This window comes from Tauraco erythrolophus, chromosome 1, assembly GCF_009769465.1.
Source record: "Tauraco erythrolophus isolate bTauEry1 chromosome 1, bTauEry1.pri, whole genome shotgun sequence".
Taxonomy (NCBI): Eukaryota; Metazoa; Chordata; class Aves; order Musophagiformes; family Musophagidae; genus Tauraco; species Tauraco erythrolophus.
In genome coordinates, this window is record NC_141465.1 from 65,493,936 (window position 1) to 65,554,883 (window position 60,948).

Here is a 60,948-nt window from a genome sequence, read left to right on the forward strand (position 1 = left end):
GTCTATGGATGAGGGAGATTATTTGTATTTCTGGTTCTATTTTGGGCTGTTCCAAGCTGCTCTGCTGTACAGGGAAGGTGGCTTTAATCAGCACTGATGTGATTCAATCAAGGTCACTTCGTCTCTAGGCCAGTCCTTAGGCCTCTTTTATTTAGCAGCATAGGCACGGCTTCTGGATCTAATGTCAGCTCTGACTCAAAGTTGCTGCTAGGATCAGTAATGACATTAGTCTAATTATATGGAGACAAAAAAGTCTGATGCAAGCCTTAGTCTAAAGAACAGCTCCAAATGATTCTATTATTGAAACACTGAATCAGCAATAGCAACAGTGATAAACATATGGAGGCAAAGCGTATGGTAGACAAATGACAAAGACACATTACATAGTCTAAAAGCACTTGCCAACTAAAAATAGGCCCAGACACTGCATTTGGATCTCTTTGGGCTGACTCTGGCATCCATGTGGAATAAAACTATCTTCAGATGCCTCCAAATTACATCCATACAAGTTCTCTTTCTTTTTGAGAACTGTTGTAAATTCAATGGGTGCTACTCAAGCACATAAATTACGGCAGAGCTGGAACATAATACTGCAGAAAAGAACGCTCCTCAAAATGCCTTGCGGTGCTCAGCGGTACCCATAAGCTGTGGGAAAAGAAAAACAACCAACAACCCTTGGACTGTGAAGAAAAGACGAAACAGATGCAGAGCTGCGGTCCAAAGTGCAGTGAAGATTTGGGTAACACCTTATTTCATGGAGAAAGAAAGCTGTAGGAAGGAACAAAACAGGGGACACTGCTTTACAAGCAAAGATCTCTGGCTATTTTTTGATTCACCTTTACTGACTCTGTCCTCAATCCAAATGACTTTCACTATTAAATGAAACAGGATCCCTCTGTATTTGGTGTTGTCATGTAAATTTGTTTTATTTTTATATTTGGTAAATACTGTTGGAATAACGATTCTTCAAATCTCTCTCACAACAGACTTGATTGACAACCCCCTGAGTGCTGTGTCTTTTTTAGCGTAACATAATTGGCAACCCTTAGCTAGCCAGTGTGTGCATGCTATGAAATGGGGTGTGCTCGCTCCACATTTGCAGAAAAGTAGGTGTAATGAAATAGTTGTTCTTATGATTAACTTTTTAAAATAAAATTTATGTGTTTGCATTTAAGAAAGCATGACTTCTGGATATATTAGCCTCAAGCCTTTCAATAGTGATGAAAAGATCAATGCAAAACAATTTCTATGTCAAAAAGCACACACCTGCCATAAAATATCTAGAAATTACTTAACTGGAATAGAGTTAAAATACAGCTGAATTCTCTGTATTTTTCACATGCATTGTATTTTTTTCAAACACATACTGATAACCTTCTGAAACACAAAGTTTTCTGTCAAGCTGTCCTTCTCCAGTGCTCTCCCTAGCCAAAAACTTGAGCTATTGTTGAGTTCCAGTTGACTGGAACCTGGGTGTTCCTAAACTTCCCTGGGTCTAAAGAAATCTAGAAACTGCCCCTGGTTAGGCTCTGAGGAATGTTCTCAGCACGTGAATGTTCTGTCTAGCATCCACTCAGGCTCCACCACTCAACCACTCATTCCCTGGATGAGCACCAGTGATTGATGTGCATTTTGGGCCTGATGCCCCAGAACTTCAGCCAAAATACTTACAGCCTAAGGAAGAAAGGCACAGGGGAAAGACAACAGAAAACAGTTTATAAGAAGAATAACTTTAGTTCAGAATTCAAACCCAAATTTACCCTCTTATTTCTGTTTAGGGAAAATCCTAAAATTTAGCCATCTTGAGAAGTTTTAACTCTCCTACAAGTATTTGCTTTGTCTTCTGCTTCATGGAGTCTTACCCTCTCTGCTGCAGGTTAGCTTGTTTTGTTGCACGGCAGCAGATCCTGCTACATCCTCCATGAAGTCCTGCCCTCTTCTCCTGTGTAAGTTTCTTGTATGTCTAAGCCCAAGATACTGCTTTCAGCTCACTGCAGGTCAGGAGAATTTCTCAGGGAAGTATCTCTTGTCATGTATACTTGTAAGTATACTTGTCATGCCTTTCTACTCCATGTCTATCGTTGGCCACTCCTAGAGTGAAGCCACTAGGCTTAATGGACCTTTAGTCTGACCCAGTACTGCCATCCTTGCCATCTTTTCATCCGCATCTATGAGGTAGCGAGCTGGAGATCCATTCATCTCCATCACTGCCACTGGGATTCCTGTTTCTCAAGCAACTGGTTTTCACACTATCCATACCAGTAAACCTGAACTCATGCTATCTACAAGTCCCATCTCTGATTACAACAGGACACCTCAAATCTCACTGCAGGACTGTCTGCATGTGGGCTGGTAATGTAAGCAATCAGCAAATTTGGACTGAAGCTCAGCCTGAGATTTGTGCTCCGGAATTTGCATACACTGCAGATATGCCCCCCAGGCTGCACCCTGACCCATGCACGTGGCAGGCTCAGCCCGGTTTCCTTACTTTGCGTTCAGTGATTTTTCATTTCAGAAACCTCAAGCCCCACACAGAAGCACCATTTTCTTAATGTCAGGCTGCCCCTGAAAGACAGCACTCCAAAGATTTTATCATCCCAAATTATATGCTTACCCTCATTACCTAGTCTCAAACCAAAAGCAGGTAATGTGCTGCAGGCAACAGTCCCCAGCTCTGTGACTGCACAGAGCATGATTAGCGAGTTACGTGAGTATATGGGCAATCAGTTTCATGATTTGAACAAGTTCCCAGGGTTGAACACCACCCAGTCGGGCTCAAAAAGGACACTCCTGCCACACAAGAGACTAAATATCCGCAGAGGACTCAGCGAAGCATCTGCGGTCCGTCAACTAAATGTAGAGACAGAAAGAGAAGCCCTTGGGAGTAAATCTTGGGATAATCATAGAACCATAGAATGGTTAGGGCTGGAAGGGACCTTCAAAGGTCATCTAGTCCAACCCCCCTGCAAGGAACAGGGATATCTCCAACTAGATCAGGTTGCTCAGGCCCTCGTCCAACCTGGCCTTGAACGTCTCCAGGGATGGAGCATCCACCACCTCTCTGGTGGATAAATAGTTTAAACTTGGCTTTCTTGCATTTCCCTCCACCTTTGTCTTAATAAACTTTTGACAGAGGGATGGGGATGCAGAGGGTTGAGCATGTACATTTTAATCTTACCTTGGCTTACGCTAAAACCCGATTTTGAACTGGCAAACTCAGACTCCTGCCATTCAAGCCGAAGTGGCAATCCTTCTAGAAGGAAATCTTCTGGGACATATTAGACATGCCCACCACAGGTACATTTTCTTTGAAGTATCCCGAGTTATAACTACATGCACTCATAGTTAGTTACATGATCAGTCTAGAAACCAGTCACCCAGGCATCTTTGTAGAAGGGTCTTACAGGGACAAGCAAGTCCAGATAAACGCCTTGGCAGTAGTAGGATAGTTGGGAAATATACCTGAATCCAAGGATTTCAAAGAAATTTGCGCAAAAATCTTCCACCTTGAAGGGGCAGCCCTTAATTTCTAAGAGTTGACCGCTCTAAAGATCCAAGAGAGACAAAACATGGCCCATTAAATGTTGGACTCCACATACACTGAGGTCTCCATTCAGCAATTTTGTAACCTCGGACCGAAACTATGGGCCATATACAGACTCCCATATCACTGAAAACATGCTCCAGACTGCAAAAACATTCAGTTTTATTTCACAGTGGGCATAGGAGTCGATAGACTTAAGGAGTTGAGGGAGCTGGATTTACATCAACAAGTTTCCAAGTACAAGTGGCGGATATTGTATAGGTGGCCCTGCTCCTTGAATTTAATTGATAATTAATTACGCGTGGGGAATGAAAACCATCCACTCCAGCCGTGCTTTGTTTCTGTACAGCTGACAGGGGTGAGAGGTAACAATTACTCAGTGCGGTGAGGACCGATGAGCTCCTCTGCCGCTGAACAAAGCCAAGTTGTGGCACGACAGATGGCAGATGAGATTCACCACAGGCCTTGAAGAGCTCATACCATCTCCGGCTTTCTCCACCCCTTCAGCTCCGCTGGCTGCTCCAGGAGGTGGGTCAGCGGGACTGTGACCCTAACCCAACCCCTTTTTTCTCTTATGGAGAAACAGCTGGTAATCAAACGCCACCCCTATGCACTCTGTGAATGAAAGGGCGGCTGCAGTTCCCAGTGCTTGGCCAGGTGTGCACAAGAGAGAGACACTCCACCGCTTTCCTTCGGTGCTGCATTCATAGCATTCACTTGCATGTATCCATGTCGATAAAACTGCCGATGGTTTCATTTTCACAGTTGGTAACTCTCAGAATAGAGTTATCGCCTTTCCAGGTAGCTTCTCCCCAACCTCCCTGCATGGGTGACTTCCTTTGCCCAAGGCCGGTTTTCTTACACCCTCTTTTGCATCCCAGGAAGGAAACCATACTTACACACGCATGGGCGGAAGCAGGAGCCACCCGCGAAACAGCAAAAAGAGAAACAAATCTAGAACAGCGGAGATTCACTTGAGAATTTTCTCTCGAATAATAACTGCTCCTAAAGGGAAGGCCTCAGTAAGTCTAAAGTAGAACTTTTTTTAAATTCAATTTTTCATTAATTTCCACTTGAAAACCGTACTGCCAAAATCCAGTCACCTCTAAGGGTAACTTGGGGAAACGACAAACAGTCTCAAGCCCTCAGGGTTCAGCATCCAGACTAACGTCACCTTGCAGGTGACAATATAGATTCCAAACCCCCTCAGCAAGAGGCAACTGTGTCACCTCTGAAAAATCATAGAATGATAGAATGGTTCGGGTTGGAAGGGACCTGAAAGATCATCTAGTTCCAAGCCCCCTACCATGGGCAGGGACACCTTCCACTACACCAGGTTGCCCAAAGCCTCATCCAACCTGGCCTTGAACAAAATGGCATTTTTTACATAGAAAAAGCCCCAAGGCTAGGGTGAAACATGCTTTTGGCTACAACTCTCCAGAGCAGTGGGGTTTCACCAGACACGCTGCAATTTACAACGCTACCTGTCACGATTTTAGCCTTTTCCTTCTGAGGTGGGGTTCCTCACAGCAGAGCCCACCTCAGGCGACACGCACACGCCTGCTCCCCAGCGTGACCGCGACGCGAGTTATAAACCACCATTTTAAAGATCAATGTGAATTTTAATAACACTGACGTGTTTTATCTTTCAAAGACATTTTGACAATCGACCCGAAACACAGCCACAGCCACGGCCGCCGCCGCCGGCTCCCGCTCCGCCGGCGGCGCCTAACGGCCCCGCCCCCTCCCGGCACGGCAGGTGACAGTGCGCAGGCGCGGCCCCGGCCCCGCCCCTCCGACCCCGCCCGCCAATCGGTGGCGCCCGCCGGGCCCTGCGGTGGAGAGCTGCCGCGCGCTGCCGTGCCGTGCCCTACGCTGCCGCGGCGGGGCGGGCGGGGCGGGCGCCGCGGGCATGGCGGCGGCCGTTGGGCGCGCGCTGCGGCTGAGCGGCCGCTGGAGCGCGGCGGCGCCGGGCGGGCCGCGCCCACAGGTGAGAGCCGGGCCGGGCCCTTTCCCCACCGCCCCGTGTGTGGAGGCCGCCTGCTTCGTGCTCTGGTCCCCCGGGCCCTGCTTGGGGGCCGGGGGTGAGGGGGGGCGCTCCGTGCGGTGGCAGGAGGCGAGCGCGGAGGGGTGAGGGATGGGGAAGCGGGCGGCGGGGCGGGTTCGCCTTCCCGGCGCGGCTGCGGAGGGGGCGGGACGGAGCGGGGATGTCGCTGTCGCAATTGCATCGCGCGCGTTTGGGAGTCCCCGGTTGGGCCCGGGTGTGGGGCTGCCTCTGGGCGGCCCGGCCGGCGAGCTGCGGCCTGCTGGGCCCCGGCGGTGCGTTCGCGGGGCTGGCGCCGAGAGGAGGCGGGGTTGGGGCGGGGAGTGCGAGGGCCGGCGCCTAGTTTAAGTCAGCCCTTCGCTGAGCCGAGTTTATTTTGCTGAAGAAAAAGCGTAGTTAAGCCCTAATGTATTGTGTATAGTACTAGAGTTGAAAGAGCTATGTGTAGACCAAAGCCACGCGCATATGTGACGTGCTTTAAGATCCATGAGTAAGCGGTAGTTTTTTAGGTTGATCATCGTCTTGAATTGCGTTTGTTCAGCAGGTAAGTAGGTAATGAAGTTTCCCGATTCCTGCAGTGGAGAGAGAAATGTGCTCCATAAGTGCAGTATCTTCTGATTAAATAGAATTACTCGTTTGTTTTGAGAAATACCGGTGTTCAGCTAATTGCCTTTTAATGACAAAGCTTAGCTGCTGTCAGTGTTGAGGACAGCTGCTGTGTTTATGCAGTAGTATTTGATACACCCGTGTGTATATTTAATCAGTGACCAGCAAGTGGATAAAAAGGCACGCACCGTTTTCAAGTTACAAAGTATTTTAGGATAGTAAGAGCTGAAAAATTGTTTGATGACTGAACTGACCGTGGGGTAACAGAAGGTAGATGCAGTAAGGAAATGAAAGGTAATACTGAAAGGAGCAATTTGAACTCTTTATGTTGGTTACTTCTGGATTGACTTCACCTATTAGGGAGAAAGACCTGGTGCCCCTGTGGGTACTTCTTGACGCAGCAGTCAGAAATAAATGCGCTTAAGTTGCCCAAGGAATGAGAAAAAGAATAAGACTGAAAATATTCTGACACTTGATATAGTTCTCAGTTTGAATAATTTGTGTTGCTTTGGTTATCCTATACCAAAGGTACGATTATGACAGTAGCTTAGTTTTCCTGGCCAGGCAGCTGCTTGAGGTTGAGCTGGAAACTTTTTATCGTAAATGAGGAAGTGGTGTTGAAGGAGGAGTCACTGTAGAAGGCAGGGCTGGAAGGAGCCTTGAGAGATCATTTGTCTACTCCTCTCATCCCCAGAGATAGGATCGGTGCCTAAGCCTATAGCTAGATACAAATCATATAACTTCTTGTGGACCAAAGGATGTGAAAGAAGCTAGTTGGAGACAGGACCTAGGAAACTTAAACGCTTCTTCTTATTAGGTGTAGTTAACCTGTGGAACTGTTTGATGAGGATGTTCAGGATACTAAGTGTTTATGTGAATACAAAGAGCAACTTAAGAAACTCAAAAGAAAATTCCACTGAGGGCTGTTAAAAACAAGCTGTCAGCATGTCTTTGAATCACAGATTGCTGGAAACTGGGGAAGTGTGCTGGGAAAATTAACACTACTTGTTTGTTCTCTCCTTGTGCCTCTGATACTGGCTGCTGTTGAGGACTGGATAATAAGTTGATGTACGCTTGTCCTAACCTGCTGTAACCATTTCTTACATCAAATCCTTGTCTGTCCTTATCTTTAGGGAACTTCTTTATGATGCCTATCCTAAAAATCCCTTGCTGGAGTTTAATTCTTTGCTTCTTGTCTGAGTGGGGTAGACAGTGTAATTTTTTTTTTTTTTTTTTTTTGGTATTTGAAAGCATCTTGGGCTGAGAGAGGAAGTGGAAGAGAAACTTTGTAATTTCAGTTCACTTAGCTTTGAACAACGTTTTAGTTTCCTATTCTTCTAATAAGCAAAACACAGAGGTTTAACACAATTTATAAAGAAAAAAATGATCTAGCTTAGTTACTGTCAGTCACTTCTGATGCGGTTGAATAGCTGTTCTCAACAGAAGAGTTCAGAGTACCATACGTGCTATTTCATTTGATTGGGTCCAGTACCTTCTCTAAATCACTGTGGATGATATATGTACTGATACCAGGAAGAGATGATATCACTTTGCTGACAGTCTTTCAGAACTACATGCCTACAAAGGAGTAGCTTTTTCTGCAGTTGTTAGCTAAGCTAGAGTTGAAGAGCCTGTTAATATTTTATAACTTTTTTTGTGCCTCAAAACAACCAGATCTAAATTATATTCCTTGTTATGCCCGTCTGACACTTGCCATATATCTATACATTTAGAGCTATCTTTTATTTCTGTAGTATACAGTATAAGCAAAACTTAATATGTAGATTTGGTCAAATATGAACAGAAAGTAGATTTTCTGGGTGGAGGACCTGCAGTTTTATAGTTACCTGTCAAGAGAATTCAATTTGAGAAAAAGTTTCTCCTGTTGAAATACTTTGGCAAATCAGGTATGAAAAGTAATGTAAAATCTCTTGTGCGTGTTTGCTGACACGTTGTGATACTTTCTGATGTGTTTTACAAAATGCTTATTACAACATAGACCTGATACTGGTTCACGTAATTAGTTCGCAGGCTGACTGAAATCTGAGATTATGTAAATATTGTTCAAGGAAATTAATTAGAACACATTTTTGTAAAACCACACACTAGAAAGCCAAAACTTGCCTATTGAACAAAAAATAATTATTTTGAAAGTTGGGATGGCTCTAAGCATTTACATTATGTATGATTGCTACATAACAGATGTTTTTTCTTGTGCAACAAGTGACCAGAGGACCACTGTTGATATCTTGTATATCTGCTGGATCCAGTAGCGCTAGCTGTGGCAGTAATCTGAGCAATGGACACATGACAGCTTTAGACCTGTATGCTGATGTGCTTACACAGCTCCAGCTCTGCGTTTCCTAGTGAAGTTCTATCCCAAAGATAACTTTTTAGTACAAGTTTTTTGGTGCGCTGCATGGTTTTGGAAAAGGAGATGGTTGAAGTCTGCCAGCTTAGAGCATAGAAGCAGCATGAAAACGGTGCAACTGCATGAGTGCCACACCGTTTGGTGTCGTCTTCGATCTCTGTAACTATGTCATGTTGTGAAATGGGCAACGTTTTCTCTTGAATTAAAGCCTCTTGCTTCCAATTCCCCTTTCCTCCCATTCCAAAAGAAGTACAGGAAGTTTGATTCCTCTGTTAGTGATACGTGTTGATTTTATAGCCATATAACTCAGTAAAACAAAGTGAATGGGGTGAGTAAACAGATAGGTCCTAGTTATTTCTCTTCTTGGAAGAAATAGGCCAGAGAAGTTGAAGCTGTCTGAAAGTGCATATTTTGTTTTCTAAGGCAAATTTTACATAAGCCGATTTTCTGTAAATTTACGGTCTCCCTGGAAAATCGGGATTTGGCAAACTGTTTTAATGCTAGGTTGCTTGGGAAGGAGTCAGGAGGGGAGGATTAATACTGAGGAGTTGTGTCCAGAGGTAAAGGCTTTCCCTTCTGCCCTGTCCTGATGGAAGAGTATTATTTCATGAGTACATATGTTAATAACTGTTATTGTTTAAAAAGTTGTGAGGTTACTGTCTGCAGTTTTACTTTATGAAATGTGTAAGAAGTGAATGCAAACCTCTGTGGCTTCTTAGAAAGGAGAGGAGCGTGCTTTCTGGTTTGACTGAAACGCCAGGAGCGTTTAGCTATGCTTTGCAGTTCTTGCCTGTACCACCCATGAAATAGTACTCTTACCCCAGAAGAGGTACCCAGTACAATAGATATAAATTTGCATAAGAGGCTGTTTTCTAATTATGAACAGTTTGTGTGTCCAGGGACTTTTGATTAGTGAGGAATTGAAACTAGGGAAGAATACGAATAGCTTGAGGGAAAGAGGACAAAAATGAGAAAATTACAATAGAAATTGACAGGAATAAGATGAAAGCAATCTTTTTAAAGTATCCTGTTTAAAACATAGCAGAGAGAAAGCAATTTTGGGCCACGTAATAAGGAATCACATGTTCATTAACAAGAATTACAAATAATTAGTTACTATTAAGACAAGTAAGACAGAAGATGAATTGATTCTTTCCTGAGGAGTGACTAGGAGAAAAGAATAGGGAATATGTGGAGATACCTCTGCTTTCCTTACAGCTTCTTAAGGAAATCACCAGAACCTTGCCCGTTGAAAATTTGTACTTTTAAAATTTTTATTATTTTTCTTTGAATTCTGTATATGTCAATGCAACCTCATAGAAAACACAAATATAAAAAAAAAAGGCCAATCCAGGACTAGCGTTGCATGTGATACATATAAGCTGTGAAGAAAACAAAGCAACAACAGCTTCTTCAGCACCAAATTCTGCCTTGGAGCTGTTTTTAAACCTTTTCGGAGTTACGTGCATATATTTATCTATTCATAGAGGGTCAGTTCTTTCTATCTCATGTGAACTTGTTATTCAAAAAGGTTACATTACTTTCTACATTAGATGTTATCGAATTCACAGGAACTATCCTGCAGCACAGGCATGTGCTGTACATGGGCTTAAGGCAGGATATTATAGTTGTTATTCCAAATTGAAATTTTAAGTGGAGCTGTTGGATTTTTGTATATTGAAGCCTGAGATGGTCGTGGACAGGCAGGTTGATCATGAATAGCTTTACATATGTGCAGCAAATTGAATGTGTTGGACCAGTCGATCCTGGGCTGCTAGATGTCCAGAATACCAGCTGGGCTCTGAAAAAGTACAAGAAAACCTGTTTCACTTCCTGGTCATGTAGGACTTGACTGTGTAGTACAGAACACTCAAAGCTTCTAGTCACAGGAGAAGTTCGTGTAAGCTAACTCATGTTCCTAACAGAAGGTGGAATTTCGATCTGCTTTTGTGTTTGTCTTGCAAATACGTCCATGTAATTTTGTTTTGATGAGATATGTGTTTGTATTGTTGTGCTTATAACTAAGTTTGAAGTTTACTCTTGTACGCGTATTAGGAAGATAGCAAGTATTTTATTCTATTCGTATTGGCTTAGCTCAGAATGGTAAAATCCATTAAATGGTCAGCATGTCTAAATTGTCTAATGTGGAGAAGACAGTTCCTGTGACTCGCAGGATATTTAATCATTTCAAATACTAGCTTTATTCTATTCCTCCTAATAAGAACTCTAACTAGTTCACTTTGTTGTGCATGTTTGAGTTTTAATGTTTGGCTAAAGGTAGACTGAGGCTGCAGCTCCAGGAGCAGCAGAGGCAATTTAATAATTTGCTCAAAGGGATGAAGGTAAAGAGGGGATGACTCCTCCTCTTCTTCCTTGCTCCCAGTTGCAAGTTCAGCCACCTTCTCATGTCAGCTTTTCTCTTCTCAGAATCGCTTGGACTTACCAGCTCAGCATAGAACTGCCCACCCATTGGGAGGAAGCAGAAATCAGTGTTCTGCCACGTTTAGGAAGCTGAGCTGGCTTGCAGAAAAGTCCGGGTGCCAGAGCTGGCACAGGATGAGCGAAGGGAGTGGAGGAGAGAATGCTAACAGGGGTGGACTGTGAGATGGGCTTGCTCTGCCTTGTGAAACCGCACTGTCTGCTCACAAAGCCAAGCCGTGGTATATTGAAGGGGCTGGAGAGAAGTGTTTCAGAGTCCTGTCTGGTGAACAGAACTGGGCATTTTTATGGTTCAGAAGTGATTGTTTTTCTGCCTTTGCTTTTATGTCCCACATATCCTTTTTTCTTGTGATTCCTTCCCTCCCCTCACCCACAGAAGACCACACAAATAATCAGTTCTCATTCAGTTTGTGGAATAATTAAGCTGCCGAGGACTTTAACACTAATGCTGGAAAGACAAAATAGTGCATAATACTGGCACTAGGCCAGAATCGGGACGTTACAACTCTGCCAGTGAAATGCCTGTTAGTCTCGTAGAGAGCTTGATTAAAATTAGTCATCTGCACTACTGATTGTCTTGATAAAAGAAAAACCAAACCTGTATCCCACAAAGATCAAAAGATAACTGTTTTCTGAGCCTTGAGTTCTGAGCTGGGACAAAGCTCAATAGTATTTGCTGGTGAGAACTACCCTGCTAGTTTTCTAATTGTTTTTTACCTGAGATGGTGAAATAGCTTAAGAACTGTTCTGACAATGTGAACAAGGAGGGAGCACTCCATGGCCTTTCCAGAGCCTTTAGCAGTGTTTGTGTAGCCACATGCTTCTGAAAGCCACTAGAGAGCTGCCCCGCAGATTCTTCTCATACTTCGTTTTGGAATGCCTTTAAGTGAAGGCAAAACCTGCTTATCTGCTGGATAGATTTTTATTTTTAAGACTGCATCTGTTGATCAGTGCTGTGTTTTGTTTTTGAGTGTTCCTGATGTATGATGCTACATTTCTTTCTGTTAGAAAAACCTTCTGAATTAATTGTGATGTGTGAAAATGTTCAACTTTTAGAATGTGTTTATCTGTTTATGGATATTAAACAATTGGAAGAAAATGGTTTCATGAGTAGTATTACCTTTTCTAACTTATTACAATAATGTGTTGAATCTTGTTATAGATATGAATAGCTTGTTATACTATTCATTTTATTTAGAGCTCACAGTGCTAAAAATATAAAATAAACCTCTCACTTATATTCTTTTTTTTTTAGACGTTAAGGCTAATCTATACCACTACTGTAGTGCGGAGGAAAAATGTAGGAGCCTCAGGACCTGAAAAGTACACGGAGACATTTATTAAAAAACAGATTGAAGAGTTCAACCTAGGAAAGAGACATTTAGCCAACATGATGGGAGAAGATCCAGAAACTTTTACTCAAAAGGATATTGATGTAAGTACAGTTGCTCTGTTGGAGAAGTAATTTACTGTAGAGTTTCTGATATTGAAAGCACTTTACTTCAGCATGAGCCCCTCAGCCCTCTGTGAATTTTAATCAAACTGTCAGAATAAGAAAGAATGCTACTATACATTGCAAACATTGCAACTGTGACTGTGAATAGAGATTGTACTCCTGCTACCGTGTGAGGTCAGACATCACAGTATAGAGCTGTATACCGTATCTTGCTAGAGCACAGTAGGTTCTTTTTAAAAGTCCTAATGGATAATCCGCTTGATCTGAGGTTATAAGAGGCACTGTAAAGGTTTATGTAGCACTTTGAAACGTTTACCCACAATTTGACCTGGTGTGTATATTTAGGTCAGGTTTTCTTCTATGATACTGTGGTTGCTGGTAATGCAAATTAAATTTTATAGGATGTTTTACAACTAACACTCTGGTTTAGCATAGGGATTTTAATATAGACACGAATTTAAGCTCATATCAGTAGCTCCAAACATACTATTTTATTGCCATTTCCTCTGACAACTGACAGATGGGTGGCCTCCTCTTTCTCTGTGTCATTTAGACTCATGTATAGATACGCTGCCTTTCACACGGAAAAGTTGTTTTCTTGCATGGATTTTTTTTAGTGTCTCACCTGATCTTCACTTCTGTCATTTCTGTTTTATTTTATCACGCATCAGAGGTAGGGAGGAGAAATATCATTTGGTGTCATTCACTCTCAGGTGAAGCTGCGTGAAGTCTCTTGGCTGAAGCTTTCTTTGCACAGCAGCAGCGCTGTTACTATAGCCGTGGCAGCACAGTGTATCAGCAGGGCCCTTAGGGTAGATGTAGTAATGTGGTGTGTGCCAAGAGAGGTGTGTGTGGTTTAGTTTTTTTTTCAGGGGGAGAAGATTGTTGCCTCTCTGTGGCAAAATTCTGTCAATGTAGTGTGTCTGCATAAGAGGTCTTGACAGTGTGCTTATGCCACGAAAGAGAACGACATCTGTAGGTGGCGATACAGGCTGATTTCAAACACATTTGAAAGGCTTCAAAACTAAATTCTGGAAACTTCTTTGAAAATAGATTGAGACACACAGTTAATGGCCTGCTGAGAAAAAGGCTTAAATGAGGCTTGAGTCTTATCAGGTATCAGAAAGTCCATAAGGGAAGCTTGACTTCAAGTCACAAATCTCTAGGAAATCAAGCTTTATGAGTACAAAGCTATGCACTGACACTGTGACTGCTTTAATTCAGAATCATAGATACCACTTTGCTCTTCTACAAGCCAGTGCCAATGGAGAGACCCTTCCAGTCTCAGTGTAGGGTAGATAAGGTCCTGTCAAGAGTAAAAATATTCGTCAGGGAATCTGGGTCTGTAGTAATAGCAGCCTGTTTCCTTACATTGACTTTCTTATTTCTGCAGACTGTAGAATTTTCTTTTCCTGTATTTTTAGATGTTTTTTCTTACCTTTGATGACCTGTATCTTTATGACATACTTTCCTGTGAAGTATTCATGCACAGACCTGCCACTAGCATACCTCCCATGTTAGTGCAGTACAGTGACAATGATAATAGTTCAGTTAATTTGCCCGAAAGGTTGATGTTAAGGAGAATGCACTAATCTGCAGTCTGGCTTCCTTCCTTGATAGGGTCTAGGGGAAAGGCTTACAGACAGCAAGACTCTGAGAAATGGCAAGTAACCATGTCTCAGTAGTGGTTTCTTCTTTATAAGTCCAGAGCACTATGATTGTTGGCACAAAATTAACTGAGTTCCATCATTAGTAAAAGCAGATTCATTCTGGAAATAAGCTTTTATAATGCAGTGCAGGTGACAAGTATGGGACTGCTTTGCAGACTCTGTTTCTGAAAAGATGGAAAAGCGGAGTCAAAAGAGTAGTGCTTTGCTTGGTGATACCAAGTATCTGTGGTACATGTTTGATTTCTTAATATTCCATCAGGTGTTGGAAAATACTTAGAGTGTGTAACAGTCTCTGCTATGCATAATTAAATTTCTGTTATAAAAATATAAAAGCTGCTTAAGCACTGGCAGGAGAATTATCAAGCTTTACATTTGAACAGTAATAATTCTTTCTGCTGAGTGCTTATATACTTCCATGTCTTCTACTGTTAATCATTCTGTGAAGTGTATTTCAAAAGTAGACATCATAGGATTCTGTCCTTCACTGAAGTTTTAGGTATAGTTTGATAAAAGCTAAACCTTGTGAAGTTTTAAACAGGAAAATAAGTTGACTTATTTGGTAATCCTTCTGCTTTTATTTAGGAATGAAAAGTTAAGCTGTGCATTACAACTGTATTTCTGGAGCAGAAAAAAAAAATCCAGCAAATTGATATATAACTCTGCAGAAGTCTACCAATTGCTTTTTAATTGGTATTATAGACCTCACTCTGAAGCTAGGATGTTTTATTCTCCAATGTGTGAATATGTGCTATGAAGTTTCTCTAATTGATTTGCTTTGCCCATTCCATTTGATGTATCATTTTTCACAATATTTCATAATTTGTGCTCATTTCTAATGAACAGAGTCGTTAGGACAGGCATGTCTAAGTACAACTGACAGCTAACATTAGGTGCCAGATGCAGTTTATAAAGCTATGTAGAACTGCAGAGAACAGTTTAAATAAATTAGCACCTGTACATTAGTCTCACTTGCTGGTAATTTATAAGTGAATCAGTAGAGATGACATTTAGGTAAGTCATTGATCAAGTTAACAGCTGCATACCCACTGCCCAGCTGGGATACCTAATTAATAGAGATTGCAGTCCTGACCTAGCGCTTTTCCCTGGTTGAGTATGTAATCCTTTTATTTTGTGATTTAACTTTAACTTATGGTTGTAGTAAACATCTCACCTTCATTTTCCACTGTCAGTTCTGTGATATTTTACTTTAAAGCCCAGAAATCTAAGTAAGATTAATACAAGAAAAGCGTCTTAATCTTCATGACCTATTTATATGCCAGTATTTTTATTATTCATTTTTATGCAGTGACTAAATTCTCTCCCAGACATAAGCTCATCATAAAGCAGTATTCTTTCCCCATAAGAGTTCGTAAAAATCAAAAGCTAGAGATCTATGTTCATTTTCTCTTGTTGTCTGCCTTATGACCTAATAGATTGTTGTCAAGCAGATGGAATAATTTGAATCTAAAATGTATGTTTATCTTCACTAGCATATGTATTGTTGCAAAAGTACCAGTAAGGTTGTTAGCTATGAACATATTAACTATGAACACGTTAAACATAGCAAAACTTCATTCCTCACAGGACATTGTTTCCTTCAATGAAGTAAGACTTCTTTAATGAAAAATAGGTTGTATTCAAATGCTTTTAGAAGTGGCTCAGTGCATCTGATTTCTAAATAACCCTCAAATTTTAGCAATGTAAGGTGTTAGATATGAGTGAATATTGGCATGTGTGAAACTTTATTCAGAGCAAAATGCATTTCTGAACTTTTGTTGTCTGCAAGAACATGTTTTCCTTACAAGAAAAATTGGATTTTGTATTGTTTTTTAAATAGTTGAAGCTAGAATACTTTTTTAACTTTTTTTCCCCCAGTGGAGCCAAACTGCATCAGTATTTTCTTATTTCTACATCAAAGTCCATTTGAACTGATAACTGCTGTATTTTTTAAATTCTTTTTAATGCTGTTCAGTGTTTTGAAAAGTTGAAATGATGACAGAAATAACGACTGTTTCTTTCAATAGGTTTTTGGCTTTTTTGCTTTGCAGGCTCTGGGCAAGACATACATTTTTAAATGAAAAATGAGTAGTTAGTATAAAAATAATGTAATATGAAAGGAGGTGGGTTTTTTCATACGATGCTAGTGAGTCGTTTAGTTTTGGTTTTTTTAAGTGATTGGATTAAATTGATATATTGCTGTGAACTTGAAATTTCTTTCAAGCTAGAATTCAGCTTTGTCTAAACAGTGACAAATGATCGGGGTGGTTTCAATAAATTTTAGTAGCTAGTTGTTAGAGGAGGATTTTGTTTTACAAGGTAAACTTACGTGCGTTATTTATTATTTGTTGTTAACCTTTTCTATCTTGTTAAATAAAAAAAAAATATTTCAGAGTTACCATTTCATGTCTCATTTTTGTTTTGTTCATTCATGGTTCTACCTCAAATGTTCTGGATTTTGGATGCTGTAAACTTTTAAAGAATACTGCTACTGTGGATAGAAGGAAAAACAGCTGTTCCAACAAGCATCTCAGTCTGAGAAATGCTGACGTACAGTGGCTAAATAACGTGATTCAAGAGGCAAGGTTTGAGAAGGAAAGTACTCTTGTGTGATCAAGTTGAGGAGTTGAAGCAGCTGAAACAGCTATTGCTCAGGTGTTCTGTTAAAATGCATAAAGTGTCACTTCTCACCTCAATGTTTAGATGATTAAAGTTTCATATATATTTAAAAGGGAATAATCTGGATTCTTGAGCCCTCTGCCAAAAAGGATGCTGTTGCAAGGGAACCCCAAGGTGGTGTTTTTTTTATTTTTTTTTTTCTTTTTTTCCCCTTCTTTCCTTGTTTTCTGCAAAATACCTCTCCTCACTGGATGTTACTTAGATAACTATCTTTGCACATGATTTGAGCAATGAAAATTAATCGAATGTTTTATTTGAGCTGCAGATTTAAGACAAGTGTGGGGAAGACGCTTGGGCAAGATCAATTTGCCCTACTTACAGCAGGTTATTTAAGGACTGAACTGTCTCTGTCTCCTTCCCCTATCCCAGTATGACTCGGTTGACTCTATTTGAATTGAAGTATTGAATTCTTGATTTCTCAAGACTTTGGAGAAAAAAAAATAAAATAACCCTTACTGACGCATTTGAACTTATTTGATTCAGAGTTAGTCTCTGATGTTTGAGAAAGTGAGTGAACAAAACTTCTTGGCTTCTAGATGGATAGGAGGAGGATCAGAAGTCAGTGTATGCAACATGCACAACAAAGAAGGGAAAATGAGGGTGTGGCAGGTACACTGAGTTTGCACATCATGTCACACGCTGTGCTGTACAGATTATTTAATGAATTGGTTTGCATGTTTGAGGGACTGCCAGATAGGTGTTTTTTTTTTTTTTGATAGGGATGGAAGCTTGTTCTCATTATTCCAGCTGGTTTGAGTTCAAACTTATAGCTGCACGTGAAAAACATTGTGATCCTGTGACAGTATCTTGAACCATCCAGTCCCTCAACAAGTTATGATGTAACAGGCTTCCTTTTAGTTTGTTACAGGAATGTTAAGTTTACCAAGGCAGTTTAAGAAATGTCTGATGTAACAGTAAATCTTGTTACTAACATGTATTTGTTATGATCTGCTAATTTTAAAGGTGTGACTACTGGATTTTTTTTTTTTCTACATGGATCATCAGTAGAATTTAAAAACAAATGCTTTCAAATCCTGAAAGGAAATGGCTAAAATTTCTTTTAGTAACTCATAGCAGAAGCAGGCTATACCCATTCCACCTCTTTCCAGTAGTTTATGTAATTATTTTTGGAAACACAATTGTGTTACTAGGTACCAGGATTTTAAATCGTGTTTCTGCTGAAAATAATTATGGATGTTGATTTTTTAGAAAGTTGTGCTTTATTTCCAAAGACAATGGCAACAGTGTGATTTAACAAATAGAGTTGTGAAATAGCGGCCCAGAAACTGTGGGCGCTAGAGTGGGGTGAATGAATCTTGTATAACTGAAATGATGGCCTGAAGAAAGTAGTTCTTGAGCATATTCAGCACAATGTTTCCTTTCTCATCTAGAGTTCAAGTCAAAGTAAGCACTAGAAGAAGGATATGGGCCATGACCCTTAAGCTGAAAACCACTCCTGGAATGGAAAACTGCAGTTAAATCTAAAAGTTTTCTTGGGAGCTTTACTGCTAGCATTTAAATCTTGATTATAAAGTTTGAAGAGGGACGTTCACCTGATTTTTAGTATGTTCAGGAAAATGCAGAATGCGCCGTTAATTCTCTGCAGAATTTTGACTCAAGACATGGAAATTCCTGAAAGGAAGGCTGTGTTCCAAATCAAAAGACATTATCAAAAGATTTCAGGAAAATATTTCATGGTAATTTATGTGCTCCAGCTGCAGTTTGGAGAGACTAATTCTGATGTTGTTCCTAAGGTTGATCCACCATCTTATTTTATTGCTAATACACATGGGTATTGAGAATTACAGTTTTTCCAAAATACTACTTTTCTACAAAACCAAAATGTTTGCATAGACAAAATCGGCTTCTATAAATGAAGTTTCCGAGAGTCAGATTGACTTGCTATGTAGTTGCTAAAAGTACAATCTGAGGACACAGCTATTTAAAATTAAGAAGAAACTTCTGAATAAAGTTGAACTGGAGTCTGTTGCATTGCAGGATAGTTCCTAACAGGATATAAAGACAAACACCCCATTCTTGATTACATTACCATAAAAAGAGAGAAGGCAGGAAGACTATTACTTTCCATTTTGGAACAACAAAAAACCGAACTTCTGAAGTGAACTATTATTCTTTATCTAGTTGTTGTGTGGAGAGCTGAAAATAGATGCTGGGATTTCTTACTGCAGGGTTTATTTATACTTTCATGCTTAAGACATGAGTTTACACTCAACCAATATAAAATAAACTTTCTAGAAGTAGGTCTCAAATGGCAGCTGCTCTCTTCATTATAAATGTTAAATTGTTATATTTGGCATTTATTAAGGTGTCATAGTTACAGTAACTGTTTTGATTGAGATTCTGGAAATGCTTGTATAAAGACTGTGTCTTAAGTACACACACAGTCAGTCTCAGTATCCTGTAATAAATTCTTTTAATGTATTATATAAGGTGTTTGTTTAACATCATTTGGCTCACAGCAGATCTCTCTATTGTCATCATAATTAATCCCCATTTGTTCATAAATAGGTGTTCACCTACTGTGTGTATGCATAAAATACCCATTGACTAACAAATGGGAATACAGTAGTCACTAAGAGAAACAAAATTACCATTTCATAAAATCAAGTTAAGCCTTTTGTTTGCTTCAGAATTCTCAAAATTTCTGTTCAGAATGCCAGTAGGGGATTAATGAAAGTAATAGGTTAGGTCTTTTTACACTTCATGCATACTAAATCGGTTGAAGCACTGACAAACCACTCCATGTCCATAGAAAAAAATTATCAGCAAGTAATAGCCCTAAGGTAGCCTAGCCAACAAAGAGCCATTCTTCTTAAGAGAAGATTTTAAACTCTTGATTTTATTGTAATTCTACTTTTCCTTACTGTCTAATGGAAATAAAACCAAGACCATTGCCAGAGGGGTTTATTTAGTTAGTCCATGTTACTGTATAAGCACAAAATTTCTATCTCAAGCTCTGCTACCCACTGTCTGAAGTTGGTTACCCTTGCCAGACCGCCCCTACATTTTTGATGGCTAGCTTTTTCTGTTTTGTTTTTAAAAACAATGGAAATACACAGCTCTCATAAATGCATATTTTTTGTTAATTAAAATATGTTGTAATTACATGGAAGAGGGAGAGTAAGATGATGTTGAACAGAAATACGTGTCATTGGGCTTAACCTTGTAAGGTGCTTTGCTTTACGTTTTGCTGGAATGATTTGGAATATTGGTATACCTACTTTGTTGGAGGCGAATAATACTAACTTTATACATAGCATGAATAGTAGTAGATACTGGTTAAGTAAAAGCAAATGATGCACCTTGTACTTAGTGAAAACAGTGGTAAACAATGAGTGTGTAGTAAGTGTCATATGTTTTTCTAAATTGTTTTAGCAAACCCTTAGGTATGTAAGGAGAGGAAAGATGGCGTTTAAGAGTCTGTCTTCTCTGAGCAATTACTTCAAGTTCAGCAAAGACTAGTGATTCACAGTTGTTTCCAAATGCAGTGATCAATGAAATACTTATTTAGGCTATGTAAAATATCTTCTACTGCCAGAACAAACATTGCTTTTAGACTTGAGGAAACTGTCTGTAGAAACTGGGATTCTAAATGTGTAAAACTTTGCTTTGTCCAGTTGCTTTAAATAAAATTTCCATGCTTGGTCTGTCTTGACAAGTGCTGATATTTTCAGAAATACAAATTAAATATTGTGATTTCCTCTAGAAGTCACAAGACTTGAAGTTTTAGGGGAAAATCACTGTGTATTAAGGTGGTCTTTATGCTTGAGTAGTTCTGGTAAGTTATGATAAATGCACACTATAAAAACTAAACTTTGCAGAAGAAAGTTCACTCATTCTGGTACAGTAGAGTACAGCCTTTGGAATGAGATTTCACTTTTCCTGAAGATTCCGGAGGAAATGATCTGCTTTTCTTTTCAGCACAGCACATATTACGACACTGTTTCTTACTGATTTGGTTGCTTACTGTACGAAAGTTACGCTATTTTTCTGTACAAGAAAGTACCTAAGAAATGTTTCGATGATGCTTCTGTGGAAAAAATTACATATATGATCTCTCTTTTTGTTTTCAGAGAGCTATTGCCTATCTCTTTCCTTCTGGCTTGTTTGACAAACAAGCCAGGCCAATGATGAAGGTAGGATTTTTTTGTTGCATTTCTGAATAACTGTAGCATGATATTTTAAGTAACTTTTTCCTTTTGCTGATATCTTTTGTTTATTTATTTACAGCATCCTTCTGAAATTTTTCCAGAGCAGAGGAGTAAGTGTTTGTAGATTTTTTTTTTATATTTATTCCCCCCCTCCCCTTTAGTATTAGAATTTTTGCATATGTAGAATTCTTTATTTTCACAGATTTACTTTTTTTCCTCCTTGTTCCTTGTGATGGCTAAGACATGAGTAGTAGAAGCCTGATCTATATTCTGGTTTTTAGGATAAAAAATACTGCTGGATTCTGGAATACCAGTGGTTTTTTCAGACATCTTGTTAACTGACTATAGATAAATGTTTTTCATTGTTTAAAAATAAACAATAGATAGGATGATGTACAGAATCTATTGAAGTCAGTAGCTTTTTGTCAGAGCTGTCTATTACAGCCATAAAATATTCATTAATACTATTTTAAACCAAAAGTTTTCCTGATAACTTCATTTGGTTACAGCTTTGAAATTGCCAGTTGAGAGAATAGGGAGAGTGGAAGTTCCCAATCCTGTCTCAGTTTCGACCTGAAAGTCCTAACTCTGCACTTAAGTCCGTACTGTCTTTAGACTTGCTCTTGAGACACTCTGTGAAGTCTCAGTTGTTAGTGATACACCAGTATGTTGTTCAGTGAGAACTTCAGTGAAGTCGCCGAGTTGATTTTACATAGAATATTTCAAAGATACGTCAAAACCTGTTGCCCACTTTTGACTCACGTTTAGTGTGAACTAGTAGCAGGGGTGTGAAGCTCTACATTCATTGAGCTGTCAAGTCCCACATGGACGCTTCTGATTATCAGCAAAATCTTACTATTTTCCATCCTTCCTTTTCCTGGAATTAATTGATACTTGGTGTTTTGGGGGCTTTGTGTGTCTTTTAGAAAGCTGCCTAAATTATATGAAATTTTGGAATTTTGGCTTTCAAATGGTATCATGCATTATTTCATAACTTCACAATATTGTGAAGTAAAAAGTAGAAAGTGAAAGGGTAAGAAAGAGTTAATCATTATGCAGTTCTAAAATCCAAGAGCTGTTTTATGGCATAACTAAGCTACTATTCTATGTGCTTTCAGGACTAAAGAATTCTTTGAAATGCTAGCTGTGTCCTGAGGAGTGTAAGAACTAATTAGTATAAATGTATATCTTTGTATTTACATCTGAAAGTAACACTTTCAATAAATATTTCTTTTAAGGCACCTTTGTGTTGTCTGTGCATTATGTCTTTAACTTTGAAGTACAAAAATGTAAATTTATACTTTTGAATGTTCTCTGAACAGTAATTTCAACAAAATATGCTTTCACAGCTGCATACATGGAAACTCACACTAGTAGCATGTGTGGGTAAAAGTCCCCTATATTCCTTCTGTTCTAGTAAGTTTTGGATCTTTCCATTCAACTTCTGCTGTATTATGTCTTATTGTTCTAGTGCAATACATATCATGCTTACCAGACAGATTCTTGGAGTCTTGTCTTTGTCCATAGCTTATAGGTAGCTTCATTTGAACTTCGCTGGATAACATGGCTGGGAGTTGCTTTACAGTTAAATTTATGAAAAGCTCTCAGATTTTAATTTTTGTCACCTTATTTGGAAAAAATCTTTGTCATGTTGTATTTCAGTTGATTTTTTTTTTCTGAAGTTGAAATTTGTTTGTCCTTAAATAACACCTTTTAAAATGAGTAAAATACACCGATGTGCTGAATGATATGGAACGTATGTTTTCTTGCTGAACTAATTATGTAAACTATAGTGTAGGTCTTTATATTTAAATATCCCAAATGTATCAACATGAACAAGTCCTAACTAAAATTACCCAAGCTCTGAATACAGTCGTGTTACCTGCAAAAGACAATTATATGAATGCTTAGTTTAGTTTAGACATATTATATTAATAAAAAATTTGCTCTCGGTTTAAAGCACTGTTTTCCAGAGCTGTTATCTTTCATCTTTCACACGCATTATGTAGATTTCAGTTGTCTTAATTCGTACTTCTTCCTGTTCTAAACTGGATACTTCTATCTGTAATTCCAACTATAGAGTCTTTGAAAGTTTATTGAAGATGTACATGAGAGATTCCCTCATGTTAAATGATATTTAGAAATACATTAAATATTTGATTATAATTGCAGATGGAGATTGGTTTTTAACAAGGTAGTCTAAATCATTAGATTTCCAGACAGGTTGAACACCCTTAAAATGTCTTTGTTCTCTGATATTTCAAAAGGTAATCAGTATTACGAAAGAGGTTTATAACTGCAATTAAATACAAAGTTTTTTTTTTTTAGTGAGTGTATATTGCTTTCTTGTCTAATCTTGCTTTTCATTAGAAATCCAGTGGGGAGAAGATGGCCGACCATTTCATTTTCTTTTTTACACTGGCAAGCAGTCATATTATTCATTAATGCATGTAAGTATATTATAATCTGGAATAAATGATGTTAGCTCTCAGTCAAGTACACGTTGTTCTAGAGATGCGTATCAGGAGCTCATGAGTTTACTCATGTTTTCACGGTAGACCGTAGTGTCACCACTGAAGATAATACAACGTATGGTTTTATGTCACAGTATTCGTTATTAGGGGCGTTTTTATGTCACATTTAAGAGAACAGACTACATAATACTTCTAGCTTTAGTTTTTGGTTTGTTTACAGTTTTGGCTATGGACTAGGTTCGAATAGCCTGAATGCTTTCTTCTAGGCTGTATCTGATTAGTAGCTTAAGGTTGGTAGTGGAGAATGCGTATAAAACAAAAAACAGCTAGTTCTAGGGAAATTCATTGTAGAATAAAAAAATAGGGTTTTTTCCCTTGAAGGGCAAAGCTATAGGAAATGTTATTTGTGCTGACATTTAGTGTGAAGAAAATTTGCATTTAAACTGCTTAATTGATTTTTCTAAGACTGCTCCATTCACGCAAACTTAAGGCTTTTTCTGATTAGTTTAGTTCCAGGAGTAAAGGATCTGCGTCTGTTTACCTTTATGAAAAAAGCTGTATCTAATAGAACATTGCTAAACCCCAAGTCTTAACATGGCTTATGAACAGACATTTCATATCTATGACCATCAGTGGCACAAGCATTATCTACCTCTTCAGAAGAGTTTGTAGAAAAATGTGCATGTTTTTTACATGTGCTTATAGAAGACAAAAGCGTTAATAATGTATGCAGAAATACTTATTTGGACAATCATGTCTAATTTTGTTTCCTCATTAGATAATCTCAAAAAGTTAGTTCTATGGTTAGTCTGTTGTCAAAAAACCAGATTTTATGTTATGGAATTCAGTGCACAGCTTTAGCGAGTGTGATGTTTTTATTAGAATTATCTGGTATTTATTTGTGTTCTGTGTACCCGAAGGACAAAATCCCCACTTGTCAGGTGCATTTATTTCTTTGGGAGAATAAACCCCCTCTCCCCCGCCTCCCCTCCTTTTTTTTTTTTGTTGTTGTTGTTGACCTTGGGCAAATGAGCTTCTTGCCCTGGCAGAAATGAAATGAATGATAAATGTAGAGTGTGTCTTTGCTGAGTAATGGAGCTTCAGCATAGGCTTTCCACCGAGGTTTTCTCCTGCGCAGCCTGAGGCAGCCCGAGGACCCCTGCTGTTCATTTAAATAGGTATGTCAAATCTGCCTCGAAACGCCGCTGGTTTGATCTGTGGTAATATTTGTGAAGGTTCCATATGGACTTGAGCCCCCTGCAGTGCTAAGAAATAATGTACAACGCTTCATGGTGCAGACGCAAATTTTCTCTGAAAAGGGATGCAATGCTGCGCTTTAGCTGTCGGAGAGGATGATGGAGCTGACGCGCTAGGCCTGTCAACTTGTTACACGGATGGGTTGCACGCAGCGAGGCTGTGGAAAATCTGTGCCTTTTAACTTTTCTACTTAATCACGGTTGTAGCATTGCCTTTAGACTGTATGCTACATTAATTCTCTTCCTGCCTTCTGCCTTTCATCCCAAGTTTCACGGAAAAAAGTAAAGCATGCAGGTCTTGTAGAGGAGCCTTATCAAACAGCTGTCATCTGACAAGCCATTTGCATTTGTTTTGGCTGAAACAGAGCAACCCAAGGGCAAGATGTTTTGTTGCATTCCATCATAATGAAGAAATTACAAATTTTACAAGGAGCACAAGTTTATTTTTAGCTCTTCCTAGCAATTAGAAAGAGTATGCAAGCTTGCCTTGGAAATCTCTGAAAGAATAGCGTGCATCTTGTTTCTAGCAGCGTGGCAACCACCTTCAAACAAATCGGTTTGACAAATGCATTTTTCATTAGTGTAGGATACTTGAGTGTTCTTCGACTGTTTCTAAATATTTTCATTAAATAGGCTTCTGTACACCTAAGTCCATTAAGTGCAGTTTAACAGGTTTTTTAGTCAGCCAAATGAAAGCCGAAATCTGCATGAAATTCCCAACGTTATTTTAACCTCTTATTAGACTAATGTGTATTTAAGAAAATGTAGTTTTAAGTCTCAAAGCTAATTAATTTAGCTAGGGGAAAAAAAAGAAGGGATTGTATGTTAATACAGTCTAGTGTAAGTAATCAATCCCATTTGAGGATGTCCTTTAAATTGCTACATTAAGTCTAATAAATTGGATAAACATAGTATTTAGCTTAAACTTGTGTGCCATTAATTACTGGATAGACTCATGTGGAACTTGGATTTTATTAATTGCTAGTAATATAATTGGTCACAGCATTATTTGTTTAGTTAATGCTAATAAATATTATCCACTTACTAAAAATAGACTCTGTATATTCACGTGTTATAACTGCCCATATATATGTTGTTATGACTTGAATATTAAATGAGCTTTCATAAAGGGTACTTGCTTTATACTACATTGTTGTCTTTGTTCTGCCTGTTGATTAAAGTTTAGCTGTAGGGAAAAGGACAATTTATTTTTCTTTGATAGACAAAAGAATGTTTATTGCATGAAATACCATTTCACAAATGTTTGATAGCGTATTTGATCATCATTTAACTTAAGTTTTTCAGAGTAATGTCATATTTTTGTAATGTGCAGAACAAGATGAAATAGTCTCTTCGTATTGTTCTGTCTCGTAAAGTAGTAATTTTATGTAATTGTGCTTTTTTAGAAATATCAGAGGTTGTAGATCAGAGGTAAATGTTCTAACAGTAGAGCATTTTAACTCTTAAAAAAAGCAAAACCTAACCCCCCCAAAGTATATGCTGAAGTCAAAACCACGTAAGAATCAAAGAAGAATTCAACTGTGATGTAAAATGATGTGGGCTCTGCAGCATATTTTAACCAAAATGTTGTGGGTTTTTTTTTTTTCATAAAAAATCTTTTCTTCTAGGGTTCCATTTCCTAATATCTTACCTACATTTTTTATGCAGTATAAAATGAGAATATTAATTTATTTTGAAAAGAGCATTCTTATAGAGATCTGAAATTTGATCTCTCTATTAGAAATGGAAGCATTTCAGTACGTAGCCAATCTTGTAAAATCAGCTATTTTGATTGTGTAATAGCTGAGTTTACAAGACATGCAGATGTGTACATTCATGATTTGGACTATTGAATCCTGAAGTGATTAGTAAAATCTTCACCTGCCAGCTTTGAAAAAGCAAGTGTGTCTTCAGAAGCTTTCTTTTAGCCTTTGGGGAGTGAAGATTTTGTCAGATAAATTATTGGGCATTACATGTGATTCCTGATTTTGCAAAGGCTCATCCAGATACTTCACTTCACGTGTGAGTGGTTCTTTTAGTCTGTTAACTACTTCTCTGTACAGAGATTAAATACATGCATTAATTTTTTTAATACTTAAGACCAAAATTTTGTTTCATAAGAGATGCAAGTCCACTTTAATTGCCAGAAATATGCAGGAAATTATATTTAGCATTTCTGTTACACTTGGAAGTATTTCAAAATACTACTTTTTAATGTCATTTGACTTCATCTCCTGTGTAAAGAGTTCTTTGTATAAGTGGACATGATTACTGTAATTTAACCGGAACAGTTTAAAGGGATCATTTTAATTCCTAGGAGTGCCCATTCTTACAACTTAAACATGTTGTGGAATGTTGGTGTTCTTTGGGAATACCTAGGGAGGGTCTTCAGGAAAGTCTTGCTATTCCAACTGTTGTAAAGCTTGCTTTGTTGTAGCGATGAATTTCTGAGGCTAAAAACCAGTGGATGGCAACGCATATCTCATTTTACTTGCCTATGTGTATCAGTAGTTTCTGAATATGATGGCAAAATCCTTAAGTTGTGGATCCCTAACACCTTTAAGTTGTGTCACGTTGCCTGAAAATACTTCAGTTGCTGTTGAGAAGCGATTCTGACTGTAGTCAGTCTGTCCTAAGGTAACAGCCGTGGTTCCCTCCCTCTGCCCTTTTTTAAAGAACTGTGATATAGTTGTCTTTTTGTTGAGCTCCTGGTTCATGTGTGTTTTGCTGACCGTTCCAGTAGATAAATGTATATGCCAGAATGTAGTGAAGATGAGGGTATTCATGAGGAGGCAGACTGGTGGCTTGTTTTGGCAGGGAGGAAGGTGACACTGTGCCTTAGGAAGGCAAGAGGCAAGCCGAGAGGCTAGCAATAAAGTGAAAAACCTCCTCGTACTTTTGTAAGACCTGGTAACGTTTTCTGATCATCTGACACTAAAATAACTTCTTCATGCCTGGTTTGACTTCTTCCAAATGCAGAAACTCATGGAGCTCACAGGAATCTCAAAGCCTGTTCCAGCTGAGCTCTCCGCAGATAGCCAAGGGGCAGCCACAGCCCTCCTTCCCTTTCTCTTACCTCCTGCTGCAGTCCAGAGCAGAAGCTTCCATACTAATTCTTTTTCAAGTCTAACTACAGATGTGTAAAACTTGCTTGGCGTCAGGCACATCTCATGCCCTCTAACCCAAACTATGTCCCTGCTTTTAATGTACAGTCAATAATTTTACAGCCTAATAGTCAGCTCTGAATAGAGACGTTAAGATTATTAGAGTGATGTGACGTGAATCTTGCCCGAAGAGTGCTGCTGTATCTTGTTATCTTGGAGATCTACAGATGTATTTGTGAGGGTTGGAAATATTTTAATATACGATTTGTTGTGCTCTTTTATGTGATGTTTCCTGTGTTTGAAAATAAATAGACATTTTTTAAATTGAAAAACTTTCCTAGTTACTATCTGATAAGTTATCTCTATCAAAAATAAAGGATTTCTGAAAGGCATACCACTGTAATACCTGAGTTCTTATGCTGTCTCAAAGAGAACTTCAGGATTTTATACTGTGGAGTTATTTCAAAAATACTTACTCCACTGTGCTGTTAAAAATGTCACCAATCACCTGCATCAAAAACTGTGGTGAATTGTCCCTGCTTGGAGTGCAGCTCAGATAAGAATCTGTTCTTAGTTCATACATTTTAAGTACAAATATTTTTAGTATGTGTGCGGGTGTATTTTTATATTAATGGATAAATCAGCTTGAACGATAGATGTTTAGAACTAAGCAAGGGTTTTTTGTTTCTAAATGTAAACTGTTGCGAAAATTTCATTGCATCCTGTTGCGAATCCCAGTGTTAAGAACTAGTATTTCATTGGTTAATTTCTGACAATACAGAGCTGTCTCACATTTCTTTTACTGTTTTTTGTAAGTAGTACAAAGAAAAAAACAGCAAACCAGCCATTGTTCCTTGTCCCCACTGATTCTTAGACTGTAGTTTCTCTCTAGTATTTGAAAAAACTCATTGTATTAATAAGATATATGAAAGTGATTATAAGCTTTCTATTTTCATTCGTTAATGTGAGGTAAATTATTTGACATAAAAGTACTTTGTTTTAGTACAAAAAAATCTTGTTTTTTTTAATGTAATTTATAATTATTTCTCCAAATAATCCTGTTTAACTTGTGATTTGAATCACTGTTGTAATTCAGAGTTTTAGGTGTTATATTTTAGAACCAAATAGTCTCTGAAAGTTTCTGAACTGAAACAAACTGAAAATACTTTATTAAAAGAGTGTTTCTTCTCTAATGTTTTCAGTGTGACACTTTGGAATATTTTTCCTTTTTTTTTTTCTGAAAGTGGTAAATCACTGTCACAGCATTGTTTCAAAATAATAGCATAGCTAAGCATTTCGAGAAAACTTTAAAAAAATACTGAAAATTCAGAGTAAATATATCTGTAACATTTGAAAGAACAGAATTCTGGTTATTGTAAATGTACAACTTTACGTGTGTCCCTGTGGACGTGCCTGGGTAAGAGGAAGTTCTGACTCATATAGACCACCAATAAAGCTGACACTTTAAATGTACAAAAATCTAACTAAACTAAATTATTTACAGTCTTAAACCTTGTCAGTATTTTGAGGAAGTCAAACTAAAATATGGCTGCACTGGTGAAATTACTGTGCAGTATGTTTTAGAGTTACATCCATTATACAAATATAGTGGCTTTTCTGTATACACTGAGAATTATTTTTTTTTTTACAAACATATGTAAGAAGGCAACAAACACCAATGAAGAAAAATATCAGAATTCAAAATTAATTACTTTGAACTGCATATGAAAATATTATATATACTATCTAAATGCTTGTGAGTTTAGATTTAACTTGCTGTATATATATTTTTTTTAATTGTTAGAGCTCTGCTAGTTTTCTGACCTCTTCTGAATTTTAAACGTTTGGAGAGCGAATCCACATGAACTTGTGTTTTAAATAACAAAATTTAAATATTAACTGGAAAAATGCATTTAAATACTTTTTCCATATACATTTTAGGAAACATATGAAAAATTGCTAAATGTTCAGAAATATCAAGACCAACTGACAGGTCAAGACCTTCCTTCTCAGAAGGAAAAAAGGTAAGCTTTTGATTAGATTCATAGATTTCTAGGTTGGAAAAGACCTTAGAGATCATCGAGTCCAACCATAAGGCGCAGCGGGACCCGAACTCGCAACCCTTGGGCTCAGCGTCACGCGACCTGGCCCCTCCTCCACTGGCGGTTAGAATGAATATTGATTCTAAATTCTTTCTTAAAAAGCTTCAGTATGTTGTTTTGGCACTTCTTGTAGTTCCCCACCCTACCTGCCTTTTATTCCACAGACACATTCAGACTTTTTCCCTATTCCTTGTCTAATATCTGTATGGTGATTTCAGGTTGTAAAGTCTTATCTGTGAAATCTGTGTGGCATGCTCACTTCTCTCTGCTAAAATAGGGAATCCCCATTAATTTCTCTTGCTTTTTAATCTCTCCTTGCTCTTTTTAATATTCCCACCTATATAAAAATTCTAAAGTGTGACTTTAAAATAAGTAAGAGAATATCCAGCAGTCTGTGTTTCCGTAGATGAAATTTTCTAAATATTTCTTTATTAAAGGTTTTTGGAAAAGGAGATAAACAACTTATTTGGTATTTTAAAAAGCCTTGTGTTCTTTTAAAGAGTTTATCTGTTGGAAAAATCCTAAGGCCTACAGCTGAGCTCTTTAATAGTCTTTCATGAATTACAGTCCTTCAATATTTTTACTTACCAATATTTAACTTAGAGTATTGAAATATTTTGACTTCATTGTTTTTCTTCTAATGGCTTTGAACAGCTAAATAATAAAAAAACTACAGTAATTTTAGAAAAGTTTATTTGGTTACATTTGTTTAAATATCACCATTATTAGTAATTGAATTTAGATTCTCTTCTTTGTCTTCTTTAACTTATCTGGTATGCACAGCAAGTTCTTCAGCTAGTTAGCCGCTGGGCAGAAAAGATACATGTCAACCAGAAGAAGCTATAGGGGAAGCTACAGTTTTTAGTTTCTTAGTGCATACAGTCAGGATTGTCTTTGAAATGAGTATATGCTTTAATAACGCTTTGCTTCTCTTCAGCTGTGCTCTTTATTTTCTATTTTGAGATTTTTTTGCAAAGATTTAATGATATATTAGAATACTAAATTAAGCAAGCCTTTAAAAGAAATGGAAACAGCTAGGAAGTTTTGATTTTTGGCATTTAGTGCTTTTCTGTGTAGTTACTTTTTCACTCTCCGAGTTGTTTTTATCTTTGTTCTTGCTGTGTATTTTCTAGCCAGATTTATGTGCTCTTCCAGTTGCACATCATGTTGGTTTGTCATTTCTTAATTTCAGCCATTTGTTATTGATGTTAGGAAGAGAAAGGATTAATTTGCTGAGATTATTTCAATTTCTTAAATAACAGAAGTTCATGTTTCTTCATGATATAAATAGTGTCCTGTGACCTGCAGACTGTTTTATCATAGATTCATGTTAGCTTCTGAGCAGACAAGAGAACAAATGAATTCAGTTTCTTGGTGTATGCTGCTGAAAAATAACCTGACTCTTTACAGCCAGTGGATTTACTGATGTGAAAAATGACCTAAAGCTAATCAGAGTTGAAAGATTTTTTTTTTTTTCCTTGTTAGGTTTGTAAAAGCTCAGAGAATTTAAAGGATTTTTGAGACTTATTTTCCGTGCTGGATATGGTACTTCCTCTGAGATTAGCCTGGATAGTTTATCTCTGTAGTGTAGGTAGAGGGTGGATGGATGGGAAGGGCTGTTCATGATTTTTTTGTTTGGTTACTTTTTTTCCCCAGAAAATAATCTATTCTGGATACAGGATACATTCTGTAATATTAACTGTAGGATTAGGACCTGATCTTGAACTACTTTAAGCTTACAGCTTTTCACATGTGAAAAGTTTCATTGACTTCACTGAAAGTAGCAATATATAAATGTAAGTAGATACTTGAGTATGTCAGGATTGGGAACTTTTAAAATTACTGTTAAAACCAGCATTGTTTCTAAATAGACATTTCTCATGCCCTGACTTAGAAAAGCATTAAAATATATACTTAAGAAGTAGCACTACTTAAAATCACCTTCAGAAGGAGTGCTTTTCTGAATCACAGCTTCCTTAATGCTGATGAAAGCATTCATTAAGATTGTTTCTAAAACCTAAAGAGGTAAGAAACTAGTTACAGCTTTGCCTTAAATTTACCTGATAATGTTGGCATGTGTATTTATGGTGGCATTCAGTTTTTGTGGTCACTTTGTATTGTACATACTTCACAAAGATTTTTTGCAAGCATTGGTTTTTCTTTGTGTTAGCATGTCTGCATGAGGCTGTTTTCGTAGAAATTTCTGCTTTTGCTATCACTAGTGCAGTTTCTGTGCTGAGCAGGTCAAGATTACACAGTAGATAAAATACAGTATGTCATTGCTGCATTAGTACTTTGACCATGCTTACTGCTAGTGGAGTATTTTGTGTTGATCAGAAGAGGAAAGACCAGAGACAAAATTCTGTTACTTTAGAATTTGATTTTAACGTTCTGCCTTTGATTTTGGTCTTTGCTGTGTGTAAACCAAACTTTTCCTAGCGTCAGGCTTTTAAAACTAAGTTCTAAGTTCTGGGGAAGATTGATTACTGTTACAGTATTAATCTAGCTCGATCTCGGACTTCAGTGATATGAATAATACATAACTGATACTCGTAATTTTTATGTGGTTAATTCAATACATGATGTTACCATCCCTTTCAAAAGGTCTTTTAAAATCAACGTAGGCCTTCTCATGTTTACTATAGGAATGTGATCTGTATTCATTTATAATGGAGAATGTATTTCTGAACGAAGACTGACTGTATGTGCGGTCCTTTGTGATATAACTCTAATTGCATGGTTAATTAAAGGGAGAATATATGTGATATTTTAAACAGAAACCTGGCTGGCAGCAGATGGTTGACTAAGATTGAATTGGAAGAAATGTTGTTAGAAAAACTGTCAGATGATGATGTAAGTAATTAATCTTTCTAATCTTAAGGAGGCTTGCGTCTTAAAGATATGGACTCTGGGTGCATTTTTGGATACTGAAAAGGTGCTATGTAGAAGCAGGTGCTCTTCAAAAGAATTTTCTTCCTTCTCAAAGTCTATATATTCTCACAGCACTATCACATTCACGTTGTCTTGAAAAGTGACCTATGTCACTTTTTTTTTTTTTAATCTAGCAAAGTACAGAACTATGAAGTATTTTCTGTTGTTACTAACATAGTTTAGTTTTTCTTCTGGTAACATTTTGAGGCCTAGAGCACTTGTTCCTTGTCGTCTAATTATGTAGTCAGGAGCGGAGTATAGTAACACTTTACAGTAGAAATAAATAGTCATTTATTCTAGTTACAGGTGAAAAATGGACAGGGCTAGAACCTCTATTGCTTATTGTGGAGAAGGGTTAAATGTTCAAGATGGGGAAACACGATGGATTTGTGTAATGGTAAACCTGCACAGAGTTTCTGATTATTTAATCTTAAGGAGGACATGATGCTAGGAAAATCACAAGAGAAGACTGATCAGAAATAAGGAGTCCTTTTTCTTAGTGATTGGCTACAGAATCAAATATCAGAAGCAAGATGCAAAGCAACATAGATCTGAGGTCTGATACAGATGGATCTTGTTATATTTTCCTTGATATGAGTATGGTGGGAGAGGAGAATTTTGCAGTTTCCTCAGTATCTGCAAACTGTATCACTGTCTGTCTATATTTGCAGTCCTTCTGTACATGCATCTCTGGGAATAAGACTATTCATCCTGGTAGTCGTATGCTTCTTTCTGACTTGAAGCTTTTTCCTACACTCCCCTACATAGCATTAGATTTTGTAACAGCAGGTTCAGCCTATGTGGCCAGCTTCAGTTTTCTTTTGGAAGTAGGAGCTTGAATATGATATAATACCAGAGAATGTAACACTATTTGTCTGAGCATCCCAAGTATTTTCTCACCTAGAAACAGTGTTCTTCAATCTCTTCTGTCCCGTGGACAGCGTCATTGCAAGAATAGCATAGCAGCAGACATGCCCTTTGCCTGCTTGTCATCCAGAACAGTAACACGTGATGGCTTCTTTGTCTATGGGTGATGTGAAAAGGTCTCGAGTAGATTGTGGTCTGCAAGCGTAAGTTAAAAATCACTGTTGTAAATTCTCCATCCTGGTATGCCCAGGAGACTTCGTCTGTCTTGGTTGCAGTAGAAGCAGTTACGGCTTCAGTGTTTTCAGTAGCTCTTGCATTTGGAATAGCTGTTTTTTCCATCAAACCCCAAAACCTTTTACATACTGGCTTCTTGCATGTGAAACCACAAAGCCTCAGCCAGTTGTGTCTCCGTATGAGCTACCAGTCTTACTTGCTCAAATTGTTACATTTTGCCATTGCAACAAAATTTTCTGTGGTGTTTCCATTATTAAACAAAATCCAAGGTATTGATTTTTCCTTTGCATTCTGCAAGCAAAAACTGTTGGAAACTTTCTTCATCTATAGCCTCTATAGTTTTAAAATTTTTGTATTTTTATATTTCTACTCTTGGAAGGCTTTACCACGTGTCCGTGTCATGTTGTTAGACAGAAGTAGCTTTCTAAGTGATGTCAGAGTTCCAGGGGCTATTTTTAGATTACAGGAAGAATATTAATTCTGTGCAGAAGACTCCAGTAACAGAGGGAAGAAAAAATACTTTTAACAACAGCCTGTAAGTAAAGAAAACTTCAAAAATAAGGTTATGATATCTGTATGAAAAATCAATTTTAAATGATAGCATACCTTTATATCCAGTGACCAGCTGTCTAGTGCTTCTGCCAGTAACACTTCATAACAGGACATCCCAGCTTTTAGCACAAATGGGTTAACACAGTGGTGTTTACTCTTTAATCACATGTCGAAGAACTTTGGAGGAGGGTGTAAGGGGGAAGGAGAACCACACAGTAGCAAAGGATAATTTATTTCAAGAGGTTGCCCTTTAAGTCAAGTATCTCTTGAATTTTTAAATAGCTTGATTGTTCAGTTTTAAAGGAAATCATAAACATTAAAGTAACTCAGCTTGAACAGCCAAAGGTAGATAGGTAGGTATTTCCTGCATGTATTATGAAATATAATCATTTAAGAGGTTCAGTTTAGTGAAATAAAATTATTTCCACGTCAATGAACATACTGACTTACTGAATGAGTTGAAAATCTTTTCCTTTTGCCATTTTAATAGAACAATAATAACAGAATGAAGACCCCCCTCAATGTTTGCTTTTTGAAACTGAGGTGAACTTTATTCTAATACAATAATCCTGTATTACAAAGGGTTTGGTTATGTTTTGAATTAAGGTTTCGTTGTTGCCTGAAGAAAGAACTATGTATCTTTAGTCACACAGAAAATGATGCATCTGCACGCTGGTCTTAAATCAGCATGTAGGTGCAGAAGTGTCATCTTGTCAGAAATTATCAATAAAAGTGAAGTAGGAAAGATCAATTATATAAAAATAGAAAGTTTTAGCAAATGCAGTTACACTTGCATCCTTTAATGAAGTCTTGTTGTCTACAGTATTCAAGATTTATTCAGCTCTTACAAAAATTGATGACGATGCCGTGCGGTGACATCGAGGAGAAGTATATACAAAAGTTTTCCAGAGAAGTTCCTGTGCAGTTACAAAAAGTGGCTATTGAGCCCTTGAAGTATGATGAGCGAGGAGTAGCCTTCAGCACCGGGGAAGGTAATGGTTTCACCTTGGTTGGTAATGATGGAGAATTTTTCCTCTTTACCCTACTTTCTTTATAGTATGTACAACACTGCTGAATGTGTCACTGCTTCATTTTATATACTGGTGTGTATCACACGTTTAATTGTTAATTGTGTTGCGGCATACTAAGTTATGGCATAGCCTGGTAATAAAGTGGAAGTTTTTTGGCACAGAGTCTATTGACTCTAGTTTTTGCCTATATTTCTGTAAAGTAGTACCTCTGTACAGGGGACTCCATTGTGCTACATGATGTAGGATACAAAGGACTTTCATTGCTGACAAGAGTTAACTGTTGAACGTGAAGGGCACAAACACATACAGAGAGTTCCATGGACGTAGCAGTGGTGTTGCGTAGTGTAAAAGTGGCATGCTTAGACCACTAAGTAGCTTTTGTCATTACTTTCGTGTGGCAGTCCAGCAAAGGAGAATTTTAAAGATGCAAAGAATAAATAGCAAGGCATTTGGATATTTACAAACAGCCTAGGAAAATGCAAAGAAGGAACTCCAAAATTTTTCCAACAAATGACCAGACTACAGTTAGCATTATGGGGCGGAGACAGGAATCAGTCGTTGGTACTGAGACGGGGGGATGTTAGAGAAAAGCCATGAAGGTCTCTATCTTCTCAACACAGGCTGCTTCCGTGTTCAGTGGAGGGACACACAGTGGAAGAATGGTGTGATATATGATACGAGCGAGCGCCTAGAAAAAACAATGTAGTGACATGGGTAGGAAAATCTGACCACTTTCTGGACAAAGCATACGCGCACATGCACTCTTTATATCCGTGCTGTACGTTTAACGGGGATCTTAGTCAGAGATGACGTATTCTTAAGCAGCAGGCAGCAGATGATAAGAGAACAAAGGTTGTAGAGAATTCAGGCTCTCTTGAATGGCTAGGGAGCTCTGTTCTAGCTGTTCTTCAACATGACATGACATCAAGGAGGTGTGAGTGCGCCAAACTGGGATTTAATCCACACTGCTTTTCAGCAGTGCCTTGAGAACAGTAGTTGTGGAAGTTTGATAAGCATGCAAGCCGTGCTATTTAAGAAAAGCCATCAGATTTTATAAGTTCAAGAACAGTCTTATTTGTTTCCCATCACCCTTCTAAATTAAGAAAAATTTCTGATTTGTTACATAATCCTTTATCAGAATGATTGCTTCCTTTGTGCTACAGAAGGTTGGTCTTAGGTTTTAGCTTGGAGAGCTTGTCATGTTTTAACTTGAAGCTAATGCACTTAGAACTAACTCTAATTTCTGAGGAAATTATGCCAAATGATGCATAGGCATTGCTTTATACCAGTATAATTAATGTGTTAACCTTTTCCTTGTGAATATTCTTAAATTTCTGTACTTTTGTATGATTTTACAAAGTATTTTAATATTATTAGAAATTGTACTTATGGTAAACACAGGTGTTTAACAGACTATTTGTTTTCATATACTCTGGCGTCACAAGGTCAAGAAAGTGTCCTGTTCTACTGAAGCTGTGGGAGATACTGTTACCTCTACCTCCTCCCGACACACACTTTCCCGATGCCTTAATAGACATTGATTAAAATATATTGAAAGCTAGTTGTTCGTTGTTTGTATTTTAATTCTCTCTCTTTTTTTTTTTTTGTTACCTCAGCCTCCAAAAAGAAACAGCTGGTACTGTATGAAAGTGTTGACATTTGCTTAACTACTTGGACACTTGAAGTTCTGTAGAATATTGACAACTCATAACAGATTGATTTTAATTCCTTTAAGGTAAAAGAAAAACCGCAAGAGCTACTGCAGTAGTTTATGACAACGGGACTGGAAAAATGACAGTGAATGGAATAGATGTTTTACATTACTTCCCAGTGCTGCAGGACAGGTGAGAGCACTGTGACCTGCTCTATTCTTACTGAACTTAAATTATTATACCACAGTTATGCCATGGAATTATATTTTGATGCTGTGTTCCACAGAGTTGATGCTCTGTTCTTGTTTCTGTATAACTACCTGTTTTATGAAAATTGGTCTTGCTTTTCCTCCTAGTTTTCAGGAGTCAGTAGTATACGAACTGATAGGTAAGCCTTGCTCTGTGTTTCTTGTTTCTCCCTTTTTGAAGGGATGCAAAAACCAAAAGCACAGACTATTTGCATAGTTCAAGTTCTGGCCCTCTTAAAAGGGCTTACGATTTATTTTTAAAATAAATAAATAATAATCAGTGTATTTAAGTGTTTGCTGAGAGATTTACAAATTGTATGCATGTGTAATTACTCTGGCATACAGTAACATAGTATGCCAGAGTTGGAAGCAAACAAGATGAGACACTTCACGTAAAGCTTTAGATTTTAGAGGATGTGCACAGTCTGATATAGAGAAGACTTGTCATAAGGCTGACATAAGAATGTTTCTCTCTCTTCCGTGATTTTTATTTTATATTGTGGTTTCTGAGCTCAAGAACAGAGTGAGAGATTGCTCAGTTTGAATATCCAGAGCTGACAGATCTTGGCTTCTATAGATTATTAGTGAAACGAGTTTCTATAGAGCTGCTAATTTCCCATTTATTTAGTTGATATCAGTAGAAAATTAGAGATATGAATGCCTTTCTGGATGTCTGCCTGAAAGTTAACTATGTTTTTGTATATGCTATGATAAGAAATGTATCTAGCATGTAAATTTGTATACATATATATATATACACACACTTAATTATGTATTTTTTTTTTCTTTTTAGAGAACAGTTGTTGTTCCCTTTCCAGTTTCTTGACAGAGTTGGAAAACATGATACAGTTTGCACAGTCTCTGGTGGAGGAAGATCTGCACAGGCTGGAGCAATACGTTTAGCCTCTGCAAAAGCCTTAAGGAGTTTTGTGACAGAAAAGGAGGTGGAATTCATGAGGCAAGGTAGGAATTGAAATTATTTCAATGTCGATTAATATGTTTCTGGTAACTAATGGAATTAATACAGGGATCATTAAGGATCAGATAGTGCAAATTTGAGTCAACAGTCCAAATGAAACCTTGTATATTGTACGGAAGGGATCTGCATATATTTATAAATTATTTTCACATGTTTCCTAGCATCCTTTGTGTACATTTTGGATGACTTCTTGAGCATTTTTCCATCTGTTCATGACTTCTCTTAGGTCTATTAACCAGCTTAAATTACCTAACCACAGGATCACAAAACACGAATGTATATTCACTAACAAATCTGGATCAGGCATTAGTGAGCTGTAAGGTACTGAGATCGTATTTTGTTTTACTTCGTTAGTCACATATTGTTCATGTTTGAAAAAGTTTTGTTCTCGAACTTAAACACTAGAGGGGTTAGCTTTGAAGGGATAGTAATGAGCATAAACATATTACAAGCAACTAGCCAGACGGAAGGAGCTTCTTTGCTCTCTGTTTTTATTTACTTTACAGGTTACCTAGGATGAGATATTACTTGTTTGGATAACTGCAGTATTTGATGCTTCTCAGTGATTAGATGCCGTACTGTTTCAGCAAATACAGAATTATGAACACTGAGCTTTTAACTGTGCTCTTTCTGGACTAGTAGGGAGAATACCTGCGTGTGTTACTGGCACAACAGCTATCATTTTTTCACTCTATTGCCAGATATGGAAGTAAAGCGATCTTCATGCTGATATCTTTGCACTAGTTTCTTTGGTTATAGCTTTTCGGTACTAACAAGTGTGACTTGCTAGGAATGCCCCTGTAAACTGAGATTGTAATGAGTTGAGTATCCATAATGAGATCAGCATAATGCTGAACAGATTTTGGTCATTGCCAGATACACTTTGGAAACACTAAATATATTTTAAAGCAGCGGTCTCCAAAGCGAGGTGTGTGCACCCCAGTGTTGTGCAAGATGAGGCATTGGGGTGCAGGAGGAAAATCTTAGAATTTCAGCAGTGTATTTAGTTTATAAATGAATAAATACACGTATATTGGGGGTGCATGCTCAAAAATATTTTGCTGTTAGGATTGCACGATCAAAAGACCACTGCTCTAAAGGCTTAAGCAATATGGATATAAAACAATAATGTGGGATTTTTTTTAGTGGTTTGTAAAGTAAAATGTGAAGAATGTTTGGTTACTAAAGAAAAGCCAAGATGTTAGAGAAGCTGATGAAATTCCTTTCAGTATGTTTTATACTGAACCATTATCCTTCTAGATGTTCCAATTCATATACAAAGTTAATGGCTGCCTTGAATCACCCATATGTAGTTTAACTGCAATAAACTGCAATATTAACTAATAACAGTAAACAAATGGGTGTTTTTCTGTGTTTTGTAGCTGGGCTACTAACAGTTGACCCACGTGTGAAGGAACGAAAAAAACCTGGTCAAGAGGGAGTCAGACGGAAATTCACCTGGAAAAAGCGATAAGTCTGAGTATTTAAAGAATAACAGAATGCTACCAGAATTTCAAAACATACTGATTATGATTTCAAACTACTGTATAAATATATTTAGTAATAAAGACTTTTTTCCATTACAAATACCATGTTTTCTCTGCTCAAAAAGCAATGAGTCTCTTTATTGAACATTGTGATGTGGTTTGCCAAAATGCTAAATCTAAAATAGTAGCTTGAGTGCCAGCTTTGCATCTTAGCTCCACTGAAGTTGGTAATGACTTATGAAACTGTTAGTGGACTATAACTTTTAAAAATCAGTCTATTTGTTTAGTGACTTGACTTGTCTAAATTCTGGAATTAGGCAGCTCCTAAACAGGTCTTTGGACAACTTTGACATGCTTCCCTTTTTACCTCACAGGTATCAGAGGATAAGTGACAACTTCCCACCTAAGCTATGGTAGAGTTGAGAACCTAGTGAGAATGGTACTGACAGTTGAGGGGATGTTGAGAGAGGAACCGTCACAGAGGATAACCTTTGCCTGTAGAGTCTGTTGTTTCCAGGATGCTTCCCTAGGTTAAGTAGGGAGTGAATCAGAGCAAGTACCTAAATTTAGGTGCTCTGAGTCACCCTCTGGAGGAGTCAGTTTTTCTCTTCTTCCCCCAAATGCAGAAAGAGCTGGAGGGATTAGGCTGAAGTTAATCTTTCAGAATACTCTTCTCCATCCCTTAAATCTCAAGAGGCCTGATCAAGGAGGTGTGTTCCGAATATGGCTAATGCGCAAAGATAGCATTAGACTCTTTGCCAAATACAGTCATAACTTTTCTTTTTTAAAATCAGAAGCAGGAGGCGATGACAGTGCTGCCCACCTCTTGTCTATAATTGTAGCTTTCCAAAATAGATTAGTGGTTACAGCATTCACCCAAAAGCGCAAGATTTTGATTTATTGCCAACTTCCTTCCTGGGACAGAGGTCAAATACGTAGAGATTCTAAGGAAGAGCGTATCCCTTATCTTTCTTGTAGGAACTGTACTACAGCAAAAAAAGAGTATAAGGTTCATGTCACCAGGAGAAAGTAGAAAAAAAAATATTCAACTCAATAGTTTTAACAACGAAACACCTTCCAACTTTTAATTTTTGAAGATTCAGTACTTGGAATTCTTCCTCCCCAGCTAAAGTTTCTGAGTGCTAGAGTACCTGCCCTGCTTCTTATTTGCTGTAGATTATAACAAAAATATTACAGCTCAGAGGTAACAAAAGGTGCTGGCAGGTCACCACAGGTGATAAACAACTCTGAGTGATCTGTATGGGTCAGTATCTTCCTGAGCACCATTCAAGAGGGGGCAGCAAGTAAATAAACCTCTTGAACTGAGTAAACCAGAAAAGGTCAAAAAATGGGTGTACATCCTTGACTGATGTGTTTGATTCTTTAATCCCCAAAGCCACTCTGTGCTTCTTTTTAACTCTCGTTTCATGAGACAACTCGGTAAACTTGGGCAAGATTTCTTATTGCTAAGGTTGTTTGTCTCAATCAAAATATGTGGATTGTTAAATTGAATTCAACAGCTGAGGCAATTCACCGAACTCTTTGAAAAACAAATGAGGGTTACATGAGACATGGTTTTACACTATTGCAGCTACATAAATGGCTTATTTAGCATTTCTGCTAATTTAACTCTGAATTGTTTGTGTGTGGTAAAATAATTCTGTATCATGTTTCAGTAACTTTCATGTGACTTGTGATAAAAGCATTAAGTAAATATCCGTGCTGGGACAGGTACCTAAGCGTTCTTTTGACATGCTTAGATAACAAAACATATCTAAGCACATGGACTTAAATGAAGGTGCTAGCTGAAGAAGATCTAGGAGGAGATTAAATAGTAGAATTTTTGTCTTAACATAAAAGACAAATGAAAATTGATCAGTATGATCATATTTATTTTTCTACCTCATTATTAGGCAATAAAGCTGTAAGAGTGCAACAGCGTATTAGTACTTAAAACATAGTCTTTTATCATGTTGTAAAGGATATCTTAAAGTTTTACCTTCCACAAAAGTGTGGGTGTGGCCTTTGGTGACCCGGCAAAAATTTTAGGTAGGGTAAAGTTTTAGAATTTATCACAACTTTTTAGGGAAGTCCTTAGAAATACTAGTTAATGCTGTGCAACCAGGTCACTTACTTCATAACTACTTGCTCAGGCTTCCAACTATGATTCTGAATCTAAGCCATATGAGAGAAGCATTTTGAGTTAGGAGATGAAATAGCTATTAAGAAGGACAATTTCTGTAGTGTTAAAGCTGATCAAAAAGTGAGACAAGCATTTTTTCCCTCATTTTTACAGATTGATCAGAGCTGAAGTATCTTATGGGAGAGCCAAATAAGGAAATTTCATTGGGGTGGTTAATTTTGGTTTGTGACAGCAGTGAAGTAGTAGAACCAGATTATTGGTTTGAATAATCTGTTTTAACTTCCCGTTTCTCTCATTTGCCTTGCACCCCCAAGGTTATTGAAAGAAGTGGTCCTGAACACTTACCTACTAACTGTGTCAGTGCCAGGCTTCTCAGGTCTCAGTTTTGAACCACTTGCAGTGTGGACCAACTTATCTTGCCGACAAGATTTCAGAAAAGTGTCCTGAATGTGACAGCTGCTTATACTTTAGACATAAAATATTTTCTGAATAGGGGTAAAAGGAAATAAGCTGCTTGTGCTTTCTGGTCAATATATGTAGTGATTCATTCAGGCTTTTTTTTTTTTCCCCTCCTCCACATTGATGTTTTGCTTTGAGTTAAGATACCAAAATTGTCTCTAAGACAAATGGAATATCATGTATGCCATTGCTTTCTAGTAATTGTCACATTTCTTTAGTGTGGAAACCAGTCATTCAGAAGGCAAAGCTGTAAGGGTGTTTCTGTTTTGTATTAATGCTGCTGTGTTACCACAAGATGGAGCAGTTTGCAATCTAATGAAACAAGCTATTTTCAGAAGTGATATGTGGATACTTTGGAAAGAAATGATGATGAATCTCACTTATAAATACTGATTTTTGTAACAACAGATTAATAAGAAAAAAATACATTTGGTTTCAAAAGGATAGATTCAGATTGTCTTTCCAGGATTTTTTTTCTCCAAATTTTAGTGAGAAATAATAAATGTCAGTTAATGCTAGTTTTCAGCAATCTAATTTCAATGTATAAGTAATACCTTCAAATTAATATTACAATGTTATGCTAATAAATGCCAGCTGATGTGTGAAGCTTGGAAATGATATAGTAACATTGTGCCAGTTATCACAAAGTTAAAATCACAAGAGTGGTTTGTCTTGGTCGGGACGTTCGAAGGTCATGGGCAGGGACACCTTCCACTAGATCAGGTTACTCAAAGCCCCATCCAGTCTGACCTTGAACACTTCCAGGGATGGGGCATCCACAACATCTCTGGGCAACCTGTTCCACTGCCTCATCACTCTCATGGTAAAGAATTTCTGCCTTATATCCAACCTAAACCTACCCTTAGCAATCTCATACTAATCATATACATAATTAGTAAATGTAATTATTTAGATAAAATGCCAGAAATTGGGTTTGGCCAAGGGGAGCGGGATGTGTTACTGAAACTGCATTTTATCTGTACAGTTTCATAGAATCCTTGTGCATATAGAAATTAATTTTCACAGTATTCTGTGATATTTTTATATAGATAAGAATTTATGAGCTGGACTTGGAAGCAAATGCATTGTTATGCTCTGCTAGCAGCCAGTGGGCTTCAGTTGTAGCAGCTTACTAAATGTCCTGCAAACATATGTGAACACGAATGGCTGCCCATGTACCTGCCCATATAAACAGAACAGTGTGGGGGAAGAAAGCAACGTAGAAAAAAATGGGCTATAATGGCTTTAGACCTCATATTGCTTACCATCACCCTCAACTACTCTGTCAGCAATCACCTTCACTGTTAGTTTTCAGGATTAAATAACTGAATATTGAAGTCATCTGCTGGGCAATTCCAGTCCCACCTGCCATTTCCCTCCTAGTTACCAGCTGTGTCAGCAGTAATGGGTGCTCCTCTGCTCAGCTGGGAAGTTGCTTATTTTGAAAGAAAAAAGCCTTCAGTGCTCCAAAGAGGAGGTCTGTATTTCAACGTGCTAAATCTTTAAGGGGTTCAAGATGCCTGCTGACCATCTCTTCATCATTTAAAGAAATGTCATGTTCAGATGCTGACAATACTGACATAATAAATAATGTCAGCAGAGTGGTGTGTACTTGCCATGGGTCCTGAGCAGTCTAGTACATCACGGAAGCAATTTCAGACTAACAGTCGATTAGCAGGAGGTATGTAATAATACACTAATGCTGCTTTCTGAAAGTGCTGTTTTGTCTCTGAGATCAACAAAAGCAAATTTCCCTCTGTTCCAGGACTGGTCCTCAGTACCTTCCTACTTGCCTGGTTACACTTTCCCTTAGTAACTGTTCTTTCTCATGAGACAAGATGATGCCAAGATAAAGAAGATTGCGCTGGTGGTACGAGGGCAGAAATGATTCAGAAAACTCCAGCATGTCTTGGTATAATCCTTATTTCAAGTCCCAGAGCAGCCCTGCAGGATTTTGGCATCTCTAAAACCTTGACCTTATATACCTTATACCTGGAGTGCTGGATCACATATAGGCAGCAGCAGCTGTAACGGTTTTGGCTACTGGAGGTATCAACAGGATTTTTTTTACATTTAAAGTGGTGTTCATATAATGTAACAGAGGCTTTAGAGGAAAATATTGTGTGAAGCAAGAGCGGTATAGGTTATTCATTGTCATCAATAAAATTATAATAATATTGTTATAAACTGCATAATGGAGGAAAAAGAGATCATTGCTTTGAAAAGGACTTTGCAGCTTTGTCCTATACACTGCTTTTCACCCTTGGGCTGAGCACTACCTGCCCAAGTAGGTAGTGGAGGGGTTTTTTCTGCAAGTGGAGGGTTAGCCAGCAAAATCCCCGCTGAGGGCTCTTATGTGGGAACACCAGTGCCTGAGAAGGCTGTGACATGCGTACTGAGCTCACTGTGAGGCAAAACATCTACATCGTTGTCCTGATTTTGACTGGGACACAATTAGTTTTACTTTACAGTATCTAGAAGAGCTCTGTGTTTTGGTCTTAGTGTGGGACTCGTTATGAGAAGAATGCTAATAGCGCACTGATGATACTGAGACATCAAGGACTTTTCAGCTTGCCGTGTTTTCACCAATATGCAGGAGCACAACAGGCTGGGGGAGAGTGTGGCTGAGACAAAAGGCCCACAAGCTACTCTCATGATTTGAACTTAGACTTAGGATTGAGAGCCAAATTGGCCAATGGAATATTCCATATCATACTGCATCATACCCAGTATATAAAGGAGGATTGATCAGGAAGAAGGGCTCTTGCTCTTCCACAGGTTCTCTCAATCTCTTGGAGTTCTTGCTCTCTCTCTTTTCGGGCTTCTCACTCATTTGGGATTGTGGTGTCAGGACTTAACTGTTTCAGGATCCTTTGCTGGGATGGGAATTTATCACCAGATAGTGAGCAATTACACTGTGCATCACTAACTTGTATATATTATCATTATATATATTCATATATTGTTATTGTATCATTACTACTTTTAATTTTATATTATTGTTAAATTGTTCTTGTCTCAGCCCACAAATCTTCCCTTTTCCCTTTTAATTCTCTTCCCCATTCCCCAGGAGGTGGAGGAGGGTGAGTGAGCAGCTGCGTGGGGTTTAGTTGCCATCTGGGTTAAACCAAGACAATCATTCCAACTCCATTGCAAAAAAGAACGCAAGCACACAGTTACACAACATCCTCCCCGCTCAGCTCACCTACAAAAATCACAGGGCATCTGGATTATCAGGCTCTCCCAGCTTCCTGCCATGTGCCGCCTTTCACGCTCAACCTGAGCTGGGCATTAAGTAACTTTGGGGGTAGCTGAGGAAATCCCGGCCAGTAACGGCTGTGGTGGTGTGGTGCAGTGCCAGCCTTGGTGCTCGCCTGTGGGCTGCAGGTGTTTACTGCAAGAGGGAAGCGAGACTCGGAAAGATCTCGCTGAGGCTGTCAGGTTCTGGTGGAGTTGTACCTGAGCAACGCTAAAGCAAGGGCTGCTCCTTGTTATTTGCCCCTTTTATTTAGCAAAAGTTCACCCATGGATTATTTCACCTGCAAGAGAGAAACTTGTTTTTCTCCTCAGCCAGCTGCAATTAAATTGCTAAGAATTAGAAACTTGTTCTTTAGTGAGACCTCGACACGAGTGCTGACATCTCTTGGATGTTTTTGGGCCAAGGTCACGGGCCTTCTCTGACTTTCACTTAAGACAGCTCTCTAGTAGCTGTTGCTTCTGCTAGGAGAACTGATGAGACATACAGGCTTTAACAGTCAGCTTCCCTCACAGAGTTTCTTTCCCTGTGAAAAAGTCACTTGGACACCTATTCTAACCACCCTCCCCCAACATTACCTCTGAACTCCATTTAATTTCAAAGGTTAAGCAAATGGGCAGATTATTTCCTCCTCTAAGTGCATGCTTCCAAGGCTAAAGGACTCATTTGTACTCCAGTTGCAAAGAACGCTTAATGATTTTATTTGACCAAGGCGAAATGAGAAAGGAAAGCCATATTTAGAAAATTTCATTAGAAAAACATTTGCTGCTTTGTTACTACAACAGAAAGATTACTGAGTAATCTCTGCCTTAACTCATCGGGGATAACTGATTGCATCAGGTATGCTGATGGAGCTGATATTGATGGTCTGAATGTGCAAAGCATACACATTACCCTCTGGAAGACTCATAAGATGCCTTAAACCAGGAACATGAAAAATGACTGCTCCATAAGGATATCCCAAGGTACAGAACAAAAGCTAGGTGGGAGGCAGAGCAGCTCAAAGCAGTAGCGGAGATTCAACGGCAACTGAACTTTCCAGAGCACAGCCAACCCTGCCAGCTGCTGAAGGCTGGGGAGGTCATGGAATCATAGAATGGTTAGGGTTGGAAGGGCCCTTAAAGATCATCTGGTTCCAACCCCCCTGCTGTGGGCAGGGACACCAGGTCCTAGGAGAAAAAACAGCCCAGGCAGTTAATGGCTGCTCAGTGTGGAAGCTCTGGAACCGACGAATGCAGAGCTGGTGTCTAGCACTTCATCCATTTGGGATGTCACCCTTCATTCATCAGGGATGGGGTCCTGGATCCCTGCTACCAACAGCCCCGACAGCAGGTGAATAGGAAGCAGGCAGCTGGGCTGCCGCCTGGTAGGCAGGACGGAGGTAGGGAAGGGCCTCACCGAGGGAAGGAGGAATCCCTGGCCAGTGCTCTCACACTTTGCTCGGGCGGAGGATGTGCCCTTTCCCTACAGCGATGTGGCCGATTCAAATTCTGTCATTTACTGATAAAAAGGGGATGCTGGCTGTGTTTCACAATCCACTGTGAGTTTGTTTTTACCTTAAGTATCTTATTGTTTACAAATACAATGCTTTACTTTAGCATCAAGTTTATCAAACGTGTATTGTCAAAAGTCAAGGCTTCTTCCACTGCCTGAATTTGATATAGATCTGATTGGTTTCTTTTGTAGAAAGCCAATTTAGGAATCAATTATACATTTTAATGGGCATGAAAACAGCTCCTCTTTGGTCATTGTAGTAGATTACAGCTTGTAGTCTGATATCGCTTAACTGTGTAGCAAATTGTCTGAAAATGAAAACTCCTATTAGAACACTTAAAAAATTTCTGTTTCAAAATTACTACTTAACAACCATTAAAGCATCTTTATAGAAATGTCACTACCCTCGTTACATCTGTACCTTTGGTTAGTTTCTTTTCCCGCTTTCCAATTTTCTCCCAGCATCTTGCAGCTTGCCTATTATTTGGATGTATAATTAGAAATCCATTATTATGTTTTATGGAGATGTAAAGAGTAGGAAGAAAGCTGCGTAGCTACTTTTTACATGCGGCATGCAAATTATCCACCTTGTGTATTTTGGCTCTGAATGTTCCACAGATGTAGTTTCATTTCCCATGGATCTCTGTTTACCCGTTTTTATTGCTAGTCATCAAGTATAGCAGCAGAAAAATCAAAATAGGAGTGGGGAGGGACCTTCCCACAGAAGCATCTTAGCATGCCCCCATCGCAGAGCGGCGTCGACGTTAATGCTCTTCACCTACACAGCGCTGTGCACGGCCATTATTTATAATAGATGGTCCTGGAAATGATAAGGGCGATCAGCATCGCCTGAGAAAATGGTCTCTGCCAAAGCTGAATAGTTGGGAAAGTGCTTTGAAGGTACAATTTAAAATGTTCTTTCCAGATACTACGTGTACTGAGAAAGGGCGCAGGATGGGGCTTCGGTTGTACCACACAGCTCAGACAGACCAAGCAACCGCCCCTTTCCTCAGCCTGACTCTTCCAGCCGACGTTTGTTCTGGGCTTGCCGAAGGGTAATATCCCACTGTGTGATACGCTCAGGACCTGATCTGAAGTCAGTGGAAATCTTACGGGCTTCATGGCCCTTTACCTGAGACCCTTACGTTTTTAAGGATTTAAGATCTGACCCTTTTCCTCTGTGAAATCCCATCAATGCACCTGGCAGAGTGCGGTTTATGGGTTGCTCCATATGGGTTTATGAGTCCTGCTATGGCTTCTTCAGATTTGCTAGTCCAGGGGAGAGCAAATGGGATGGAGGTTCACCCCTTCTTCCTCTCCCTCCCACCAGACAGAAATGTCCCCGGTCATGAGGTTCCCCAGCTCTCTGAGGTTTGTGACAAGCAAGGTCTGGTGAGGCTCCTAAAGCTGGCAAAGCCTCTGGAGCTGTGACTACCCCTTTCAGGGCAGCGTTAAAGGCTGAATACCTTAAGAGAACTGAAAGCCCTGCCGTGCCTTTTGGAGGTCCCATGTTGGATCCTGACCAATGTTTCCCCAGGCGACAGGACACCTCTAAGCGGGCAGAGGGCTTGGTGCAATGGCCTTAAAGCAAAGACTACTTTAACCTGGCCTTGGACATTGGATACAAGCGTATGGAAGTGGCTCTTGGAGAGAGTATAAAATCACCTGATCTTTCTTTTTTGGAGGGCTGGGAGGAGGGTGCCAGTGTTTGAGGAGGAGGAGGAACTGGCTTCCCAGGAAAGCAAGAGGCTCCTTAACAGGGGTCTGGCAGAGCTGTGATAAGGGAATTAGAACTGCACATAACGCATGGTGGTGTTCCAGGCGCTAGTGGCTCAGTGCAACTTTCTGACTATTACATTCTGAAAAGGGCAAAGTGCACCTAATAGGTGTGCATTTAAAAAACATGAGCTGTTTTTTTTTTCCTAAATACTATTTTATCCAACTCCTTTAGCCACTGACTGGAAAAAAAAACCCAGATATAACATCTCTACAATATATAGATTTTTCCCCAGAATTTTCACTCTGAATTGCTGCTGGTTTTACTGGACTTTTAATTTCATGTGCCTGGCAAAATAATACATTGCCCAAGAGTATCAGTTGCTTTTATTCATGATAAGAGTAGGAAACAAATTCTGGTCAACTGGACATTACCACTTAATGATAAAGTAGTGTTTGACCAATGTATTAATATGTGCATATATAAACACACATACACATATGCATCCAGATATTCTAAGCATATATTATATACATTAGAACTAGGGAAGATAGTTTATTCTTTCTGATAAAAAACCTCCCACACTATTCTTGAGCTAGTTTGATAACTATGCTATAGTTACGGCTTAGGGAAGTCATATAGCTATAAAGACTGAAACAATTCAGAATAATATTGCAATTAGGATGTTCTTATGGTGCTGGGCTCGGACATGGGAAATAGTTCAGCTCCTGCTCCTTTCAGAGCTTGTGTGCGACTACAAAGAAATTCCTTACAGCCTGACCACGAATTTGGTAACACTGGAACAAGGGGAATGGCACTGGATGTCTGATTACCTCTTGGTCTTTTTAACAGGTCCAAGCTTTCAGTAGAGAATCCGAATAAGAGAGTGCTAATGCCTAGCAGCCTGACTTTGTCTGTCCATCCTCATGGCTCCTGCTGCTGCCCTGTGCTGTGTCCTGAGCCAAATCCTCGTGGCCAACAGCACTGGAGATGCTGCTCTCAGAGAAGAACAGCGCTGCCTCCTTACCTGCTCCAAGCTGCCCACCAGCCTTCCAGGGGCTCAGTTCAACAGACTTTTGGGACTTTTTGAACTCAATATGGCTACACCAGTTTTAGCTGGTGGTCAAAACTGCCCTATGGCTTTTAGAAATTGTAGACGAAACAATAATGTTTCTGGGATGGGAGGCTGAGCTGGGCCATGGAAAGGAGAAAAGGTGGGGCAGGAGGGCAGGTCAGACCTCTAGTTTCTGCTGCCATCAGCAATGCTGGAGAGGTGGGATGAATGACCGCTGCTTTGGGGTGGTGGCTGTCCTTCCTCAAAAACGAGTGATATTCTTTCTCTGTGTCTTCACCTCTTCCTCCTTGATGGTGGCAGTGGCAGCCATGCTGGCTCTCCAGGAACCTCGTGCACGTGAAAGAGGCAATAATGCTACGGCCAGCTTGTTGCACCCAGAAATTTGCTCACTGTGCCTAAGCCGAGGTTGTCCTGCTTACCAGGTGGGAGAGGGAGGCTTTGTCCAAACTGGACATCTGCCACGGTCATACCTAGGCATGACCAAAGTGCAACTAGGCTGCATTTGTGCAAAGCTATGTATGTTTTTCCTTTTAGACAAGGAGGGCTGCTGTAACATTTTAGCCTTGCTTGAAGGAGAGAGTGGGATTTTGAAGACGTTGGGGTTGTTTCTTGCCTAACGCCGTGGCTGGTAACAGCTTTATCAGAACCTGTGACTGGGGACTGAGGTCAGTGCAGTGACACAGTTTGGCCAGGCATGGGGCAGAAAGGCTCCAGCTCAGTCCTGTCCTGTTTACGGGTTGTGTCTTGCAGGTCCAACAGCTGTAGAAACATTATTTTAATCACTAGTTTAAGAAGATATCTCTTGATACATCCAGGGAGTAGATCTGTTGAGGAAGCAGGTGTCAGTTTTCCATAGTTACTTTTAAGAGCCAAATTGTGCTTTAGTGCTGATTTTTAGTTTTAAGGCAATATTGAGAATTTAAAAACTCTTCTTTTAATTTTTTTTATTTTATTTTTTATTTGATCCAGCTGGAGCTTGTACTTCCTCTTTAACTTTTTCTTTTATTATTTAAAATCCTTAATTATCCGAGACAAAATTGGTAAGGAAATCTGCAGAATCTAGGGATTCCACAGAGCTCTCTCTATAAACACTCAGGCTATTCACTGTTGCCAAATAGACATGTGCCAACTATGAAACACCCACCCACTCTCTCCTTCTGCCGCAGCAAACTAATAAGCGCATTGATTACATTCATTTAAAGAAAAACACTGCTCTTTTAATCTTTACATTCCGCATGCTTTAGATTTCTGATTACGAGAGATATCCTGTTTATCACACATCATGTGGTGAAAAAGCTACTTGACACACCTCAACGCATTAGATATTTTAAAAGAATATTTTATAGGGTACCAGCAAGTGGTAGTAGGAGATAATTATCATTTCCTGCAAGCTGTTGTTGTACTATTCGCAAGATGAACAAGAGATCTCTTAAATGTGATTTTTGTAAAGGTCCCTTAAATGCCTTCAGTCCCCCAGACAAAAATGTTCACATGCAGTTTCTCTCTTCCTTCCTTCTCCTCTCCCCCTTTTCCCCCCAAAAAGCCTGGAAGAACTTTTTTATAATAATATGAGACAACCACATGATGCCAATTTCGCTGCTCTATAGAAATCAGTTGTTAAGAATGACAGTTATATGTAGGTGCATATTTATATGTATATATAAATGCAAATGCAAAAACATATGGATGTGTTGAACATGCATTGATAAAAAACATAGTGCATATTTAAGCCAAACTTGAAACCCACCTTTTTAAAGAGTTGAACCACTTTGTTGAATTGAAAACTAGCAGGAATGTCCCAAGTTAGGTTCTAAATTGTTTCCAAACCTTCCATGCAGGTATATGTACATATGTACATAGACAAGCTCGCTTTCCTCCAGCAGACCATTCTAGAAGCCACTCACTAAACCCCAGGGCCATGGCACAGGCCACTGGTGCTCCCTGGGGTCTGCACCCAGCCAGGTCTCCTGGCGGCACTGATGCAGGGAGGGGATACAGGCAGGTTCCTGGTCGGGCAGCTGGTGCTGGATGCCAACTCCATGCACCAACTCCATGCAGCTCAGAAGCGAGCAACAAACTTGTACCAAGGCTGTGGAAAACCTTGCTCCATATCCTCCTCTGGGCCCGTTTTGAGTTTACTGCAGTGAATTTTGGATCCCGGCATTCGGCACACCTGAGCTGCAGTGAGATGCTGGCCAAGGCACTGCTGGTACCCTAAAGGCAGCTGGCAATGCCATTCCCAGTTTCTAAAGCTGCTGAGGCTCCCAACCATGTGGAGAGGCTTCTACAGCCTCTTGAAAAACACCTCAAACCTAGTATCTCGGACTATGTTTTTAAAGTATTTACTATTCAGTCGGTTCAGATGTCCGAGCATGACTCCTGTTCGGGACACAACATTTCCCTTGTCCTGGCTTAGGGCCAGTCTCCGACTGATGCTCAGTGGGAGCCGTGTCCCGCTCCGTCAGAGGTCCTGTCGGTCCCCGACTGAGACCATGGAGGGTAAAGAAGAAACACAGGAGCTGGTTCTTGCCCTCTGCTCAAATTCAGGGATAACGAATACACAGCTGGTGTTCTTTACTTCCAAAGAGAAAGGCGAGCCTTGCTCTCCCAGCCCGGCTCTCCTGGTTTCTTTCAAATGTCTTATTTCCCCACTGCAGTGATGATGCAATTGTAACAAAAACATTTAAAGCAGTTGTTGGTAATGATTGCCATAATCTAGTGCCAGCCTGCAGTTTTTAACAGGAATTTCAGAAAGGACCCGGCAAGTGCTGCTGGCCAGAGAGTGCCCGTGGAGATTCAGCTGAGTGCCCAAACCGGTTCTCAGGAACAATCCGTAGTGCAGTCGACAGGACAAGTACAGTGGGATGGGGAAACAGCCCTTCTGCAAGTGTTATACATGAACATAAACTAATAACAAATGATGCTCTGCGAGTCAGTGAGAAAAGTAACTGTGCAGCTCCCAATGAGCCTTAAAAACTCGATTTTGGAGCCTGTAAGGGAGATGTGAGGGTGCTGTAGAGTAAGGCAGAATGTGGAGGCAAACTCCCTGGCATTACAGTCTGCTTCTTCCTCTTGCATTAAACTGACAGATTTGGAGGGATGGGGAGGGTGTCTATATGTTATATATGGAAAATAAAATACCCAGAATCTAAGTAATGAACCAGAATCCTGATTAACTCCTCTCGCTTCAAATACCACACTTCTGAACAGGGCCTATGGCCGGATGCCTGCCGCGTTCACCGACCGGCAGCGTCGCGCAGCAGTGTCAGTGAGAGTGCTCTGCCATGACAGTGCCGTGTTTCATTTCCAAGTCTCACTATTTCACACCCCTGAAGCTCCTGACCAGACCTTAACTTTTAGCCTGCCAGTGCCCCCGAGAGCTCGCCGAGGGATTAAATCACATCTAAGGATGCAGCGGGAAGCTGCCTGTAGACTCCTCGGCATCAGCCTTTGCAGCACGTCTACACGCAAGAAGTGTCCTGTGCTGGCTCTGACAGTACAGCTTTGACTTTCTCTTTTGCACAAAGGAGAGGGTACCTGCAGGTAGCAGAGAAATCTGTTGGGATCTGTGTTGTCTTTGCCACCGAACTTCAATATTCGGGACTCTGAACTCGATGCTGTGTGCTACAGTGACAGCGTGTGGAGACTTGTGCATCTTGTCAAACCAGTCACTGTAACCCAAATAACGTGGAGGCATGAGGCAGTGTGAGTTCTTAAAATTGTGTCTGCTCATTCCTCACCTGCAGGTTGCACTCCAGTGCGAGCTTTAGGATTAAAATTTGTCTGAGGTCAGAAGTCCTGTCTCCACACCGTGCAACTGTACTGCTATGGCTGAAGCAGGACTGATGTTTCCACAGCTTCTCGTTCTTCAGGCTAGTTAGTGGCTGTTCATATTTCTCAGTACAAGCACATATCCTCAGTTACCGATTCATTTTGCTAGTTACCTTTAACACAACTATTTATTATTGGCCAAAACCGCGAATACTTCTAAAAAATATATCATTTTCCCCCTTTGCTCTGTTGGCCTATAAGTGACTAATGTAAATTGAATTTTTTGGTTAAACCCAGCTAACAACAGATATTAGAATAAAACTATGTGGTTTTTTATTCCATATATGAGCAATCTCTATAGCTATTCTGACAGACTTTTAAAGGCAGCATTTACTAAGACTGCTTCCTAATATTTTGACTGCTAACTAGGTTTTTTTCCCCTAAGAATAGCTTTTCTAATGGAACAATTCAGAAAAAGCACTATCATCATATCAAAATGTACTGTGACAAGGACTGTTCAGCTTTACTTTCCGGCATTTAATGTATTCTCAGCTCTTCACTGCGGCTGGGAAGGGTGACTTAAAGCAGCCAATATTCTAGAGAAGCAGTTGAAAGAACTTTTTGTAGCAAGAGATTCAGGAAAAATTGTAGCAAATCTTCTCTCACTATTTTTCTACTGTTTTTAACATATGTGTGCATTTCTGTCTGACATCTTCCCTCAGAAGTAGAAGACACCATCTGAAGACTCCTATAATTCACCTCTGCAAAGCCTCCATAGACTTTCCAAGAATTAGTAAAAATCATCTCCATCCTTGGAAAGAAGGGAGCAACCAGCTCACATAGAAACCCCAAATACAGAAATCATGGCTGACAATAGAGGTATTTTGTTTGTAAAACCTAGTTTGCTTCCAGAAACTTAATTGCTTGTTGTCTGAATATGAACTACTTCATTATGGGCTTGGATATATGTCACAAATAAGGAACTTGTAAAGCTAAAGAGTACCCTGAATTTTCAAGTGCTGATGAGAAGTCCGCTATAGGTATCAGCAGAAGTTGTAAAAGCCTTTCTCTGAGTCTAAAGGACTTGGAAACAGATGAAAATACAAATTTATGCTGTAGAACCTTGTTCGTCTCGTCATGTGTTTTTGCTGCTGTTTCTGTTGAGACTTTCTGCTGTAGTGATCCTTACAGGCAGGATTCCCAGAAGGCCTAAAACCTTTCAGATCTTATTGCTTATACAATTTCTTTCCTTGACAGAACAATATGAAATAGTTGACCTTGCCCAGAGCAATGCCATTAAAGCTAAACAAGACGACACTTGTACTGTGTCTTGGTCAGAAGCTGTCTGAAGCACTTTCTGAGTTCTTGTGGAACAGGAAGAAAAATTTCAGGCAATTGAAATACATATGATGCTAGGCAAATAATGTTTTTCTTATTTTAATATGAATTTATGAGTATATTAATATGTATGTTTAGCATGAAGAAATGGAGCGGTTTATAGGCAGAAGTTAATCTTGAAATTTTTAGTTGTTACACAGTGAATGAAATTCAGACTTAGATATTTTGAAGAACCTTTGTTTGAGGATCTACTAATGTGCTCTGGGCTAACATCTGAGCTTGTCAGGTGATCAACGGAGGCCTGTCAGAATTCTTTCTCTCTCATATCAAATGTTGGAGAATAGACAGAGCCCCACTGACATTAGCCACCACCTAGCAACTGCACTTCAGTCAAGGTGAACGGGGAGCCAGAGAAGGCTGACACAGGCCAGTGGGGAAGGGGAGCACAGAGCAATTTTCTGAATTGAACACAAGGAGACAAAAATGAATTTTTGACAGACAATAAATCTAGTCTTCCTTTTTTGCCTTTACTCAGGAAGGAACTCTGCACACTTTACGTACAGGTTCCATTCATGCAGCCTTTGTATCCACACACTTAATTGGGCAAATATTTTCAAGTCCTGGTTCTCTTCACCTCCTTCTCCCCAGTGCCCCTGAATTGATGCCTCAGGGGTAGATGCCAGCATTGCTCCTGTTACGATGCCTGTGCCCTCCAGTGACAGTGTATTTAAGGAGGGAGGTGCTGCAGCCCGTTCATGAAACCCTGCAGACAACATGGGCAATGCCTTACTTTGGGCAGAGTATTTCTTGCCTGCCCACTGGCTAGGTGGAGCTCATTTGCTTCAGTTCTCCTGTGTGCTTGCACAGGATGGATAGCACTGAGGAGGGGGAATCATGGAAACGTAGAATCATGGAATCATTTGGCAGCCCAGAAAGCCAACCATATCCTGGGCTGCACCAAAAGGAGCATGGCCAGCAGGTCGAGGGAAGTGATTCTGCCCCTCTACTCTGCTCTTGTGAGACCCCACCTGGAATACTGTGTTCAGCTCTGGGGTCCCCAACACAAGAAGGACATGGAGCTGCTGGAGTGGGTCCAGAGGAGGGCCACGAAGATGATCCGAGGGTTGGAACACCTTTGCTATGAAGACAGGCTGAGAGAGTTGGGGCTGTTCAACCTGGAGAAGAGGAGGCTCCGGGGTGATCTTATAGCAGCCTTCCAGTACTTAAAGGGGGCCTACAGGAAAGCTGGAGAGGGACTTTTTACAAGGGCGTGTAGTGATAGGACAAGGGGCAATGGATTTAAACGGAAAGAGGGCAGATTAAGATTGGATATAAGGAAGAAATTTTTCACTCTGAGGGTGGTGAGGCAGTGGAACAGGTTGCCCAGAGAAGTTGTAGATGCCCCATCCCTGGCAGTGTTCAAGGCCAGGTTGGATGAGGCTTTGGGCAGCCTGGCATAGTGGAGGGTTTCCCTGCCCATGGCAGCGGGGTTGGAACTAGATGATCTTTGAGGTCCCTTCCAACTCTAACCATTCTATGATTCTATGATTTACATTGGAAAAGACTTTAAAGACCATCGAGTCCAACTGTTAACCTAACACTACCAAGTCGACCAGTAAACCATGTCCCAGAGTGCCATATCTACATGTCTTTTAAGTACCTTGAGGGATGGTGACTCAGTCACTTCCTTGGGCAGCCTGTTCCAGTGCCTGACAACCCTTTAAGTGAAGGAATAACTTCAAAAACAGGATTATTCTTCTTTCTGGGTCACCTTTTCCCATGATGTACTAGCTGTTGTGTATTATCCCCTGTAGACCAGAACCTCACTAGGCTGGAGTGCCATTCGTGGCACACTTCCCATCCTGGAAACTGTAGTCAACACAGAGGGCTCTTTGTCCCTAAGTACACATGAGTGCTCAATTGAATGTGCACTCTTGTTTAATATTTAACAAAGCACATTGAGTTAATGACTAACGTTTCATTATTGCAGGAAGCTTTCAGTACCAAAAGGTTAAAACTGGTTCATTTGAATATTGCCCAAGTATCTTTGCCCTGTCAGTTGTTTTTTTTTTCCCTGAAGTTAATTTGCTATTGTTGAGATAAAGTTTGACAAGCAGTGAGTAAAATGCAAGGCAGGTTTATGGGGGTCTGTTTCCATGACATAATTTTACTGGTATTTAGCAGGTTGGATTTTACTCAGCTGAGTACTTAATTTGCATGGGCCCTTATTCAGGAATGAAAAGCCATTTTTGAGCACAGGCCATCTTCTGGTACAAATTATTTGCATCAGAGACAAAGGACTTGGGGGAAAGTGATAGAAAAGTGGGCAGAGTTAATGGAGCTAGAAGAGGTTACCAGAGCTACCAGAAGAGACTTGCTATGCATTCACACAGGTAGGGGAGTAGGCTTAGGAATTACTGTTAAATATAAAATCACAGTGGCTGAGTACTAGTAAAGCACCATGGAAACAAGTTTCTGCTATAATGACATTAATGATATAAGCTGCTTGTGACATGTGGTGATAAAAATGGAGAAAAAAAAGTCTAAGAAAAAATGCCTCCATGTTACTTACTTTGGTTATACTGAACTCTCAGTTCTTTGAATGATTTTTTTCAGTGAAAAGCAGATTTCTAGTAAACTAGTTCACCACATCTTTTTCTGTTTAGTTTGTTGAGAAGAGGAACACGCATCAAACCCGCACAGCCTCTCTTTGCTGCTTTCCTACACGGGAACAGTTTGTGAGGTTGGCTTCTGAACCTTGCAGGAAAAACAGGGCTGTTGCAAATTCATTGGCCTTTTTTACCCCATAATCACTGTAGTGACTTTTTCACCCCACGGCAGAGCGTAATGCTAAATGTTCACCTCTGGCTTTGTAGCACTGGCATTTTTAGCACAACTGCGTCTCAGGTCTATGTGCTCCAGTTGCCTTTTGAACAGATTTGGATGCTTTTTATTCAGAATCTTAAATTCAAATATATTTTTTGCGTCTGATTAATTAAAAACCTAGACAGCTTCACCTCTCTGGAAAAGAGATGTATCTTAATACCAAGAAAAAGGCAGCTGGAGAGGCTTTGCTTTTGCGATAATGTGCTTTTTTTTTTTTTCTTAACTAGTTCATTATACAGTTTCTATATCAACTCTTTAAATTGAGTAAACTTCTTTTTTCTAAATAATCTAAATTAATTTTTTTTCTAAATGGTTTTTCTGAAGCCATGTAAAAAAAGATGGCTGTTTAAGTAAGACTTGCTTGCAACTGAACCCAAAATGTTGATAAATTCAGGTACTTCCAGGTTACATACTCGTTTAGTAGGTAAGATAGAAATGAAGCTTCTTTACAGCTTTCAATTTGAACAGTCTGATCTCCTTTGAGCATTGGTAGGGAGAGTATCTGGGAACCAGATTGAGAACAACTACGTCTGTGCACTAGTATGAGGGATCTAATTTAACTGGCATCAATTAATTTGACCCACTTGCAGACTTCTTAGTCCTAGCACAATAAAGTTTAAAGTTCTTTTAAAGATATTTTTGTAGGCCTTCAAGCAGCCTATTAGATGTTCTTGCGATGGAGTGATGCTTCTGCCCCAGGAACGTGTCTCTGCAGTGTTAGAGTGAAGGGAGAATTATTAAACTCCTTCTTCCTCCAGAAACAAATCCAATTTTCTTTGTGTTTACTTTGCAGTCCAAAGCTGGAAACGTTCCCTCAAATGGTTCTCAATGGCTCCCTACGTGTCTTTCAAGCACAGTAAATAGCTTAAAAATCAGCCTCACATTTTTCATGTTTCAGGAGTCCGGAGAACTTTGTGGTAAAGTATATTTTATCTTGCATTGCTCGAAGTACTCAGAGGGACTACTCTCTTCAGGAAAAAACACTGACTGCTCTTATGCAGGTGACCTTCCCTTCTCAAGTCCGGGTCATTATCCCCCGTAGAGCAAAATCTCCATGACCATTATGAAAGCACTGTAACATCTCACTGCTTTTCTGTAGAACTGCTTTACTAAATCAGGATTTCTGTGCATCTCAGCATCAAGATCCTACAAAGAGGTCACCCCTCTTATTATGAGATTAGACCAAAAATAGGTGTGAGGAAGTATTTTTGTAAATGTGCTCTAATTCATCACAAGGCATTATTCTCTAAGACCTAGTGAACAAGATATTACGGGATTGACCTGATTTCATTCCTTAGAATCAAAGACTGGTTTGGGTTGGAAGGGACTTTAAAAATCATCTTATTCCAGCTCCCCTACCATGGGCAAGGACACTTTCTGCTAGATCAGGTTGCTCAAAGCCTTATCCAGCCTGGCCTTGAACACTTTTGGGGATAGGGCATCCACAACTTCTCTGGGCAACTGTTCCAGTACCTCATCACCCTCGATGTAAAAAATTTCTTCCTTATATCTAATCTAAATCTCCCCTCTTTCAGTTTAAAGCCATTGCCCCTTGTCCTATTATTACACTCTCCAGCTTTCTTGTGGGCCTTCTTCAATATCATCCTTTTTTTTTTTGGGTAGCTTTTTCCTTCCTTATTACATCAGCGTATCCCTGCTTCTGGTGCCATCTTGTCATCTCTGACTTTAAAAAGCAAAGCACGTATTTTAGCAAGTCTCCTCAGAACAGGGTTAGGCTGCCAGGCAAAGTACATGTATATAAACTGAAGAAGTCCGTATTGAGCATCATGGTGAATGCACACCTGGAGCCAAGACACTGCTCCCTATTTCGATGACCAGGGAACAACCATTCACTCACACCCTCAGGGCCTCTTCAGGAGAGACACTAAGGAAGCGGAGACCAAAAGGTACACCCACAGTGGAGCCCACACCTCCTCTGCTACAAAGACACATACAATGAAAGGTTTCATTTCAATAGACATCTCGCCTTTCAATCGACTGCCTCAAAAGACAGACAGCCCGGAGGTCATGGCTCAGGGACGCAGCGACTCCCGCGCCAGGGCAGCAGCTGCTCCTGGATGCAGGCAGTGAGGTGCGGGAGAGCTTCTCTTATGGTGCCCACAGCTCCCTGTGCCGTAGGAGGCCAGACGGTGCTCCATGCGGTGCTGAAGCCTGAAGCAGCGCTGGAGTCTCTTTGCGCCATGGATCTGAAAACATTCGCCCGTTGGCATTTTTCAGCGCAAGCTGACACAGGAGGCGTTGCTAAATTTGTGTCAAATGCCAACACTTTCTTGTCTCCGAAGGTTCTTGCAACGCTTAACTCCATGTACCCTGCAGAAAAAGAGTTTCTGTGTTGTGTCTCATCCTCTGAAACAGATTTCCTCAGAAGATTAGTGCTTTTTTTTTTTTTTAACCTTTTCGTGTCTATTTGACTATGAAAAGCCCAAAATGTTGCAGGAGACCTCAGAAGCCACTAACACTTTCCTTGTGTGAAAGTAGACTCTCTCCTTGCCATGTGATCCACTCCTTGACCTTTCACTCACTGAAAATGGAGAACTTTGTAGTGCTGAGTAGCTATGTAGAGTTACTTACCACAAGGTATTTTGTAAGTTTACCTCTCTGGATCCTAAATCAATGTAATACTCTTCCCAGAGTCCTTCTGGTTTGAAAATTCTCTACTTATGTGTCTCGTTGTAGATGTTGTTTTCTGCTGTTCCTGGGTGTATCTGAAGTTTGCTAAACCTCTTTTAATTTTGGCTGTTTCCATACTTAGGATGTTGATACACTAAACTCAAAATTTTAAAAATGAAATTAAAAGGACTAAGGTGCCAGTGCAAATAGATTTTAAAAATAAACTAAGTGGACTACTTTGACTGAGTAATTGTGACAGCAGTGGTTTGTAACGGAGAGTGTG

At 39.4% G+C, this 60,948-nt stretch overlaps 1 protein-coding gene across 1 annotated transcript; it reads left to right on the top strand.

The window, feature by feature from the left end:
- Window positions 1-5,453: 5,453 nt before the first annotated feature.
- Window positions 5,454-39,959, top strand: MRPS9 (mitochondrial ribosomal protein S9). The gene is made up of 11 exons (XM_086610472.1): window positions 5,454-5,534; window positions 12,260-12,439; window positions 20,901-20,963; window positions 21,058-21,088; window positions 23,349-23,428; window positions 29,754-29,836; window positions 32,692-32,767; window positions 35,322-35,490; window positions 37,265-37,373; window positions 38,223-38,392; window positions 39,791-39,959. Exons 1-11 carry the CDS (start codon window positions 5,457-5,459, stop codon window positions 39,880-39,882), a joined length of 1,131 nt encoding a protein of 376 aa, XP_086466598.1. The 5' UTR covers window positions 5,454-5,456; the 3' UTR covers window positions 39,883-39,959.
- The last annotated feature ends 20,989 nt before the right edge of the window (window positions 39,960-60,948 follow it).

Bases quoted from the DNA above. Each gene is read 5' to 3' on its own strand.
- MRPS9 (XM_086610472.1), top strand. From the start codon at position 5,457: ATGGCGGCGGCCGTTGGGCGCGCGCTGCGGCTGAGCGGCCGCTGGAGC. The intron at 12,440-20,900 runs GTAAGTACAGTT...TTTTGTTTTCAG, and splicing joins TTACTCAAAAGGATATTGAT to AGAGCTATTGCCTATCTCTT. The intron at 32,768-35,321 runs GTAAGTAATTAA...TGTTGTCTACAG, and splicing joins AAAAACTGTCAGATGATGAT to TATTCAAGATTTATTCAGCT.